This window comes from Lygodium microphyllum, chromosome 23 (assembly GCF_053477565.2).
Source record: "Lygodium microphyllum isolate KBCC chromosome 23, Lygodium_microphyllum_v1.1.10, whole genome shotgun sequence".
Taxonomy (NCBI): domain Eukaryota; kingdom Viridiplantae; phylum Streptophyta; class Polypodiopsida; order Schizaeales; family Lygodiaceae; genus Lygodium; species Lygodium microphyllum.
The window spans coordinates 57,874,779-57,946,867 of NC_141157.1; the positions used below are offsets into that span (position 1 = coordinate 57,874,779).

Genomic DNA, 72,089 nt, shown 5'->3' on the forward strand with positions numbered 1-72,089 from the left:
CATGGAGCGTCCATTAGGCACATGTAGATGCAGTAGCATCCTTATGGCTAACAATCTTGGCCATATCATGGAGCGCCCATTAGGCATGTGTAGAGGTAATAGCATTCATATGCCAAAGGGTATTTCTTGTGATTTTCTTACCTTGTTATCACAAATTGATTGCCATCCAATGTGCATCCATGTGTGATGACCTTGTAGCCTACATTTTAGTCAAGGTTTCAAAAAAATCAAGAGAGTATATTCTCCAATGCTTTATAGTATAAATTCATGGTTCCCTTGGGATAAAATAGCCCAAGGTCGAGTAACAAAAGTTACGGTTCATTGCCTACCAATGCTTAGCTTTAAAAAAAAAAACCTACTCATCTGAGAGTGCAAACTAAATGTTAGACCTTGTAATGCATACAAAAATCAAGCATCCAACTACCTACTAATAGATGAGGACATCAAAGCACTCTCTAACATCATGAAGGCTCAACTTCAACCTTATCTCAAAAGGATTAGTAATAAGCTTGTAGTCTTCAAGACCAAATCTTTGTAACAATACCTTAACATAGTTTCTTTGACACAAAGCAAAACCTTTATCACACTGCTTGAATTGAATTCCCAAATTTGATGTATCAAAACTTGATTTCAACTCATGCTTAAAATCAACAATATGTATCTCATTAGGACTAGTGATGAGTAGCATGTCATTGACATAAACTATAATGATCAAAGGCACATCACCCTCATATTTAACATATAAGGTACTCTTAGTTGGACTATTTTGAAAACCATATATGAAGTATGCATGTAAGTTTTCATATCAAGCATGAGGTGCTTGCTTTAGACCATACAATGGCTTTTTCAATCTACATACTTTGTTTTCTTGCTCAATTTGCATAAAAACCACAAGGCTAAATGCCATAACTTCCTCTTCTAAATCACAATTCAAAAATGTAATTTTTATTTCCAATTGATGTTCATTCCAACCATTATGATCTATAATGCACAAATACTATGAATTGTTGTCAATATGACAAGTGGAAGCAAAGATCTCATCAAAATCAGTGCCCTTCTATTGAGCATAACCCTTTGCCACAAGCCAAGCGGAAGCAAAGATCTCATCAAAATCAATGCCCTTCTATTGAGCATAACCCTTTGCCACAAGCCAAGCGTCACAACCATTAGCACTACCATTTGGCTTATGATTCAACTTGTGAACCCACTTAATACCAATGGCCTTTTTGTTAGGAGATAAGTCACATAAGAATCAAGTACCATTTTGACAATAACATCATATTCATATTGCATAGTGACCCTCTAATTTTTTGAATTTTGTGCCTCTTCAAAGGAATTAGGCTCATGCTCATCACAAAGACTAGAAAGAACCAATGCATAACAATTTGATATATAAGAGGCTAACAATCATATTCATAGGATTTCATATAATCTAGCCATTGATTGGGTCTAACTGATGCTTTCACATGAATGTGTAATTGAAACATACAAATTGTACATTATAAATATCCTAAGGTGTGCTAGATAGGTTAGGGATATGCTTAGTTCTTCAACATGTGTTTCTTGGTTGCCTTGGTTACTTGCATATGATTTTTGTCTAATCTTGAAGATGATTCTTGAATGGCTTTAGGATGGGTGAAAGAAGCATAAGATAAATTAGAGCCAATAGTTAAGGAGATGCATACTAATGTCCATGGGCTAGTGAGCACAAACTTAACTTCAAAGTCTTCAAGAGATGAATCTTTTGGGAATCAAAAACCCATTCCTCAAGAGTAATAAGATCCCTTAGAACCAATTAGAAGGTATCACCATATAATCACAATAAGTTTAAAGAAGTAGATACTAGCTTGATTGAAGATAGCTTCCAACCTCAACTACTATATTTCTAGAAGTATTGCTAAGGGAAAATCTAGCCATTGGGAGGGCCTTTAGAGCTTTGATCAAAACCGATCAAGAATATGCTCAACATATAGATAGAGAAAGCCAACGTAGCTTTCCAACCCTAGATCTAACACCCAAACAATCATGCGAGCCTTATGAGTTAGCACCATTAGGAAAAGAGCTAAATCCTATATAATACTCCAAATTGTAGCTCTAGATGATATAAAAAACAAAAATATTGTATGTAGAGGCTAGAGTTAGCATAGTCAATAACTAATTCCTTAAAGCATAGGAAAATCCACCTATAGAGATTTGCACTTTGGTATAATTGTGGCTAATAGATCAAAGATGAAACCTATAGGAGTTCAATAATTAAACAATGAAATTTTAAGAGTGTAATTCTTAGTTTTCTTAGTAATGATGAAAGGCATGGACAATGACTTATTCTTAGAAAGATCCTAGATTAGAAATATTGGATACACGTAGAAGACTAAAATAACATCCTAGTGGCCTTTCACAATAGGATACATGTAATACATGCAACCTAGCATTCTTTGGAAACCTAACAAAGGTAGTATTTGTGGCCTATTACCACATGTAGCTATTTTGGCCTTTGCTTACACTAATATTAGTACTACATGGGCTATTTTATCTTTTTGTGTAGAATTTTTTATAAGAGCCCTTACCCTCTCCTTTGTAATGTGTTACATAGCGCATGTTGATTTTTGCGTATTTTTCTTAGCATAGGTAACTTTTTCATCACTTACAGTCAATACTCATGACTAATAACAACAATGTATTTTGTATATTGCTAATTGATGACAAGTTGGATGGAACCAACTATCCATTGTGGACTTGCAAAAAGGGACTCTAGACATTGTGCATGAAATCAAAAAACATATTTGTGGTATTTTGGAAGTTGTAAGTGTAGTAGAAACAACAAAAACATGTGTTGTTAGGGATATTGTGTATTCTAATACTTGCACGTTTCTACCAAGAAAGAGATGAGACACATATTGCTTATCTAGATGAATAATAAGAGAGTGAACATATGGATGAATGTGACTCGATGATTATAAGTTTTTGATAAAAGATCTTAAGAAGCAATTGATTGCTGCAAAGGAGATTTTGGTAAACAATTCACTTGTGCAAACTGTTATCAATGGTCTTCATGATTCTTATGAAAGTTTTGCATCTACTTTTCATTTCTAGATGAAAGGCTATCCAAATGCTTTATTATTAGATGTGTTGGTTCTTGTTTTGTCATTTGGTAAAAGGCAATCCAAACGCTTTGTCATTAGATGAGTTAATTCTAGTTTTGTTGCAAATGTTGTGTAAGATACAATGTGGGTTTTTTGTTGTACACAATGTAGTTATGACCCTTCTTTACATACTTCTTACATGTCTATTGTGGATTCAGATATACAATATTTTGGCAATGCAGTTACTCCCTTATTTACATGATTTTTACGTGTCTATTGTGAATTAAGATGTATGGTACTTTGACAATGGTGCCACTAAGCATATTATTTCTCAACTCCCCTAAGGGAAGTACTATAACATGTGTCAATAACTCCTATTATCTTGTTAAAGGAGTTGGAAACTTTTTATATTGTTGCCAATGGAAGTAGTCTCATACTTATTGGTGTAGTGTATATGCTAGATATTAGAAATATTTATGAGTGATGCATTTTCTTTTTGAAAGATGGTTCAACTAGAGTTGCTAATAAACTACATCTTGTACACAATGATATTTGTGGTCTCATTTAAACACCATCTTCTGGCAAATATCTGTACTTCATGACTTTCATTGATTACTCTTGGCGTGCATGGATATATGGTTTGAAAGCTAAGTATGAAGTGTTTTTATGCTTCAACCATTTTGTGACCATGGCTCAAAATTTGTCAAGATGTAAGTGGACACTCTTCATGTTGATCAAGAGAAAGGGTATATGTCTAAGGAATTTTAAAGCATATCTAACTAAACATGGGATAAAGAACCAATGTACAATATCATATACACCACATCAAAATGATGTAGATAAGAAAAAGAAAACATATCTCATGAGATGGCACTATGTATGATTAAAAGTCAAGCTTTAACACAATTTCTAGCTTGAGGTTGCTTTGTTGCAACTTGTGCATTTAGTAAGTGTCCCACTAAGGCATTGGAGAGAGACTTGGCATAGCAAAAAGTCATGTTTTTCTCACTTTCATATTTTTACAGTTTTGGCCTATACATTAGTACCAATGCAACAATGTAAGAAATTGGATGACTATGATTTGCACCAAATGCAACCATCCATAAACTAAGCATATTTTGGTCAACCATTATCTTATCTTTGTGAAAGATATCGTGTAGACTTACTCTCATCCACCAAAGAGATAGACATACACTCACAATATATTTTCTCTCTTCATTAGAGCACTTGAGGTGTGGATGGTCATGGGGAGTAGCAAGAGTGGATTAAAGGAGATCCGCTTGGATTGCAAGGCCACCGTCAAGCCTTGAAGCATCCGAACTATGACACAAAAAGTTGAGAAGTAAGCCTACTACAAGCTCTTGCTTGTTGCTTTCTTGTTTGCTTGGGATAATGAGGAGAGAGTAAATGGTTGTGAGAATGGAATGCAAGTTGACTATGTGAGATATAGTTGAGTGCAAGAGTTTTGAAGCTCATGAAATAATAACAGTTCCATCCAAATCCCGCATGTTGTGTGGTTAGCTTGACAGTAATGCATGTCACAAATGAACTCCTTTATATCCAATTTGAGCATGCCTAGCATTGAGAGAATATGATGGAAAAGAAGAAGTAATAGTAGAGCTTCATCTCATCGAGTCCCTCACTCTCACGCACCTGTTCCTTACATAAAACTCTACTCTCAACCTCTTACCAAATGGGAAGAAGAAAAGAAAAGCAATAAATGGAGATGAGCTTCTCTATCCCAAGTCCCTCACTCATGCTCTCTCACACTCTTTCCCCCTCCCTCACTCTCAACAATAGTTGCATAAGGTAGAAGACCAAGAAGCAAGGAGAGTAGTTGCTCAAAGTTTGCCCACACATGAATGAGGCCTCTATTCACTTTTTGTCTTTTAGATATTAAGGTTAGGGTTAGGGCTTCCACCAAAAGTTGGGCCTAATGCTTCCACCTTAGGTTATTTGGACCTAATCTATGCTAAATTGAATAGAGTTTTCTAATCCCTTATTGGGAAATGCTACAATTTGTATGAGATGAGCGTGGCTCTCACAAAATATTACAAAATCATATTGTTTTCTCATACAATTACTTAAAATAATATGGTGAAGCCCAAAATAATCCTATTTCCAAAATTGGTCTTGACACCTTGTCCTTGACTTTGTCTCTCTTTGACTTTAACTTGCTTTGACATTGTTGCTCATATTTAGTGTTCAGCACAAGAATATGACAAAAAAGAGAAAAATAAATAATATTACACACCTCTCTTGAGTCTCCACTACCTTGTATCCTTCAATAGCTCATTCTCACATGGACTATTAAAAGAGTGGGCTAAACTACCTTAAGATTAGTAAGGAAGCATCCCACACCTCCGATTGCCAATCTAATTCACTCCTACCTATCCTCTTATCCTTGAGATATACAAAAAAAAGCAATAGCTAAGAAAGCTCCCATTATGACAATCTTGAGGTCCAAATTTCCTATAAAAAGGAGAAATATGGTTGCTACTAATCCTCTCATTCTCGATACACCCGCATTGTCCAATTTGTGTAAGAGAAGATGAGGAAGAGAGTAGGCTCAAGAGACTACAAGATACTATTGATGCTACCAAAGTTCCATCATGGAGGAGAGCATGCTCATGGATTGAGGAAAGCATGCGTAGGATGTGTTAACAAGGTTGAGGAAATGGTGACATTGAGATGCCACCTTAACACATCGATGACCATTAATGAAACATCATCATGTCCTCACACAAGCGAGGAATGCCAAGGGTCAATTGATTGTCTCTTTGTCTTTCCATCATAATACAACCTATACACTGGCTAACCCTTGATGGACTATGCCTATGTGTCATGCAAGCACAACTTGTTGAGTATACATTAGAGTTAGTCAACTCTCCTCTCATTCATTTCACTCTCTTCATCACATGGCACACATCAACTTAACCATGATGGGCTATACCTACATGATGTGCAAGTAGATTTGTTATATCTATGGTAGAGATTCTAGTTGTAATTAATACATTGAAAAACCATGCTATCAAAAAAGAGAATACATTACACTCTTGAATAGCAGAAAGGAGTCTTAATTCATGATTAGACCTTGATGTTTACCTCTCTCTTAGGAGAGGCATCTTACTCAAACATGTATTCTAGAGTATGAATATGCCTTGAGACTCTTCAAAAGGTTAATGAAGGTCAATACTTCATCAATTGTTGATACTTTTGATAACAATGAGAGTTTTAGAGTAGCTCCTACATGTATACTCTAATTGTTGAATTCTCTTAAGTTATTGTACTTTATAAAAGATAGTTGTGATGTGAAGTCTCTTTTGAAAATAGGGTATGGATTGCCTATTGAGGATTGATAAACAATGCCTTAAAAGATTACTAGGAAAGATTAATTTTTGTAAGATGAGTTAGACTTGGTTGCCTTGATTGTGTTTGATACTTGCGATAATGATAAAAGTTACTCCTTAGAGAAGCATACTTGCTCAATCTGAAGCTTGTGAATGAAGAAAAGGTTGTGATTCAATCCTAAACGATCTCATTAAACTAGTGTTTTCTTAAATTGCAATGTAAATGGCATAAAAATTCGTTTAGCTTTGATAAGAGATCTAGGCCCTAAAAGACATTGTTTTTACCATGGTAGAGACCTATTATCTTTGATTAAGAGATCTAGGCCCCAAAAAACATTGTTTCTACAATGGCCAAGACTTATCATCCTTTCCAAAATTTTTACCATTTCTACCTTCCCAAATGCACAAGAGAATTGGGAGTGAGGTGCTCCATTCTCCAACAAGCTTGTAGTGTCCAAGCCATTAGTTTATGTCCTAGTTAACTTATAGAATGTAGGGTGGTGTTACATCTTACTTACCTGGTTAACTTTCTTTGTTACACAAAATATATCAAGAATCGCGTGATGGGGGGACTTGCTTGAGCTGCTACGCTAAACACACACTGTATACACAAGAGGAAGCTCACTCAAGAACACAAGAAGAGAGATGGAGGCCAAAACATTTTCTTGCTGGTTTCTTCTTCTTCTTCCACACACTATACAATGTACACAAAGTATAGATAAGATACAACATAAAGGAAAGTTGTATACTAAGTCAAATAGTGCATAACCGACTACACTAATCGATTGGCGCTATGTCTTTGCCAGCTGTAGGTAGGTGTAACAAACTAAATATAATAAGTGACAAGTCAGTGACCATGTGAGTATCATAATGACCACCAACGTGCTAAGTGTAGACATGTGGACCCATCTAGCCAAGCGGTCCATCATCAATGTCCACACGTGTTGAGATTGCCATCTCAACACTCCCCCTTAAGCTCAACTCTATCTTTGCAACTCCAAGTAAGCTTCGAAACCTTCGAAGCTTCTCTACACCCAATGCCTTTGTGAAAATGTCAGCTATCTGATCCTGTGTCATGACATATACCAAGTCAATCTCTCTTGCAAGTACCTTCTCTCTCACAAAGTGGTAGTGCACCTCAATGTGTTTTGTCCTAGCATGGAACACTGGATTCCTAGCTAGATGTATGCTGCTCATGTTGTCACAATGAATGACAACTGGACCATATCCTTGCACGTCCAAATCACCTAATAACTTTTGCAGCCATACCACCTCACATGCTGCCATAGCAGCACCTCTATACTCAGCCTCTGTACTTGATAAAGCAATTGTAGGTTTTTTTTTGCTACTCCATGTAACTGCTGCACTACCAAGGGAAAACATGAATCCACTCGTAGATCTTCTGTTTGTCCAGCCCAATCTGCATCTGTGTATCCAAAGACTTGTACGTCCATACCTGCCTCATAAAAAATTCCATAATGTAAAGTGGACTTCACATATCTCAATATACGTCTAACTGCATCCAAATGAGGCTTTCTAGGCATCTGCATAAATTGACTGACAAGGCCAACAACATAGCTCAAGTCTGGCCTTGTGATAGTCATGTAAATCAAACTCCCTACTATCCTCCTAAACATAGTAGGGTCTTCTATCTCATCCCCAATGTCAACACTCAACTTCACATTTTGCTCCAATGGTATTGAAAGAGGCTTACAAGCTGTCATACCATACTTGGATAATATATCCAAGCCATACTGCCTTTGGGATAGCCATATACCATCATCACATCTAATCACCTCAATACCAAGAAAGTATCTCAGCTCACCCAAATCTTTCATCTCAAACTTCATCTTCAAGAAGTCCTTAACTTGAGCAATCCCAGTGTCACTGTCACCTGTAATAATCAAGTCATCCACATAGATGACTATGATGACCAAACCTGCATCTCCCTTTCTCACATAAAGTGAGTGATCACCATCAGAAATACAAAATCCAATATTGACAAGATACTCTCCAATCTTGTCAGACCATGCTCTAGGTGCTTGCTTCAGCCCATAAAGCGCCTTCTTTAACCTGCACATATATGTGGGATGCTCTAAATCCTCATAACCTGCTGGCTGCTCCATACACTTCTTCTTGCAATTCACCATGAAAGAAGGCATTCTTAACATCCGTTTGCTACAAACTCCAACCTTTGGCTGTTGCCAAGGAAATCACACACCACTGAATGTCTCTTCATAATCTATGCCATATGTTTAAGCATAGCCTTTTGCAACTAGCCTAGCCTTATACCTGTTAACTGAACCATCTACATTATGCTTGACTTTGTAAACCCACTTACAGGCAATAGCTTTCTTACCCTTAGGTAAGGGTACCAAATCCCAAGTCTTATTGGCTTCTAATGCAACCATCTCCTCATCCATTGCTACATCCCAATGAGCATGACCAACAGCATCCTCAAAACAAGTGGGCTCAACATCCTCAACTAGTTTCACCATATAAGCATAATGGTGAGCTGCATAACCTTCAAAACCAAATCTTTTAACAGGGTATCTGACCCTGCTAGATATGCGTACCACTGGATCACTCAATGGAGCCTTTACATTACTATGAGATCTCTGTACACTTGGCATCCTGACTGAAGGAATGCCAAGCTGATCATCCAAACTCTCCGAACCACTAGAATCTCCATCAAATCCCAAATGATTGGTAGATGCATCATTACCATCCAGCACTTTCTTCTTCCCTTTGTCCTTCCCTGCAACACTTATAGATCCACCTGAAGGTGTGGGGCTACTCCTTAGTCTCCCAGACCAAGGGTTCACTGTAGGTGTAGTACCAGATAATGTTTCTGGTCCACTAAGACTCCGTGATTCTTGTTTATCTTTCTACACATAGCTGTCTTGATCATTATCGTCATCAAAAACCTTACCAGCAAGTGTATACCAACTTCCCATCTCATCAAAGATAACATCCCTACTCACTCTGAACTCACCTGTGACAGGGTTATAACAGCCCCTTTTTGCTCTAAAGAGTATCCAAAAAAAACACATTTTTCTGCCTTTGGATCAAGCTTTTTCCGTAGCTCATCTGGCACATGAACGTATGCAACACAGCCAAATACCTTCAAGTGCGATACATCAGGCTTCTTGCCAGTAAAGCATTCTTCAGGAGTCATCCCATGAACTGCAGCTGTGGGAGTTCTGTTTATAATGTAAACAGCAATATGGACAGTCTCAGACCAAAAATGTTTGGACATATTCTTTTAGCCATTAATGCCCGTGCAACTTCTGCAATATACCTATTTTTTCTTTCTGCAATACCATTTTGCTGTGGGGTATACTTACAAGTAAATTGCCTCTTTATCCCATGAGTCCTCAAGAAGCCACTGAACTCATTAGAGAGGTACTCTTCCCCTTCATCTGATCTCAAGCACTTTACTTTTAAGCCTGTTTCTGTTTCAACAGCTACCTTAAAAGATTTGAAGTGCTCAAACACATCACTTTTTTCCTTCATGAAGTATACCCATAACTTCCTTGAACAGTCATTAATAAATGTGACAAAGTATTTGCTGCCACCAAGAGATACATTCTGTGTAGGCCCCCAAACATCTGTATGCACTAACAGGCTTTATGCAATTCTACAACTCTAAAAGAAGGCAACCCTGTAACCAAACCTCTGGACTGCATTAATTTCAGTCTTTGCACATTTGCATGTCCAATACATTTATGCCATATTTCAATATCTGCAACTACTCCTTTTCCTTTAGCATACATAGCAGCATCCATTGTAGGAATTCCAACATCTAAAGTGAACATTCGACCAACTCTACTTCCTTTTGCGACCAACCTGCACTTATCATTAAAGTCTTCTACAAAACAACCTTTTGCATTGAATTAGACCTACAACCCCTACTCTACCATTTGGCCAATAGACACTAGATTCTTTGTAATTGAAGGCACATGACATCTATCAGACTCTTTGTCTGACCATCATACAAGGACAAGGGAACCTTTCCAATGTGTGAAATTGGGTGGCATAAATCATCACCCGTTTGCACATAACCTGAACTTTGTAAGTCCTGCATCTCTCCAAACCATTCAACATGAATGGTCATATGATTAGATGCACATGAATTGACATACCATACATAATCATGTGTCCCCTTTCCTGTAACTGCATTCATCATATGCTGCATAACAAACAAACGCTCATTTTTGTCTTCATTCTGTCGTGAAGATGATGCATAGTTTCATTGTTGCAATTTACCACTGCGAATATCATCCTTCTTAGCATAACAATTGGCTGCAATATGTCATGTTTTGCCACAATAATGGCAAACAATAGCAGAATTTCCAGAGCCTCTGTTCTGCCATCCACCTCTTCCTCTAGAGCTCCCCCTGCCTCTAAAGTTTCCTCTGCCTCCAGAAACCTGCATTTCACCAAACTGTTGATTGAACTTGTTTTGCTGGTTATCGCCAGTATGGCCCATACCACGGCCTCTGGAAGAGGATCTACCACGTCCCCTTCCTGAACTCGAGTAAAATGCTTGGACCTGTTCACCATTTCTTTCAGATGAATCACCTTGCATATTGATCTCTTCAGTAATCATGAGAGAGATCAGCTCATCAAAATTTGGAAATGGCTTCCGTACATAAACTGAAGTAACAAATGATTTTCATGCCTTCTCATTGCTAAGGCCACTTAGAGTGGATGAAACCAAATCATCATCATTCGGCATTGCACCAATCGCTGCTAAAGTATCTGTAATGCTCCTCACCTTCAACACATACTCATTGACAGACATTTTTTCTTTCTTCAAGGCATTCAACTCTTGCTTGAGTTGAATCTTTCGTGCCTTTGTATTTACTGAAAACATGCTCTCGAAAATTGTCCAAGCTGCATGTGAAGTTTTTGCATTCATGATATGTCCCAGCATAGTATTATCAATGACTGCAAATTGCCAGTACATCACCTTTTTGTCTTTCGCATTCCACTCTTTCCATACTTTTAATTCATCTGTAGTCGGAGGGATACCCAGCTCTGGCTCCTTCTCTTCACCTGAAACAAACTCATAAAAAGGCCCTTTCCAATGAGGAAGTTCGTCACACGAAACTTCCATGAAGGGTAGTTGTTCTTGTCGAGCTTCTCAATAATGGGATTTCCATTGTTCTCTGCCATTATCACAAACAAGGATACAACACAACAAGCTAGTCTTCTGCAATCTTTCACAACACATGCACAACAATACACCAAGTAATCTTTTTCACTGATTGCTCAATAGTACATGTAATTAGTAACCTGTTTGTAGATAAACCTTATGTTTGCTTCCTGCAAACACCTCAAAAAGTACAGATTCTCAATCTGTAATCTGTGCACCCACTTTTGATCAATACAGTCAAAATCATAGTGTACCCTGAAATTGCTGTCCGCAACCTTGCGGCTCTAAAACGGGGCCTGAAACAGCCTCAGATGCCCAAAATAACTGCGGCAGAATCCTAAAGGGTTGATCTGCAGAATATACAATGATCTGCTCGCACACCAAATCTCATAGCAATCTGAGATTTTTGCTCGACCCTGCTTGCGGTGTCTCCACAGGCACTATCCAATAGAGAGAGTGGAAGAATGGGAGAGCTTCTTACCCGTTGCTTGCTTGCTCGAACCTTGCTTCTTCTCCTTTACTTCATTCAGTCTTCAAAATTAGCCTCTCTCAGTGGGGCAGCTCTGATACCATGTCAAGAATCGCGTGGTGGGGGGACTTGTTTGAGCTGATGTGCTAAACACACACTGTATACACTAGAGTAAGCTCACTCAAGAATACAAGAAGAGAGATGGAGGCCAAAACGTTTTCTTGCTAGTTTCTTCTTCTTCTTCCACACACTATACAATGTATACAAAGTATATATAAGATACAACATAAAGGAAAGTGGCATACTAAGTCAAACAATGCATAACCAATTACACTAATCGACTGGCGTTATGTCTTTGCAAGCTGTAGGTAAGTGTAACAAACTAAATATAATAAGTGATAAGTCAATGGCCATGTGAGTATCATAATGACCACCAACGTGCTAAGTGTAAACATGCAGACCCATCTAGCCAGGAGGTCCATCATCAATGTCCGCACGTGTTGAGCTTGCCATCTCAACAAAATATCACTCAACCAAATATTTTATGTGAGGAAGAAGTCTCATGTCTCCACATTGGAGAGAAGTATGGTAACTTCTGCTTGTAAAATGGTCGCAAGTCTCCCAAAATATTTATGTCTTGTAGATTTGGGATCTTGAAGTGATGAGCTTGGGTGGATGATAGAACATAGCACTACCCATTCATTAAATGTGGAGAACACTAACCAATCATCTTCTTCGTGTTGGAGCACTTTTTGGTGTAGCATGTCTCTCAACATAAATAAACAATGCTGTCACTCACATTGGGCCTAGCTACTATGACAAGATTGTGTTAATCTCCATTATGAGCTTGTGCCATAACATTTTTTCCTAGGCTAGGCATCCTTGGCGATATAACTTAGATGGAAAATCATAAAACACAGCACCCATCCCCTAAATTTGAAGATTAATAATTGATCATCTACATATTCTTGAACACACTTGATTGTGATTTGCCTCTCAACACGAAGATATTTGTGATCACGTAATTGGGCTTAGTGCGGTTTGTCACAACTTTGTGTTACATAATATATCTCTTAGCACACCATTAGCCCCATGACCAAAATCCCTTTTTTGTAGATATAAGCTCTTATGAAGTTAGGACTCATGAGCTTGTGTTGATGAGAAAACATTGCACCCACCCATTCCCTAAATTTGGAGGACACTAACCAATCATATGTGGTTTTTTTTTTTTGGGAAATTATAATTGGGTGCGACCACTATGACAACCTTGAGTTTTCCACATCACTAGATTGTGTCGTATTGTTGGCCCCTTATTCTAGGGTATGCACCCTTGGTGATATATTCAAGTTGACCAATAATAAAACACATCACCTATTCCCTAAGGATTACTAGGGGTGGTCATGAACAAAATGCAACACCCATTCCCTAAGGATTATTAAAGGAGGCCAATATTATTTCCAAATGGGTATTAGCTAGTCATAATCATTGTCTTGGAACAGTCTTTGCTGTAATTTGTGTTTAAGCGCAAATGGATCTATCATCAATGCATTGGGTCCACAATCGTTAGGACTTACATGCTATAAGGGATGACTTTGCACGTTAATGGCTTTGTTACTTTAGACGAGAAATCCTTGTCATTCCATAATAAGGTTTAGACAAATTCCCACTATAAACGTCAAATTGTGAATTACCACAACATCATGAGCTTGTGTGTGGGAGGGATTGGATACCTAACTAGGTGCAGTAGGGGTGGCAAGGGGTTGTTGTTTTGACGTGGGGTTTGGTAGCTGCTTGTTGAATGAACCTTGGACAGGTAGCTCCCCACCCCTTGAGGGCTATCGGTCTAGGGTGGGGGCAGGCGAGACCCCCTTCCTCATATCAATCGGCAGCCCCCTACATCGTACGATACCTATCTAGGTATGTGGTCCCCGCTCAAAGAGGCTGATGTTGAGCACTATAGGGAAAACCTAAGGAAAAAAAACCACCTACCCCACAAGGGGAAATGTCAAAAACTCCTTGTCTTGGCAAAAACCTTGAGAACCAAAAGAACCTTCAAACCACTGAATTCTTAACGAGAGAGTTGACAGGTTTCTCTTTTTGTACTGGCTCTTGGATGACGTTTGGCTGGCGGTGTTGATGCAATCGATCTGTTCACATGCATGAGCTCAACTGTGTCTTGTACGCACACACGCACACACACAAACACACAGAAAAGAAAGACAATCTGAGGGGGACTTTGGCAGATCCTCCTGTCTTTCCCATGGCCTGCCTTCCCCCATTGTCTTCTTCTCCCTCGGTCTCTCCGGCGTCTACCTCCCCTTCTTGCATCGTCCGCACATCCGCTCCATCTCGGCCCAGCTGAAAACCCTCCATTCCCATCACGAGATCTTGCCCAAATTTGCTGACATCCCCGCATCAGTAAAGAAGTATCCCTCCTACCATCGCCATGGCCTCCAAGGCCGCCTCCCTCTTCAGCCCTCTCGGAGCCGCTGCAGAATCCCCCAGCCGTCCTTCGCCACTGCAGAGCTCCAAGCATGGCATTTGCTGCGGCTCCCGTCTCTCCGTGGAGAGGGCAGTGACACCAGCAGGATCGTCTCAGACGCTTGCGTGTAGAGGATTGAAGAAGAAGGCGGTGGCCGCACCACAGGCCAAGCTTAATAAGAAAGGTGGGAAAAAGACTGCAGACCACGAGTATCCATGGCCGCAGAAGATCAAGCTTAATGAGTTTACTGGATCGCAGCTCACATTCCTCAATCGCTTCAAGCCGCTCGAGAACAAACCTAAAATGGTGCCTCTTCCCTTTGAGCTTCCACTAGTGGATCTAGAGAAGAAAATCAAAGAGGTGCATTTATATATCTCTCTCTCTCTCTCTCTCTCTCTCTCTCTCACTTTTCTGATGTTTGTTTTGCATGTTGTCGGTGTGTTTTTGTTCATGTATGAGGTTTTTTTCATCCTTTTGTTACATTTGTAACATTGGATTTGCATGTGTGTGTGTGGTGGGGGCGGGGTGCGGTGGGGGGAGAGGGAGGGAGGAAGGGAGAGAGTTTCTTTGTAGTTCAGGTATCATCCTGAAAGGACCTCTTGTGCATGCCTGTCTGGCCTGCAACATCCCTGGTTAGGTTAGGGAAACCTTTTGTAATGATATGGCTAGCTTATTTGAAGAATGGCTAGATCTTATAAGAAACTATCCTGCAAGCTTTTCATTGGGAGTCATGCCAAGTCATGCACTTCTCTGCTACTTGATTCGATGCTTAAGTTTCTCCTATTCATGCAGGTTAATGAACTTGCCAAGAGTACTGGCATGGACTTCACTGAGCAACTCAGTGAATTGCAAGAAAAATATGATCAGGTATAGAGGCTCAGATCGCTGGCTTGCATAATTGAATTGAATAATGCCTTTCTGAGACTCTTACGTGCAAAAGGCAGGGCTAGTACAACAGGAATTATTGTATCGTGATTCCATTTTGTCCGTGTCATCAGGTGCGCAAAGATCTATATGCTCAACTTTCACCAGTTCAAAGATTGAGTGTTGCAAGGCATCCCAACCGGCCTACCTGTCTTGATCATGTGATGAACATGACCGATAAGGTTGGTTTGGACGAAGATTTTTTTCTGCTTATTTGTTGAACTTCCCTTGTCCTGAACACAATCTTATATGCATTGGATATTATTTTAGTGGCTAGAGCTGCATGGGGATCGAGCAGGTTACGAGGATCCTGCACTTATTACAGGAATTGGTACAATGGATGGCATGAGCTTTATGTTTATCGGGCATCAAAAAGGCCGGAACACTAAGGAAAACATTTACAGGAACTTTGCCATGCCAACCCCCAACGGGTATGAAATACAGCTTTTTAATTTACTACTCATGAAAATAAGTTACTTGAACTCTCAGAGTAGAGAGAGAACTTGCGATGCATTTGTTTGACATGGTGCAATTCTATGCTTTCTACATCAGGTATAGGAAGGCTTTAAGGATGATGCGTCATGCAGAGCAACATGGTTTTCCCATTCTGACTTTCATCGACACTCCTGGGGCATATGCAGGAATTCAAGCAGAAGAGCTTGGCCAAGTATGATGATGGCAGCTGGAATTTGTATGTGAAGTGAAGACAACCAGTTAGAACTGATACCTTGTCCTGTTGTGATCTTCCAGGGAGAAGCAATAGCTCGAAACCTCAGAGAGATGTTTGGTTTGAAGGTTCCTATTATCACAACAGTAATTGGGGAGGGGGGTTCTGGTGGTGCACTAGCCATAGGATGCTGTGATAAGATGCTGATGCTAGAAAATGCTGTTTACTATGTGGCCAGGTTTGCTTTAATCTAGTTGTCCCAAAGAATGGTAAACATGTGTTTGAGATTTAGTCCCCACAGAGCTCTTATACTGTTTTTACACACTCACTGTTGATTATGTATAGTCCTGAAGCTTGTGCAGCTATTCTGTGGAAAACGGCTGCTGCTGCTCCAAAGGTTAGATCATCATTCGATCATGAATAGTCTTTACTAAATAGCACGATTGTGCATACCTCAAATGTTTTGGCATTTGTGGCGTATAGGCAACTGAGGCGTTGAAGATCACAGCCCATGAACTTGTGAAGCTAAATGTAGTGGATGAAGTCATTCCGGTAAGCATTTATATCTGCAAGTAGCTGACGTGTTGCATCACATGGTAGTAGATGTTGCTCCACAATTTTCTTACTGCAGTACAGTGTTAGAACTTAGAGATGTGCTTCACTTTTTCTTCTTGTAGTACATCACATTCTTTAATGAAATGTTATCTGTATTGTCGTACTTTCTAGAGGCAGGAAGATGATAAATGTTACTTTGCTAATGGCACTACTCACTTCAACTCTTGCAGGAGCCGATTGGTGGTGCACATTCAGATCCTGTAACCACATCAAACAATATCAAAGAGGCTATTCTTAGACATATGCATGTAAGTTTACCTTTTATCCAAAGGAAATGGGTATAATCACACCCCCTGTGCCGACAACAAAACTTCTTCTATCTTGATCTTCAAAACAGTGCATGCTCTGCTCTTACAAAAATAAATATTGCTGCAGGGATTGCTAAAACTTGAGCCTAAGCCATTGTTGGCACAACGGACTGGCAAGTTCCGGAAGATAGGTGCTGTTCAAGAAGGTGTTTCAGTTGATCCCCACCTCAAACGGAATATGAAGAAACGTGATGCCCCCATACAGAGTGAGGAACCTAAGCTGTTACCGTCTTATGTAAATCAGAAACTACAGTTAAGCCTTCAGAATGCAACTGTGAGTTCAGAGTAGAGTAGGAATAGGACATGACAGGCAATGTCCCTGCTTTGTCACATTGTTTTTTAGATAAAGAAATCTGACGCTTTGTTGTACAATCTCAGAATATATATTGACCAAAAGGGGTAAGTTGAGAGTACGGAATCTTTAATTGCAAAGACATACCAATGGTGGTCTTATGCTGTAATATGAAAATCTATCCAAGTGATGGCAGCTAAAATTGTGCCAGATTTTGTAGTTTATAGAAATAAGAGCTTGCAAGTGCCTCAAGATCAGTTCCATATTCTGTTGTTATTATAACTAATCTTAAGTTTACAAGCATTCTTCACAATATTTTTGTTGGGTTCTTGCTACTATTTTAATGGGGTTTCTCTTGCATGAATAGTTGCCCAAAATGGAAACAGAAACAACCCGAAACATTTCCTGTCCAAAATGTGTTTCAGGATGGACATTTTAGGACAAGCAGGAAAAAACCCCTAGTTTCAGGTTGTTTTGGTCATTCTGCCTCCTTGTGTGCAGTTTGCACGTTTTCCTCGACTCTCCATCCTCTTTTATTACTGCTAACTCTTCATCATCCTTACACTGCTTAATCCTTTTCCTTTCCTATCTACACCATTTGAAGTTGTTTTCCCTTAGATTTGCAGTTGTTTTCCCTCAAATTTGGATAGTGCAGAGTCACTCTTTAGATCATAGATGATAGCGGATAACATCATGATTCATACTTGATAGACCTGAGAATCAAGATCATGATTATTTTGGCAGCACATTCTACACTATACTTTGTAGACTTACTAATCTTGTTACAATTGGCATTTGGATGATGGTGCATGCATTTATTTTTTGTTCCATTGTTTAATAAGTACTGTTCTTTTTTAGTCTATATGACACAACTGAAAGTATGAGTCTGCCTTTTAATTGTTGATATCATCACTCATGGCATATTGTAGCCTTTTATATTGAGGTCTATATTCTAATCTTAAAAAGTTTCTAAACTTGTGGATTGTGATTTTACAAATTTATAATAGAATTATGTATACTTAAATTTCTTCTAATGTTACATGTATACTCTATATTGTTGAGAAATTTAAGTATTTTGGTAAAAAGGTTGAAGTGATAAATGCTATTATTCCTTTGTATATGTCTAATATTAAAGTATTCTTAAAAATAGACAAAACATGTTTCACTATTTCGTTTCGGCTCCATTTTACAACTTTGAGATGTGTTTGTTTTGTCGTCTTCGAAACTCCAAGCAACTATGCTTGCATGTGTTATGTACAAGGACATGCATTGGTGACAATTTATTAGTAAACATGGGAGCTAGTGAGCTGATAACAATATGGGATATCCAAGTTTCTCCGTTCATTTGTGTTGTTTTTGGCGACCTTGAGGAGCAAAAGAGCAAAAAGAAGTGAGGTGGAGTGCAACCCGCGAAAAGTGGATTGCTTGCCTCGACCGTTTGGAGCGGTTTTGGTGCCAATGGTATCGTTACCACTTATGGATGCACACATGGAGATCTCGAGACTCTTCGCCACGTTCTCGGCGGACAAGACCTTCGTCCTCAAGGATAGCCAACATGCTGCAATAGGTGTGCATGCCAATAGTTCAGTCATCCCACAAGGGTTGCCCCCTCACCCCCCTTCAATTGAGGGCTAGAACAGACCATGTTGGGATATCTCCTTTGCATCATGGAGCTATAACATCCCCTCCCCCTCCCCTCGTCTTGAAGTAGCTTTGTCCTCCCACCCCACTCCCAATCACAGACCCCACCCCTCTATTGTAGCATCAATTGTCCTAGCATGTTGAGAAAGGGAAAAGTTTCACATGCGCTTCTCACCTAGCTGTCACCACTCAGGCAAGAACCGTGCCCCACACCTAATTGTCCCCACTCAGGCAAGAAGTCATTAAAGGCCTTGCCAAGTATTAGCAAGAAGTGCCAAGGAAAGGCGCTATGGGAAGCCTTGGCATAGAGACTTCGGGAAGATTCGAACCTTTTGTCATTGTGCTGGATGCCGACTCTCTCCCCCCCCCCGGTCTTGATCCCCAACCAATTCCAACGAAGAAGCGGACCAAGAAGGTACGTTCTCGGTACAGATCCCAGATGAGGGTGTCTTTCATTGGATAAAAGAGTATCAAGCTAAAGTGTTGTATGGTCTTTGTTACGGGTTGTGTTTGCCAATAAAAGTCCTTAGAGCTTGGATGAGAGATCATTGGCAGCCCCTTTGTATCAGGGTACTGCATGCTAGGTATCTTCCTAATAACTTCATCCTATTCCTCTTTGAATCCCACTTGGTCATGTTGTCCTTTGGACAATGGATGCTCAAAAGCTCCCCGTCAACCTTGTTTAGGTGGGATGAAACCTTTTGACCCTCTCGGTCCCAAGTCGAGCAAAGTACCTGTATGGGTCGAGTTCTCCAACCTCCTTGACCATTATTACCCCTTCCTTTACCCAATAGCTGCCCCCATAGGCAAAATCATAGGGCAATGCCCTTATTCAGACATAAACTTGAGATGGCACCCCCAAGTGCTAGTTGAGGTAAACTCGAGTAAAAAATTGCGCAACTTCGTCCTAATCAAGAACGACAGAGGAGACATTCTAAGAAAGCAAGAAATAGTTTACAAGAACCTCCCAAATTCTTGTTTCAAATGAACAAGGGTATTTCATAAGGGATTTCCCAGAATGGGCTAAAGAAGAGGATGGTAGTAACTCGAAATCAAGGGCTAAAGAAGGCCAGGAAGCTGGTGTAAATAAGGAAAAATGCGACAACTTCCAATTGGTTTAGAATAAGAAATCAAAACGTTCCAAACCAAAGGGTAAGGGCAAACATGCCTCCATTTTAGCCTCTAGTAATAGATACTCTCCACTACTTATGAGTCTGGAGGACTCTGAAACACAGATCATGCCTAAAGGCAAAGCACACTCACTTATGTTAGATGCGGTTGAATCAACTAACGATGATTTTATTGATGGTCGTCAAATTTTCAACAACTCTGTTGATGGTTCAGAAAAGTTCTCGGAAATTAATCCCTGTCCACACGGCGAGACCATGCAGGAAGGGGAGGACCTAGAAGAGGAGGAGGAAGAGAGTCTCCCCTTCTCCAACCATAATGTGGGCCATCATGAGCTCACTCCCCCAATAACGTAAGGATAGAATATCACAAAGAAGACTATAATGGGTAGATTGGCCCACTCCAATGGAGACGAACAACATTAGCTGTAAACGGGGAGGCATTCTAAGGTAGGAACCGGGCCGGGTAGCCCTGTGAACACCTCGAGTAAAGACCAAGGTAAGAAACCAAATAAATTAGGTAAAAAATGAACAACATAAATATTATTTCGTATAATTGCAAAGGACTCTCAGAAAAGTCCAGAGCTTTAGTAGTTTGCAACTGGCTATTTCAGAATGCCATTAACTGCGACATCATTTGCCTCCAAGAAGTCAAAACAATTGGTAAGCATTTGGAGAATAACCTCCACTCCATTAATAAAGAATATACATGGTACTCAACCAATCACAGGAGGGGGCGGGGGGGGGGGGGGGGGGAGGAGGAGTTGTAATCGGTGTTTACTCCAAACTGCAACCTTACCCCCAAGAAGTTCTCATGGATCTCGATAGTCGGTGTTAGGATCAAGGACAGTGAGGAGTTTGCAGTAATCTCAGTATATGCTTAGGGGAACAAATAAAGATAAACCTAGAATATGGGACTTGATCAAATTTTTAGACTGCCCGATAACCCTGGCAAGGGATTTCAATTTTGTAGAAAAATTAGACGAACATTTTGAAGCTAATGGAAACATGATCTCCGGTAAGGAGAGAGACTCTTCACTCAATCTCAAAGGGTTCTAGAGCCTAAACGAGCCTAACTTGGAGGCTGACTTCACATGGTCGAAATAATCAATGTGGGAGCCTCCTAAGGAAAGACAGACTTTATATATTCTATGTCACAATAGGACTACTCTCCACCTTTGTTGATGCCAAGACCAAGACCTGGCACAACATTTTCCTCTCTGACCATAAACCAGTCCAACTTACCCTATCCATTGCTGATCACACTGTTAGAGCAGGGTGGTTTCACGCAGATTAGGTCCTTGTTCTAGCTGGACTTCGTCTAGAAAACCTTGGAGGACATAAGGAGGTGGAACTTCACACTTCCCCTTACCCCGGTTAAGGCTTGGGAATCAACAATTAAGGACACCCAGAGATTCCTGAGAGAGGCCAAACTTCAAATTACTAAATAGAGAAGGTTATCTTGCTGGAAAAAGCAGTGGAAGATGGACAGATTGAAGCGCAAGATAAACTATTGGAAACTAAAAGCCAGCTTTGCCCTTAGGTGTACTTTCGTGGATGGTGGGTGGGAAAAACTGATCGTCCCACAAAATAACAATTTAAGTTACTCAAGCTTAAGAAGGAGAGGGACAAAGTCCCACTCCTCATAAAATATGACGGTGTCTCGCATGAGGAAAACCTTGAGATTGCCTTCAACTACTTTTCAAAGATATTCAGCCAACCCTCACAGTCACACCCGGTCAAGACTGCTACGAGGGCAGAAATAGCTAGATGTCATCAAACAGTAGTCCCGGAATCCATAGCAAAGCTACTGGAAGAAGACTTAAAGGACAGAATTAAGGGACACCATAGGCTCTCTCTCAAAAGGAAAATCTCCAGGCCTTGATGGCCTCCCCAATGAATTCTTTCAAGAATTCAAGCGCTTCCTCCTCTCCCCTGTTACTAGGGTTTAGAAGGAGACTGTAACTAAAGGGACTCTTCCTTTATGCATCAATGAAGGGGTGGTCAGGCTGATTCCTAAGGACTCCAAGGAAGACCTAGCTAATTGGAGACCAATCATGTGTTTATCAATAGCCTATAAAATATTTTCCAAAACTCTTGCTAGAAGGCTAAATACCCATCTAGATAAATGGATCAGACGCGAACAAAAAGGGTTCATCGAAGGTAGGTACATTTTAGACACAATTATAGGACTGTGGGAGGGGCTGCCCAAAGAACCAATCAAGACATCGTCTTCCTTAAGATCGATTTTGACAAAGCATATGATAAGATAGAGTGGGACTTCATCCGATAGTCCCTCCACGATATGGGTCTCGGGTGTAGATTCATCAGATATGTTAGTGTGCTGTTCGACAACGCTACATCTAGAATATCCATCAATGGAGAGCTTACCAAACCTTACATCCTTAGAAGATCTATTTGACAGGGATGTCCCCTGGCATGTCTATTGTTCGCCATAGCTATGGATGCATTAGGATGGCTATTAGAAGACCAACTCATCTAGGGCAATATCTAGGGTATCCAACTTCCAAACTCAGTTAGACAAATACTACTTAACCTGTTTGTAGATGACACAAATGCCATCGTCAAGAATGATGATCTCTCACTTAAAACCTTCTGGATGTGCCTCCACAAATTCTGTCTAGCTTCAGGATCTAAAATAAATCATGCTAAGACAGGCATTCGGTCCATGCTAGCCCCCCCGCCCCAATGGCTGTTGGGGATGAAGGCTGCCAAGTCATCCCAGAAGGGAAAATTTTCAGATTTTTAAGTATTTTGATGGGATTTGGAGTCACATTAAAACAAATATGGTAGTGGGTAATGGACAAGCTAAGTGTTAAGCTAGATCGTTGGAAGGGCTTCCAAAATGGGATGGCCACAAGGAAGCTTGTCCTACACTTTGTATACTCAGCCTGTATTTACTTCCTTGCTTGCTGGAAACCTAGTAATACATGGCCTAAATAGTTAGATGCCTTGTGTAGGAACTTTCTAGCGGGGGGGGGACTTTCATGGATATAAAATACCTAAAGTAGCTTGGAATACTTGCATACTTGAAAAAAAAGGGGTGGCCTAGGACTCCAAGATATAAAACTCCTAGCATCTAAACTTGTTGCAAAATGGATTATTAGAAGCCCCAGGGGCCATACTCTTGAATCATAACTTCCAAAAAGGAGTAGTCTACGAGGGGACTACCTTCCAAAATCTACCGGTCACCAACATCGTCTTTAGTCAAGCATGTTTCTAGATCAAAAAGCCTTCCAAAATCTATCGGTCACCAACATCGTCTTTAGTCAAGCATGTTTCTAGATCAAAAAACCTTCGTAACATCTCAGGAACATGTGGGAGGCTCAGCTACAATATAAGTTAGAGTTCCCAATTGAAATTAAAAGACAAAAAATTCAAGCATGGGCATCGAATGACTTAGTCTGGTTCAGCCTTATTGTACCCCCAATCGAGGAAGATTTAGCCAAAACAACAGGCAAGTTCCAAAAGAAAGGCATCTACACATGGAAGAAGCTGTGGGATATCACACAGAAGACATGGAAATCACCAACAGTCCTCAAAATGGAGTTCAGACTCAACAATCAAGACCTCGATACAATCAAGGATAGAATTAATGTATGGGATGCTTCTAATTCTTGTTGGATGCTTAGTAAACTATAGGCTAAAGTAGAGGACATCTGCTGGAAAGGAAGATTTCGACTTCTCCCCCTCCCGCCCCTCTGATGGACATACATAAGACTAGTGGGTAAGCTCAATAAACAGTGGAACATGCAGTGGTTAGAAGTTCAATGGTACTACCTATTTGAACAAGCATGGTTGGTCTCCCTCCCCCCTAAACAATCAATTCTGTTATGGACTATCCTTCATCATGATGTGTGGACTAATGAGAAGGTAGCCTGTATTAGCAAGGGGAATGGACTATGCCCTAGGTGTGGTCACCGGTCAGAGTCCATAACCCACCTATTTATCTCATGTCCAGCTAACCAAGAGTGCCTACAAGAACTACACAAAATCCTCTTTCCCCTTCACCCTTGCTCTCTCTCGTGGAAAGAGATCCTCCTAGGAGAGGCTAATCGTCTCCTCCCAGTTATGTGGATGGTGATAAGAGGAGGATATTTATGGGCCATTTGGACCTCTAGGAATGACTTTGTTTTTAAAAGAAAGTGTACTAAACCTAAATGTACATTTATCTCCCTTGTTTCGTGGCAGGTGTTTGACATCTATACGACCATATGCAAAGAAGAAGCTGCAGAGGGTCAACACTCCAATGGGGAAGAAGGATAGGAAATTCACAATGCTTGCTAAAGAAAGGGAAGTTGTTGAGGTACTCCTTTTCTTAAAGGAAGCCATCATGGAGGCCCGTCTATGGCCCTAGGAACTTAGTGTGCATCAACCCACAATAGTCAGGCATCCTCTTTTGCCTCCATGCCTCCTGCCTGTGTCCAAGTGGCACATAGTCCACCTCTTTTTTCATCCAAGGACCACAACCCTTCCCCTTGTAAGCTATATTTGGTTGAGGATTCGCTACCTCACACCCTTAGACTCTTAAACTCAGTCAGACACAGTTTCATCTCTCCGTTTAAACCAAAGTGGCGCTACTCCTAAGCCAACCTAGGTTGAAACCTCTCCTTGTATAGGTCCATCTTTACTTAATTCAACTTAATGTATTCACAAAAAAAGGGACATATGAACTTAATTAATTCGACTTAAGAGAACATTTGCCCTTGCAAGAGTCCTTAGTTTATGAGTGAGCGAGTTGATGATGGTACAAAATATTTGACTTTAATTGCTTCCACTTGAGATAACCTTGCCCTTAGAAGAGTTAGTGTATTGTTTGGCAAACATGGAGGACCAATAAGTTCACAAAGGGAGGATGCTACAAGATTGATAGCTTTGCTTATTGATAAACCCCATTGAAGACCAAAGATGAAGAACACAACATTAAGATTATAGTAGCCCTTTGGGTTAATGCAAGTAGTTCACATGGATATCATGGTTCACTTTTCAATGTGCCACCAAATAAAGGACAATCCTACATTTTGGAATTTGGAGAGGCCGTTTCAAATTAGCATAATAGTCACATTTAGTAAAGAATAGATTGCAATACATAAGCTTTGCTTTTGCATGAGTCTTAATTTGTGGTGCCTACTCTAGATACTAGTGTAATGACCAACTCCATTAGTTGCTTTTCAAAATGGTGGCAAAGACACAAGTGCACATTTATTTGAAAGAGATCATGGTTTTGTTTGAGAAACATAAAAACAAGATGCAAAATAATGAGGGAGGCTATGCAAAGAAGTTTTAGACAAGCTCTCACTATAATTTGCACATTATGAATAATGATAACATCATGAACTTCTACGAGAAGGGAGGGACCATATACCTAACTTGATAGCCCCCTAGCCCCAACATCACCTAGGTAGGTATTCTTAAGCAAAAGCTCATGATATTGAATGCTACAAGGAAAAACAACATAATAGAGCTCCTTTTCCCACATGGGAAAATGCCAAAACCTTCTTATGATGGTGGATAGAGATGGAGACAAAGCCCATGGGGATGAAAAAGAGGTATTGGAGAGAGGAGAACTTGCAATATATGCATGGGGAATAGACAATAACACAAGGTTTGTATAATGAGCTCCACAATAAAGCCTCTTTTTGTGCATGGATTAAAGGATTCTCGTACTATATTACCAACAATGCTCTAGTCATCTTAACAAATCATGGACAATTTACCTCTATACTTTTAGGGTTACTTGATTTAGGGAAATTTAATGTGATTTCTACAACCAAACTTGGATTTAACAAGGTTTCATAATATTTGTTTTGACAGTTACATGATCAATGTTTCAAAAGCATTTCAAAACCAAAAAATTGTCATAAAATAGCAAGGTAAGATAGACTATATTCACCTTATAGATTTATTTTGGTTCCTAAAGTCCTCAAGTCTTTTGTTATTAGTTGAGTCACTTGAGTCATCTGATTGGCTTCTTGACAAGTGGTTTGTTGTGTGATCAAATGCATCATGTTAAAGATATAAATTAAAAAGTGCAACCTCATGATTTCATTCTAGTCCAAATAAGAAGAGATTTCAAATTTGAATTTTTTTTTTTGCTATACTCAATTCAAAACACAATCAGATGTGAAATAGGCCATGGGTTCGCATGTGGTATCTTTTGACATCAGATTGAGATTTAAAATGATACTTCAGATGCTTTTGACTAGAAATATCATCCTTGGCTTGCTCCTTTGTACAATTTGACTTAGTTGAATTAATGAAAAATCAAGCCCCAATTCATTTTGCTAAAGTATTTTTGTTGAAGATTCTATCAGCCATAACTTGAATTGGGAATTAAACTTATCAAAAGTAAAATATAGTTGCCTTTTAGTCACTAAGATGTATGCCATGGTGCTGCCCATGTTTGTAAGGTCCTTTCAGTTTGGTGTAGGTACATGCAAGAGGACACATTTTGCATACGACACAAAACATTGAAAATATGGGGTTGTAGGTTTTGATGCAAGACATGGCTATACGTTTTCGAAATTAGTCCTTGAGTCCATGATTTGTGTTTTGAAGCTCATCTTGAAGCACATTTTCTGTGTAATTTGCATGCAAAATAACTTACAACACCTTTAGAATCTATTTCTAGGTAGCTTCACACAAACTTCATCTACATAACTTATGACCTAATTCTCAAAAGCACTTTTTCAAATATGGAGGGCATGCAATATTTGGTCTCTAAAGTGCTTAACTGTACAAGATTCTACTTTAGATGGACTTACAAGACTTTTCAACTATTTTGCATGGCTTTTGGTGGGGTGCTCAAAAGCACTTTTATAAAGATAGAGTGCTTACAAGTACTCTAACATGCTTATAAACATTTAAAGTACTCTCATCTAGCTTTGACAAATCTCCAAGTGAATGTGGCTAACGCCTTCTTGGTCCAATAAGACCCCAGAGCCTGTGAGAGAAGTGGATGTGGCTAATGCCTTCCTGGATCCTAATACCCTAGAGATTGGTATCTCTGGATTGAAGGATATTTTATGGTGGATGCATTGATTAATGGAGGCTCATTAGTGAATATAATGATGGATGTGACAATGAAAGATCTAGGCAGCTTGCAAGGCATGTAGCCTACACTATGGCTTATTAAACTAGTAGACCAAAGCAAAATTATGCCTTTGGGCATTCTCCCATATGTGAAGAGAACCTTGGCAGGAACAGACTGTCGGTTGATCTATTTGGTGGTAAAAAAAAATTATTACGAGACCTCATACCCTCTACTACTAGGAAGATTATGGCTTTTTGAAGCAATAGTACGAATCAATTAGTTCTAGGGAATCCTAACCCTAGGTAAAGGATCTAACAAGGTGATAATGAAGTTGTATGGCTCCCAAAAAGGTAATGGATCCACCTCCATCAAAGTTTTAATAGATTCCTCCAATGAAGTTACAGATAGCACATCAACAAATGAAGAAGTTGTCAAACATATCTTTTCCAAGAAAACAAAGGCACAATCCTTGATAGTGGGTACTATAAGCCAACTCCCGAAAGAAGAAAAGTCCTTGTTGATGGGGGTGAATACCTGCTAGTAATGACTTTTGAAATTATTGTTGACAGTGAGATATAGGTATGGTTATTCTCCCTATTACATGGCCACAATAGAGCCAAAGACAAAAGCAAAGATAGAGACAAACACATAACAAAATATAGAAGTAGAGCTAAATGTAAGATTAGAAGTAGAAGATGCAACAAATAGTCTATTTTTCTCCTATAGAGCCTCTACAAAGGCAAAGCCAAAGTTTGAAGAGGATGATGATGAAAGTCAAGATGAAGACTATGAAAGCAAGGTGGAGAAAGCTATATAACCAAATGAGAATACTAATGAAGAGGAACTCCCAAAAGCTTTGGAAATTAAAGCTCCTATGCTGTTGGATAGAATGACTCTAGTACCCTTTGGACTGGTAAATGAGTCACATCATAGGTAAAATCTCTATAAGAAATGGATTAAGAAGAATACACCTTCTTTCAATAGTGACTTTTATCGCCCTAATGTGCTCTTCTCAAGAAAGGATGATGATGATGATGCACCTTGCCAATAAACACTAGTCTTGCAACCCCAGTAGAACTCAAATAGTTCATGTAATGTGACATTTTTGGAGGCATCCTCAAAGGATGAGTCCCTGAGTCAAGAAGTAATTAACTCTCCCATACAATATGAAACAACCATGATACCATTTCAACATCCGAAAGAGTTAGCCGAGTCCCCATGGAAAAAAGAAGCCACTTCCGACGACGAAACATCAGGCGAGAAGGCTACTCCCTTGAAGGAGTTGAATCTATACCCAAAAGTAGTCTTGTGGGACCTTCATCCATGAAGTGGAAGGTGAAAATCAATTAATTTTTGTGGATATAGATGGTACTAACCTTCACTTGAAGGTGGGTAGTACCAATCTTCTAATAGAGGAGCTATCTGTCCAGTGCAACCTACTAAAGGAAAACTTGAATATGTTCGCATGGTCATATAAATATCTAAAGGGGATTGATCCTATGGTGTGTCAATATTACATCGACCTAGCGCTTGATGCCAAACTTGTGAGGCAAACACAGAGGTGCATGAATCCAAATTACTTAGCCCTAGTGAAAGAAGAGTTGTTGAAACTCCTTGAAGTTGAGTTTATCTATCTAGTGGCCAATAGTGAATGAGCTTCACCCATCATAGTAGTACCTAAGAAGAATAGAAAGTTGTGAATATGTGTGGACTTCTACAAGCTGAATTCCAAGACAAAGAAGGATCGGTTCCCTATTCCTTTCACATATTAACTAAGACATAGTGGTGGGATATGAGCTCTATTCCCTACTGGATGGATTCAATGGGTACAACCAAGTCCAAATAGTAGAAGAAGACCAATCCAAAATAACCTTTACAACAAAATGGGAAACCTATACTTATAGAGTGATGCCGTTTGGGATCTATAATGCCCCTACTACCTTTCAAAGAGTGATGATGGCTACATTCCAAAATCACATGTATGATTTCATTGAGGTATACCTGGATGACTTCTATGTTTATAGCTTAATTTGTGAGCATTGGGCACATTTGGAGCAGTACTTTGATCGATGCCAGGAGTATAGGATCTCCCTCAACTCGGACAAATGCATCTTTGGAGTCTCTTCCAGTAGTTTTTTTGGGCCACACATTATCTCTACACAAGGGATAACAACAGACTCTACCAAGATTAAGAAGATTGCAGCTCTAACCATCTTCGCCATACAATAGTACCTCCCTTGGCATCTCTAGCAGAGAGAAGAAGAAGCTTCCGTTGGAATTATCCCCCTACACCCTATTAGACGACGCTTTTGTACAAGAAAGGCAAAGATGAAGTGCTCAAGAGATGAGATTGGGATCATGTTGAAAGCATGCCACGATGAGCCCTTTGGCGAACACTTTGTAGGAGAAGCGAGAGTCTGAAAGGCCATGCTTGCAGGTTATTGGTGGCCTACACCGCATAAAGATGCCTATGAATATTGCAAACATTGTGATGCTTGTCAACGGATGGGAAATGCTACCAAATCTAATGCTATAACACTACAGTCCATCCTTTCCCTTAAGTCGTTCAAGAAGTGGAATATCAATTTCATGGGCCCCATTGATCCTCCAATAAGAAGGATGCAAAATCGATATATCTTAATATGTATGGACTGTGATGAAGTGGTGTGAACCCAAAGTGCTCAAATGAGATGATGGTAACAACGTGGCCCTGTTTCAATATGAGAGTATAATCATTCACTTTGGCAGTCTCTTAGAGTTGGTTAGTGAGATAGAGGCACTCACTTTCTAAACAAGATTATGGAAGAGCTGACAAAGTTTTACAAAACATGCAATCGCAAGTCCACACCCTACTACCCTAGAGCCAATGGCCAAGTCGAAGTTACTAATCGCATCCTTTGTTCAATCTCGACAAGGAAAAATGCTGCACATTGCCGTGATTGGGAAGCTCAACTTACAAAGGCCCTCTAGGCATATAAAACCTCCCATAAGACTGCTATAGGATAGATATCTTTCCAACTGGTGTAAGGCATAGAGGTAGTCTTCCCTGTCGAGTTAGAGCTACCTTCTTTGTGAGTGGCTATCACTGAGTGTTTGGGAGATGTTGAGTCACTACATCACCTCCTTTTCCATTTGGAATATTTGGACAAAATACGCTAGATGGCCTTATAGTATATGGAAGCCACATAGCTCGATGAAAGGTTTACCATGACACCAAGCATAAGGAATTCAAAGAAGATGACCTAGTCCTTGCCTATGATTCACACTTTGGCAAGTTTCTAGGAAAGCTCCAACAACATGGATGGGCCCCTACAAAGTCCTAGCAATCAACCCTAATGACTCTTTTTAGATACAAGCCATCGATGCCTTTGAAAATCCCTTCCAAATCAATTGCTATCACTTGACAAAGTATTATCCTCCCTAGGGATCTTGACAATCATAGTCAACAACCCTTTTCTCCCTTGGGCATTGATTGTGGTGATGCTTTGCATACTCCTATTGATAGCCCCCATTTTGCTTTTGACAAGATGGTATTGTTCTTTTGGCCCGTCAGCCCCACCTTTCGTTCTTGTGCTATTACCTTCCTACTCGATCACAAATGTGGTGTGGATGGTTTTGATGAATGGATCCCCGACCATTGAAAAAAAAACATATAAGTCATGGGAGAAAAGGACTTTGATCCCTACCATGCCAACCTACTCTTCGAGAAGAGGCGATATCATCCTTGGGAGTAGGTAGAAAAATAATAATAATAATAATAATTTTTTGAAAATATACAAATTATTATGGGAGAAAATGAAGAAATTTCCTATCACAATTGAAAGGTGAGAAGGATCGAAGCTTGCACGCGAGCTATGGCGAGAGAACAAGAGCAAGAAAGAGAGAGAGAGAAGAAATGGGAACTCCAACAGTCACAATGTGTGACCGGGCCTTCCTTTATTCAAATTGTCACTAAAAGAATAAAGAATAAAGTGACGTGACGGGCGCTCGCCACCTGCAGTGTGCAGTGGCCGGTACTGTCAGTGTAGTAATACACGGGGCGGCACGGCGGAGGCGCCTTTACCCCCAACAACCTCCCACTTAAAGGCGAATCTGCCCTAGTGAGAGAGAAAAGAAAAAAGAAAAGACAGTACAAATGTACATAGGTACAAGGGATGAGGAAAGGCAACATCTCATCCAATACCCATCAATCTCCTAAGGAAGGCAAAGCGCTCAGTAGTGAGGCTTTTCATGAGCAGATCTGCAGGATTCTCGTCAGTGGAGATCTTGACAAGGTCAATAGACTTGTCCTCCACAACACCACGTATGAAGTGATACCTCACCTCAATGTGTTTTGTCTTCGCATGGAAGACCGGATTCTTAGCCAATTGAATGGCACTCATAGAATCCGAATGCAGTGTAGGTATAGCATCAATCCCAAGGTCAGCAACTAGACGGCCTAGCCATATGGCCTCCTTGGATTGATGCAGTGTAGGTATAGCATCAATCCCAAGGTCAGCAACTAGATGGCCTAGCCATATGGCCTCCTTGCAAGACTCAGTGGCTGCAACATACTCGACCTCAGTGGTAGACAAAGCCGTACACTTCTGAACCCTGGACATCCAAGAGACAGCCTCTCCAGTATAGGTGAATACATAGCCAGAAGTGGATTTCCTACTATCTGCATGTCCTGCATAATCGGAGTCAGTGTACCCCATGACCCCTGTATCCTGGCTGCCATAGCAAATACACATATCTGCTGTGCCCTTCAGGTACCTCATGATACCCTTCACGGCATCCCAATGTCTGCTGCCAGGTGTAGCCATATAGCGTGCCACAACACCAACTGCATGCGCAATATCTGGACGAGTGGCTATCATGGCATACATCAAACTGTCCACGGCTGAAGCATAAGGGATCTTGGCCATCTCGGCCCTCTGCTCATCTGTCTGCGGACAATCGGCCTGTGATACCTTCACATAAGAAGGTAATGGACAACCAATAGGCTTTACGTCCTGCATGCGGAAGCGCTCAAGGACTTTATGAATGTACTCCCACTGTGAGAGATACAAAAGCCCTTGATGCTTATCGCGCTTAATGTGCATCCCAAGTATATGTGAGGCCTGTCCCAAATCCTTCATCTCAAAGCTCTTTTTCAGCTAAGATTTAAGAGCATCTAGCTCATCATGAGCTTTCCCTGCTATCAGCATATCATCAACATAGAGTACCAAGATAAGCAAACTGCCATCACGGGCTTTCTTCGTGTAAAGACACGGATCCATAGCACTCCTGCTGAAGCCCTGTGACTGCATAAAGGCATCAAACTTATGATACCATTCCCTAGGTGCCTGCTTCAAGCCATACAAGCTCTTCTTCAACTTGCACACTAGGTGCTCCCTGCCAGGTTCTGCAAAGCCCTTAGGCTGATCCATATAGATCTCATCATGCAAGTCCCCATGTAGAAAAGCCATCTTGACATCCATCTGATATAGATCTAAGTCAAGCTGTGCAACCAAAGCCAAGACTAAGCGCAGGGTGGTCATCTTAACCACAGGAGAGAAGACCTCATCAAAGTCCACACCATGTTCCTGCTTAAAACCCTTTGCTACCAATCTAGCCTTGTATGCCGGCTTGGGGTGTCCAGGGGTACTTTTCAGCTTGTACACCCACTTGCATGGCAAAGCCTTCTTGCCCTTAGGCAAGGCAACCAAATCCCAAGTCTCATTCTTATGCAGGGAGTCTATCTCAGACTGCATAGCCCTCTCCCAAGAGTGACTATCACCCCTGCGCATAGCCTCATCATAAGTGAAAGGCTCTCCTGCATCTGTAACCAAAACATAATGCATAGAGGGCTGAAATCTGTCAGGTGGACGTTTGTCTCTAGTAGACCGTCTCACTGCAGGCTCTGCTGTCTATCTAACTGCCTGTCCAACACCCTGGCCATGTGGAGGAACTGCTGTAGGCTGTGCTGGAGCTCTAGGCTCCTCCTGAAAGATCACTCTGCGGATCTCAACCACCTTTTCAGGCTGCTTGTGCATCTTGTCTTCATGGAAGACGACATCATGGCTGCGTACTTTTTTCCGCGCCTGCGGATCCCATAGGCGATAGCCCATCTCTCCTAACTCACCATAGCCAAGGAATATGCATTTAATGCTCTTTGGATCCAATTTACTCCTCTTGTCCTTAAGCACATGGTAGAATGTCTCACATCCAAAGACGCAGAGATGCGCATAAGAGGGTGGCTTACCAGCCCAAACTTCCTCTGCAACCTGGAAATCCAATCCACTGGAAGGCGATCGGTTTATGACATGCACTGCCGTACTAACTACCTCAGCCCAAAAACTCTGGGGTAGGCCTGCATGGCTAAGCATAGAGTGCACACACTCCTGAATAGTCCTGTTCATGCGTCGGCCAAACCATTCTGGGGTGGGGTGTAAGGGGCGGTCAACTGACGCTTAATACCCCTGTCATCACAAAACTGCTCAAAAGCATGCGAGACATATTCTCCCCCATTGTCAGTCCTAAGGCATTTCAGCCTATACCCAGTCTGGTTCTCAACAAGAGCAAGCCAATGCTGAAAGATTGCCAAGACATCAGACTTTTGCTTTATGGGATAAGCCCACACTTTCCTAGAAAAATCATCAATGAAGGTAACAAAGTACTTCGTGCCACCCATAGACATGCAAGGCATAGGCCCACAAACATCGGAATGCACCAATGCCAAGGGCTCACTCATGCGTGGCCTACCCGATTTCTTATGCGTAGACCTATTCTGTTTACCATAAAGACAATGATCACACGAGTCAAAACATGCATAATCCAAAGGCGGAAGATACTGCAAACCAGATAACATTTTCATTCCCTTCAAAGACATGTGCCCTAAACGAGCATGCCAAAGTGATACATGTGGAATAGAACCCACTGCCAAAACATGGTCAACTGAGGACCCAGATACAACAAGAGGATAGAGGCTGCCAGCCTTGGCGCCTCTACCAAGCACAAGTCTGCCACGAGTAATCTTCCAGGCAGAATCCCCAAAACATACATGAAATCTTGCATCATCCAGCTGTCCTGCAGACATAAGACTGCGCGTAAGCGCAGGTACATGACGTACATCCCTAAGCAAAAATGAACTGCCAGTGGAAAACTGCAACTTAATATCACCCATGCCCACAATGTCAAGAGACCTGTCGTCTCCAAGTCTGACTGAACCAGATATAGTGCGGTAAGAGTGGAACCACTCATGGTAAGGCGTCACATGGAATGATGCTCCGAAATCTAATAATGTTGAGTGTTGAAATGACTTGTTTTTTGGATGATTTTTGTTGTTTTTGAGAGCTGAATGGTTGATTTTATGGGATGATTGATTGATTTGGAAGTGGATTGAGAGCGTTTTGGATGATATTGATTGTGTTTTGGAAGTTCATGATGTTTGTTGAGGGTTTTGTGATGTTCTGATAGGTTCTGATTGGTTCTGTATACCTTCTGTTTTGTTCTGTTTTGGTCTGTTTTTGTTCTGATTGTCTTCTGTAAAGAAGGATGGAGTATTGATTGATGAAGAATGAGATATTGTGAAAGCTTATTGAATGTTTTGTGAGAGTTTGAAATGGTTTGAGAATGAGTTATGAGGTTTTGATGACCTTCTGTAACCTTCTGTAGGTCTTCTGTAGAGCTTCTGCTTCTGTTCTGTTCTGTAGCTATTCTGGTACTGTTTTGTAGACTGTTCTGTATGCTTCTGTAAGTGTTCTGTGGAATGTATGTGTGATTTTGGGGAAAGTTTTCTAGCCTTGGAAAGAGGTGAATACAAGTGCAAAAGAGCTGGAGGAAGTGGAAGAAGTAGCTGCTGAAGACTCAAGAGAAGACTAGAGTGAAGTGACAGTAGTGAGCTATGAAGAGACACTGTAGTGGCTCTGGTGACCTTTCATATCAGACATACCTCTTGGGAGGGGTATCCACGACCTAAGAGTGATTATTGAGAGTGATTTTTGAGAGATTGTAGTGAGGATATGATGTATGATTGATGGAGTGTGTGAGAGAGAGTCAGAGATAGCCAATTCTACTCAAACAGAGTGATTGTATATGAGAAATTGAGAGAGAAGACTATGAAGATATTGAAGATGAATACTATGTGATGTATTTCCATTCAAAGATGGTGTACTTCTTTGCTTTCTTTGTTCTATTGATGGATTTTGTGAAGATGTTGAAGAATATGGTTGATTCTATTAAAAACCGTGGGAGATTTACATGATGCTGCATGAAGATTTGTTGTGCCTGGTGTTCTTTTCTTCATTGTGACAATATGAAACATGATAAACAAGCTTGTTGATGTTACAAGATAGATTTTCTTGCAAGAGAATTCCCTTTTCCTTGGTGTTCCTCTCGGGGCTCCATGTTTTTGGTGCGCAGTGGGGAAACTTGCCATCAACAAGCACCAAAAGAGGCTGAAAATGAAGGAAATGGCATTGTCAAGAATAGAAGAATTCAATGGATGTTTGTAAAGTTCCTTCTTCCACTGAAGAGTTGGAATTTCTCATAATCAAAGCCACTTTCCACAAAAAGTTCATCCCACAATGGCGGAAACACATCACCATCATGATGCATGCTCTATGTGGTGGACAGTTTCCTCTTCCTATTGAAGTAGCAGAAACTTGCATCTTGGTGGCAAACTATTTGGGAACAAACTGAAGAACAGAAACAGAGAGAATGAACATCCATGGAAGATTTGGCATTCATTGAGAAGTTTCCAGACAACATCAAGTGGGAGATTGTGAAGAAGCTTCAGGAGTCTTGGTCTGTAGAGGTTCACAAAGACAAGAAGGAAAAGAGTTGGAATTTGTTCGTGGATGCTCAACAGCAAGATACATGGGATGCTTGGTGTACTGATAATCTTCTGTTTGTTCAATTAGCAACCCACTGGAAGTTGGTAGACAAAGTGTTTTTCACAACATACACTATTGAAACCATCAGAAGCTGGCATTACTATGATGATGGTACCACCACAATGCTAAGACGTATGCATTTTGACACCTTCAGAACCGAATACCTTCCTCTGTGCAATGGCATGAAAGCAGAATTCAGGGACGTTGAAAAGAAAGAAGTAGAAGAAATGTTGGTAAGAGAGTCCTCGAGAGACTGAAGTCTTCTGTTAACCCTCTGTGGAGCACTAACAACATAGTGGAGTCAACCCCCTAATGAATGACGCAATAAAAAGGCAAGCGTTAGAACGAGTACAGAGGTACGTGAGAAGAGAAAAAGTAAAAATCAAGGCTGAGAGCGAGCTCGCAGCAGAAGCCGCCTTTGACGCCCTTGCGGAACTCTTTACAGAAGTCCCAATGGCACATCAAGCCCTTCCTCCTCCTGCTGGAGGTCCACTTCCAAGCCAGATCCGTCTTGGAAATATTGATGACAGACCAACGAATGTAGTCCCATTGCTAGTTTTTAAGGGAGAGTACAATGAAGACCCCGATCTTCATGTAGCAGAGTTTATGGTAGCATGTGTGGCTAACAATGCCAGAACCCCTGAGCATTGGTTAGCAATATTCCCCGCCACTTTCAAGGGCGCGGCATTTCAGTGGTATGAGAGACAAGCAGCAGGAACTTTTGGCACATGGGACGACCTGAAGTTGGCCTTCCTCACTAAATTCAGGCGTGAAGGTTTTGAAGAGCGGATGAGAGAGGAATTTATGAACCTAAGTCAATCCTCTGGAGAAAGAGTAGAAGCTTATGTCTCAAGAATGGAATCCATCCTGAAGAGATGGACTAACCATAATCTAGATGATGGCATTCAGAAGGGAGTGTTTCTCAGAGGATTACAACCAGAAGTTCGTAAGTTTGTGGAGCTGCAAAGACCAGCCACACTGCAAGCTGCAACAGAAGGTGCAAGACTGTACGATGAAGTGGAAGCTAGATTAGCGATGAATACAGGAAGAGGAGTCCTACCTCCTCTGATGCCAGAAATGATGTATCCACCAAATGCAGTTCCAGGGACTGTTCCCTATCCCTACCAACAGATGCCCCCGGTATCACAGTACAGTGCACCAAATCCACAGTGGCCACAATCCATGCCTCAAATGATGGTTCCACCACAACAACCATGGTCTCAACCAATTTCCTCAATGCCAAATCAGCAGCAACAGTGGAACCCTACCAACTGGAGTCAACAGCCAACAGTTCAAACAGGAGCACTGAATCAGAACCAGAACAGAGACCCCTCTGTACCAACCCAACCAGTTTATGCAGTGATTACAGAGACTCCTCAAAACCCTCCTGCCAGTACGCCCGGAGGAGAAAGCTTGAAGGATTATTTATCCAACTCAGTTGCAAACATAAAAAAGGAGTTGATGGATGTGATTACAGAGCAACTACAGACGCTGAAAGTGAACACAGCGAGCATATCCAACGTTGCAGGAGCAGGAAGAGATGTGATGCGGTCAAATACTTGGTGTGGTAAGTGTCATCAAGCAGGCCATTTAGCCACTGAATGTACACGGAAACCAACCATTCCTGGGGCCTTCTGTTCCTACTGTTTGCGGAAGAACCATACAGAGGACATTTGCTCTCTGAAGGAGATGCATGATAGGAGAAGAAAGGAAGAAGACGCAAGATTTAACTTGCTGGAATCCAAAATGACAACACAAGATATTGGACCCAAGCCTAGAGAGTTTGGTCCTAATTTCGGACCCAGAAGATTTCCTTCTCAAAGTTACAGAGGAAGATAGTCTGGCGGTGGTCAGAGATCATAAGTGGAGTGTTACAGATGCGGAGAAAAGGGACACATCTCACCAAATTGTCCAAATCCTCGAAGGTCAGTGGATTACAAGCCCTTATGCAGTCGATGCAAAGGAGAAGGCCACACTGCAAAAGACTGTCCAAGCCCAGCCCCAGTGAAAAACAGTGCTACTGATAGTCCGTCCAAGGCCCAAGAGCCTACCTCCAATTTAGTGGAATTGGAAGTTGCTGCCATCACTCGTGCAAAGCAGAAGGAACCACCTATCCAGAAAGAAAATAACCCTCCTACCAAAACAGTGAAGTTCAATCTTCCACCAGAAGAACAGAACAGAACAGAGCCTAACAGTGCCGTACAGAGCCCTACAGAGCCACAGAGAGTTACAGAGACAGTTACAGAGACAGGACCAGAGGTCCAGGATACAGAAGAGGAGGAAGTGCCACAAGTGGCAGAAGAAGCTCCTGTAATGCCTCTGTTGGAAGAAAGAGGGAAAATGAAAATGGGTGTTGCCCCATTCCCTAACCGATTAGAGAAGCCAGTGGATCCTATTAAGGAATACGATCTAGTTAGAGATCTAGATACCTTTAAACCAAACCTCACATTCCGACAATTATTGATGTTGTCTCCCAGTTGCCGGAAAAGATTCAAAAGCATACTGACAAAAAGACGTGGTTTAAGGATTGCTCCCTCCACAGTGACAAAGTCCAACAAGGCTCCAGAGCCTGTAAAAGAAGTGGATGTGGCTAATGCTTTTCTAGATCCGGGTACTCCAGAGACTGGCGTGTGGATAGAAGGCTGCTTCATTGCAAATGCACTGATTGATGGAGGTTCATCAGTAAACATTATGACAGATGTGACAATGAAGGATCTAGGCTTACAAGGTGTGCAACCAACCCAATGGCTCATCAGATTGGCGGATCAGAGCAGAATCAAGCCTCTGGGCATTCTTCCATATGTGAAGACTACAGTGGCTGGAAAAGATTATTGGCTGACCTATTTGGTGGTGAAGCCAAACTCTTATGGCACATCCTATCCTTTGTTACTAGGTAGACCATGGCTTTTTGAAGCCAGAGCAAGGACGGATTGGTTTAAAGGAACTTTGACCTTGGGCAGAGGACCCAACAAAGTGGTGCTGAAACTGTATGGTTCTCAAAAAGGACATGGATCCACCTCCTTGGAATTATCTTCTGATTCCCCTAACGAGGCTACAGATGGAACATCAGCAGACGAAGATGCTGTCAAACAGATCCTTCCTAAGAAAACAGTGGCACATTCTTTAACAGTGGATACTGTAAGCCGACTTCCAAAAGATGCAAAGCCATTATCAATGGGTGAATACTTCTTGCCTGAACCAGAAATGACTTCGGAAATCACTTCTGACAGTGAGATAGAAGCATGGATGTACTGCTCTCCCTGTTATATGGCCACAGCAGAGCCAGAGACAGAGGCAGGAGAGGAACCAGAGAATCTGTTCTTCTGTTACAGAGCTCCTACAGAGACAGAAGCAGAAGCAGAGACAGAAGCAGAAGCAGAGACAGAGACAGAGACAGAAGAGGATGAATATGATATGGACGAAGAAGATGAAAGTGAGCCAGAAGAGTCTATCCCACCTGAAGAGGATACATTTGAGGAAGAAGTTCCAGAAGCATCAGAAGCCGATGAGCTCATGCTATGGGACAGAATGGCGATGGTACCATTTGGTCTGGTAAATGGATCTTCTCATATGCAAAACCTTTATAAGAAAGGGATTAAGAAGAACAAGCCGTCTTTCAGCAGCGGCTCATGTCGTCCTAACCTATTTTTGCCAAAGAAAGATGATGATGATGCATCGTGCCAACAAGCACCAGTCCCACCAACCCAACAAGCATCAGAGGGTCCCTGTCATGTGACGTTCCTGGATGTATCTTCAGAAGATGAGTCTTCAAGCCAAGACGTAATTAATCTTGAAACCAAACCCGAAACAGCTCTAATTCCATTCCAACGTCTTCAAGAGCAACCTAAGTCTCCACCAAAAGAAGAAGTTGGTTCTAGTGGGACATCAGAAGAGGACATCACTCCCTTGAAGGAGTCGGGTCTGTATCCAGAAGCAGTCCGCGGGACCTTCATTCATGAAGTAGAAGGTGAAAGGCAGTTAACCTTTGTGGATTCAGAAGGCACTGAACGCCACTTGAAGGTGGGTAGCAGTCTCCCAGAAGAGGAGTTGTCAACCTTGTACAACTTGTTGAAAGAAAATTTGGACGTGTTTGCATGGTCTTACAAAGACCTAAAGGGGATTGATCCCACAATATGTCAACATCATATTGACTTGGAGCCTGATGCCAAGCCAGTACGGCAACGACAGAGGCGAATGAACCCGAATTATTCCACATTGGTGAAAGCGGAGCTGCTGAAGCTTCTGGAAGCCGAGTTCATCTATCCAGTGGCAAATAGTGAATGGGTTTCACCCATCGTGGTTGTACCCAAGAAGAATGGAAAATTGCGAATATGTGTAGATTTTCGAAAGCTTAATTCCAAGACAAAGAAGGATCACTTTCCAATCCCTTTCACAGACCAACTGTTGGACACAGTGGCAGGACATGAACTTTATTCTCTTTTGGATGGATTCAGCGGATACAACCAAGTCCAAATCGCAGAAGAAGACCAATCCAAAACAACCTTCACCACAGAATGGGGGACCTACGCTTATCGAGTGATGCCATTTGGGCTCTGCAATGCCCCTGCTACTTTCCAACGAGTCATGATGGCTGCATTTCAAAATCATCTGCACGACTTTATTGAGGTTTATTTGGATGACTTCTGTGTCTATAGTTTGATCAGTGAACACTAGGGACATTTGGAACAATGCTTTGACCGATGCCGGGAGTATGGGATTTCCCTCAACCCCGACAAATGCATCTTTGGGGTCTCTTCTGGAGTCCTATTGGGCCACATTGTCTCTGCACAAGGGATATCAACAGACCCTGCAAAGATTGAAAAGATCGCCGCTCTGACAGCACCCACCAACCTCAAACAGTTGAGGGGATTCCTAGGCCATGTGGGTTACTACAGAAGGTTCATAGCCCATTTTGCGACAAAGGCAACTTCCTTGCACAAGATTCTGAGGAAAGATGCAGAGTTTACTTGGACAGAAGAATGTGACAAAGCCTTTCACACTCTGAAGCAGTGTCTGATAGAGGCACCCATTCTGCAACCTCCTGATTGGACGAAAGAGTTCCATGTACACACTGATGCATCAATTGAAGGCTTAGGTGCTGTCCTCTACCAAAAGGGCTCCTCAAAGTTGGATCAACCGATCTATTATGCAAGCCGAAAAGTCACTGATAGGGAACGAAACTATACAGTGACAGAGCTGGAGTGCTTGGCAATGGTGTTTGCCCTGGAGAAGTTTCGCCATTACCTCCTATCCACCCACTTTAAATTTTATGTGGATCATGAGGCCCTGTCCTTCTTGATGAACAAAGCAGATGTGAAAGGACGAATGATGAGATGGCTCCTTCTATTCCAGGAGTTCGACTTTGAGGTGATTACTAAGCCCGGTCGTTCCCATGTTCTGGCTGATCATCTGTCGCGTATCCCACAAACTGCAGACGAGGAGCAGGATGATCCAGACCTCCCTGATGCTTCCCTATTCTTGGTAGAAACTGTCACCCCCTGGTATGCGGACATTGCTAATCTGCTAGCAACCCAACAGTACCCTCCGGGTATTTCTAGTCGGGAAAGGAAGAAGCTCATGCTAGAATCAACCCTCTACACCCTGCTCGGCGGTGCACTGTACAAGAAGGGCAAAGATGAAGTGCTCTGAAGATGTGTTGCCGGGGATGAGATTGGGGTTGTTCTGAAGGCTTGCCACGACGAGCCATGTGGAGGTCACTTTGCAGGAGAAGCTACAGCCAGGAAGGCTCTGCTAGCGGGATATTGGTGGCCTACAATTCACAAAGATTCCTATGATTACTGTAAAAGATGTGATGCTTGTCAAAGAATGGGGAAACCCACCAAGACAAGTGCCATGCCACTGCAACCTATCCTTCCGTTGAAGCCGTTTGAGAAGTGGGGCATTGACTTCGTAGGTCCGATCGATCCTCCTACCAGAAGGAAACAGAACAGATACATCCTCGTATGTACGGATTATGTCACAAAGTGGTGTGAAGCTAAAGCCCTTAAGCGGGACGATGGTAACAGCGTGGCCCTGTTCATGTACGAGAATATTATCACCCCTTTTGGCAGTCCCTTAGAGCTGGTAAATGACAGAGGCACGCATTTCCTCAACAAAGTCATGGAAGAGTTGACAGAGTTGTATAAGATCCGCCATCGCAAGTCCACTCCTTATTACCCCAGAGCCAACGGCCAAGTCGAAGTCACCAATCGCATCCTCTGCTCGATTCTGACAAGAACAATTGCCGCACATCGTCGTGATTGGGACGATCGACTTACAGAGGCCCTCTGGGCGTACAGAACCTCCCATAAAGCAGCAACGGGACAGACACCTTTCCAGTTGGTGTATGGTACAGAAGCTGTTTTTCCTGTTGAATTGGAACTACCCTCTTTGAGAGTGGCGATCAAAGAGCATTTGGGGGATGACGATTCACTGCAACGCCGTCTCCTGCACTTGGAATGTTTGGACGAAATTCGTAGGATGGCTCTACAGTGCATGGAAGCCACGCAAGCTCAACGTAAGGCTTACCATGACAGCTTCATCAAGCACAAGGAGTTCAAAGAAGGTGATTTGGTCCTAGCTTATGATTCACGCTTTGGCAAGTTTCCTGGCAAGCTTCAACAGCGGTGGATGGGCCCCTATAAGGTACTTGCAGTCAACCCTAATGGTTCTGTCCAAGTGCAGGCCGTTGATGCCTCTGATGATCCCTTTCTGATCAACGGATATCGCTTGAAGAAGTACTTCCCTCCTTGGGGATCTTGACAATTACGGACACTTGATCTTTTCTCTCGTTGGCGCGACACTGTACTTCTTATGATGCTACTTCTGATAGCCGTTCTTCAATCACTCCTGATGAAGTGGACGCAACCCTCTGTCCCCTCAAACCCCCCTTCCAGCCTTGATCTCTTATCCTCTATTTTCCACCAGCGACAGTGGCGAGGTGGGTTCTGACACATGGTCTTTCTACCATTCCCTTGTTCAATTTGAAGAAAAGAGAAAAAGAAAAAAAAAAAAACATATCGGTCATGGGAGAAAAGGACTTAGGTCCCTGTCATGCCGACCTATCCTTCGAGAAAAGGTGGAAACACCCTCGGGAATAGAAAAAAAAAAAAGAAGACAAAAAAAAAAAAAAACAAAACAAAACAAATCTGTTATGAGAGAAAAGGAAGCAATTCCCTGTCATAGCAGGCCTCGTTCTAAGAAACGGTGATAAACACCCTTGGACGGGAAGCTGGCAGTGGAAAAGGTGGTAACACCCCGCAGTCCAGAAAGTGGATTCATTGATTGATATCCCTTGGATCCAATTCCGAAGCTGCCTCCCTTGGTACGCTGTGTCCTGGGTCTCTTTGCAAAGTGACTAACTGTCCTCTAGCAAACGACATATTCCTATCCAACACAATGTTCGAATTTGATGGCTACCTCCCTGGGTACGCCTCTTCAACAACTGATGACGCGATCTTCATCGACAACCCCTTGAGTGATGTGAGCTTTCATCCTAACCAGATGGGGAAGTGAGTACGGTTGCCCTCTGTATCTATCAACAGAGAGTGAGACAGCGGGTGGGGCGAGGGACCAGTCTTTTCCCTTCAAATCGAATGAGAGGTGAGAAGTGTGAATGAAGTGTTGCACGCACGGGATGGGCCTCTCAATGCACAAAGCACAATTTGTCCCTGTGCACTGCACCATAAGGCTCCCTTGCCTTTCTTCTTGCACCGTGTGCCGGCACAGGGCGGGATGCACTGTTGCACCATCAACTGCGCACAAGGCATACACCCTTTGCATAAGCGACTGTGAGGATTACATCAATGGGTTTCAGGAAAAGGCTGCCCTCCTGTATCTATCAACAGAGAGTGAGACAGAGGGTGGGCTGAGTGTGACTGGAGTTTCTTCAATCAATTACCGAGAGGTGAGATTGAGGGACGTTACGACACTTGGAGTCAGGTATGTTCCCGTTTCCCTATGCACCCACGGGATGGGTCTTTACCGTCAACACAAAACACATCACCCTGTTCTGTACACTGCACTGTAAGGCTCCCTTGCCTTCCTCCTTGCACTTATGCCAGACGGGTTAGACGCACTAATGCACCATCAACTGTGCACCCTGGCATACTCCTTCTGCACCATTCCCCCCTTGTCGATTCCTCAACCGGGTATGAGATATGGGTCTTACTCCTTATTCCTCGAGTGATATTAGTCATGGGGCGAGTGACTGATCTTTCATTCCAATTGAGTGACTGTGAGTTGAGTGCAATATCCCTCATCATCGACGAATTTCCTACGATTCCTTCCATCAGCTACCTCCCTGGGTGCTGCTGCGTGGTCCCTGCCATGACGAACGTGTGCCAAGAAGATGCCTTGGTCCCTCCAGCGCCGACAACCACACTGGACGTGCCGTTGACACTCAACCTTGATTCTTGACGAAACGGGCCAAGTTTTTCTAACCCTACAACTTCTGTTTCTTAGTGACGGTCATGTTTTAAGTGTGGGAAAGTTAGTGGATGGTCTGTGGCATGGTCCTAGGTCCCTAATGTTCGGTTAACCCTATTCGTTAAGGTCTTAAGTGTGGGGACGCGTCCCTGCGCGTCTACATTGCATACTCATCTGCATATGCCTTATCTTGCTCATGCATGAATGCCTTGCCTTGCTTTTACCTTCCTGGGGTCCCTTCCCCCCCACCCGGTCATGTTCCACCCACCCTTGGGGCTATTTCCTTGTAGTTTTCCTTCATTCCTTGATTTTGAGGTCCTCCTATGAGAATGCATCCTACGTTCACCAAAGTCCTCATCCAACCTTATAGCCCTGTTCCTCCCTTTGACCTGCCCATTTTTTCCTTTTACCTACCCCTGTTCCGGTGCACGGTTTGTGAGTTATTAATTTTTGAAGCATTTTACGCAATTTAGCCGGTTTTCCATGTGAACGCACTTTTCTTGCTTCGAAACCGTGATCTGACATCATAGCCCTGACAACCGCTTTTCCCCTGACATTTTTCCTTTTTATTCCGCATCATTCCGATACACGGTTTGTCCGTTATTAATTTTCCGGGTTTTCACAACTTTTTCGTGCGTATTTTTGACATCTTTCCATGTGAACCTGCCCTATTTGCATCGGAATTCCAATTTGATTTGACAGCTGTGTCCCCCGTGCCTTCCCCTACCTTATTCCTTTTTCCTCCACCCTTTTTCGACTTCTGGATTTTTACTTATTAATTTTTAAATGAGTTTTCGGGAGTATTTTTGGAGTTTTTCACATGTGAACCCCTCCTATTCCCACCGAAACTGCGGTTTAACGTGATAACCCTGTGCCATTCCTTTCTGTGGACATTTTTCCTTCTTACTGCATGTCATTCCGGTGAACGGTTTGTCAGATATTAATTTCCGATCCCATTTTCGGGTTTGTTTTTTGGGTTTTTCCCATGTGAACGTGTCTTATCTCAGTCGGAATTATGTTTTGACGTGATAGGATTGTCGGGAACATCTTTTTGCACAGTTTTCCTTTTTTCTGTACTTCATTCCGATGCACGGATCTTTCAATATTAATTTTTAAATTGCGTTTTTGGTTCGTTTTTTGTGTTTTTGCACGTGAACGCCCTTTACCCCTCCCGGAACCCCCGTCCCGTATTTTCCTTGTTTCCCCCCTGTCGTCCTGCCCACTTTTCATTTTTACGATATTTCGTTTTGACGTCCGGATTAGGAGTTATTAATTTTTCTTTATTTTTATGAGTTTTTACGCGCTCTGTCCCGCGCGTGAACGCGCCTGTTTTCGATTTTACGCGTTTTAACACGCCCCGGTCATGTCCGCGTGCTCCGTCCCTGTATCCGAGTGCCCTTTCCCTCCCGTCACCGCAAATTTTTTTACCCCCGCCCCGCGCATGCGGGCGGGACAGGGGCGTCTCACCTTTCCCTCTTTTCTTTTCTTTTAAATTAATTAATTACCTTATTTTAAAAAAAAATTATTTTACCCCACCCATCCCCCCAACGGACACCCTCCCCCCTCCCCGAATCTCAACCACCATCCCCCTCTCTCTCTCTTTTCTCTCTCTCTTCTTCTTCATCTTCTCTCTTTCTCTCTCCTACCCATCTTTCTCTCTCCCCGACTCTCCCCTCCATCTCTTCCCCCTGCTGATTCCTTCAGCCTCCTCCCTCTACCTCCCTTCTTCCTCCATCCCGCCCTCTTCTGCTCCCACCGCCTCCTCCATCGCTTCCTCCCTTTCCTCTTCCTCCACCTCCTTCTCCTCCCGCTCCCACCTCCTTCTTCTCCTACCCACCTCCTTCTCCTCCCGCCCCCACCTCCTTCTTCTCCTACCCAGCGCCTCTCCCCCCCACTCCCCCCGTCTGCTTCCCTACCCCGCCGCCGCCCAGGGCCGCCCTCGACAGCGCCCGCCGCCGCGCCTCCTCGATTCGACCGCGTTGCCGCCGCCGTGGTCGCCCTGTGGAACGCGCCGCCGCGCCTCCTTGCCTTCTACCTCCTCCGCCGCCCGCGACCTCCCACTCCGCCGCCGCCCAGGGCCGCCCTCGACAGTGCCCGCCGCCCACGACCTCCTCCTATTCCTCCACCCTCCTCCTACTCCTCCTCCTCCTCCCTCCGCCGCCATTTCCGCCCGCCCCCAGCGGCTCCCTTCTTCTCCACCGCCTCCTCTCCCTCTGCCACCTCCTCCCACCCTCTCACCTGTCAGGTTAGAAACTAACCTTAGATTAGTAAAGACTAACCTCACAGTGATTAATTCCTAACCTAGCTTAAATTTAACTTAACTAGAATTAGGTTAAAATTTAACTTAACTCGACTTAGGCTCACCACTAACCTAACTAGGGTTAGTCGCCTAACCACTAACCTAACTAGGGTTAGTCCCCTAACCACTAACCTAACTAGGGTTAGTTCCCTACCCACTAACCTAACCCCTAGTTAGTTTACACCCTACTACCTTAACCATGATTAGTTGACTACCCCCACTAACTAACCCTAGGTTAGTTAGTCTCACCTAGGTTAGTTAGAACTGAACCCAGACTAACCTAATTGACTTAGTCCACCCTAGACTAACCCAGACTAACCTAAGCAACTTAGACTTACCTGACTAGACTTAGGCAGACTAACTTGACTTATCCTACTAACCAGACTTAATTGACTTATGTTTAATTGACTTATGTGATTAATGTGATTTAGGTGACTTAATTAATCACTACATTAATTTTTCCATAAAAAAATTTCAAAAAAAATTCTAAAAATTCCTTTTGCCTTTTGTCAATTTTTGGACATTTGTCTGCTGGGAATTGCCTACCCTATAATTTCTGAAAATTCCACATTTCCTAAATTTACCCCTAAATTGCCAATAAATGTAGAAAATTCATTTAAAAAATTCTACAAAATTCTAAAACATTCTAAAAACCTTCTAAAAAAATTTCCCTCACCTCCCTTACTCATTTTCCATTTATTCAAACATAAAAAAATTACAACTAACAATAAAATAAAATAAATAAAAATAAAAACCCAACATCAATCAACTTAATACATCTGCTAAGGTGTTATTTGTTGTTTCATCAGTGCTTTTTGCTTTTCCTTTCCTGGGACTCTTCCGTGCGCATTCCTGCATTTCATACACACCCTGCCAGGTATTTATTTTCTGTTATTTATTTATTTATTTTCCCCCTTAATCACAATTAATTGTTAAAATGAACCCTTTAATCCACCCACCGTTTCCACGCGCATTCGCGCTAAACACACATTTTTTTAAACTAAAATAAACCAGCCGTTCACTTCGCACGCGCTACGTGCGCTCCAGAGGCACTGTAAATTTTTAAATTAAAATTAACCAGCCGTCACATGAGCACGCGCTGGCAAAAAAGCGCTCCACATCACTTTAATTATAATCAATGAATTGCATTTAGAGACCCAGTCGGGAATCGAAGTCCGGGAATCGTATAAAAGCACTGGTTTAACCTAATAATTGGTAAATAAATTTGTAATAAGGAACCGCCGTTTTCTTATTAAGGTTTATCACCTAATAAAAATTCACCCATTTTTAATAATTGATTAAAATCAACCCTTCATTAAATAATCCCCCCCTCACTGCACTTAATCCCTTTTTTAATGAAGCGTTTCGTGGGATGGGTATGCGCAGTTCTTAATGTTATTTTCGATGGTCCAGTCTTGGTTCTATCATAGATGTCGTATTGATAGATGTTGGATATGATATGGTTTTGGTTTCCTGTTTTCATTACGGTTACGGTTACGGGTACGGTATGTAGTTTTTTCTTTTATTGCCTGATACGGGGTTCAGGGTGTTTGTTTGATGCATCGCATGAAGCTTTCGGTCGCATTTGTCTCAGGGTCATGTCAAATTTTTTCTAGGATGTGGTTTGCTTGGGGTTAGTAGGTCGGGTCACGTTTTGATTGGTAATTCTCTTATCCTTGGTTTTTTGTCTGTTGGTTTGCAGGCATTCACCTTGATTGTCTGTGTTTGTGGTGTGTGTGTAACCATCTGAATGGCGCCTTCTCATGCTCCTCCCCCTATCCAGTACGTCCCATTAGTTAGTAGGGATTACTCGTCCCTACTTACTTTTGAGCCCCTCACGAAGGCAGGACTTGCTGCTTTTGTGGCCACTCCTTTTCCATTACTTCCAGAGGATCCGTCCTTATGTGATGAGTTCCTGGCCTCTTACAGCAAGAAGACAGGCGTAGTCCAAGGCATGTCTATGACATTGACGTCTCGAGGCTTAGGGAAGGCTCTATCTTTACCCTCCAAAGGAGAACCTTTTGTGACCACTCGTCAGCTCTTCTCTAATGAAGAGATTCTCAAGCTGTTGCAGAAGCAGACAAGGGACGTCCTTGATGTTAAGAAAGTGATAAACTCTTCAGGAGTTTCGTTTTCTATGATTACTGATCCCGTATGGAAGACCATGTGCCAGTTCCTTCAGGACAGGTTCATGCCTGCCAAAACGCCATCACACTATTTGTCCAAAGAGCTTTTCACAGCTTCCAAGATGGTGTTGAAAGGCGTTGCTATTGATTGGAGCACATACCTCCTTACTAAAATGGATCGGCATTTTGTTAAAGTCACGAGGGGTAATGTTACCAATGTTACCTATGGATCATATTTGTCTGCCTTCTTGACCTATTCAGGTTTACAGAAGACTGTGCCTCCACCTCCTCCATCAGATCCAGTACCTCCTCCTCCACCTTCAGAAGAGTCAGCACCTATTGACATTGAGGATGAGGATTCTCCGCCTCTCCTAGTCATACAACGCAAACGCTTGAAGAGGGTAGCGGATAAAGCCCCTGCTGTACTTCCCTCAGTGCCTATCCCTGCTACTTCTGGCAGTGAACTCCCTGGGTATCTCACTTGCAATAATCTGTTCCGAGCACATAGAGAAGGATCCTTGGATATCTCAGTTCCCTCCCTGAACAGTCTCGTCTCAGGAGATGCCATTCCTTTCCTCTGCAAGGATATTCAAAGTTCCATTGAGTTGTCAGTGACGGCCTGTGTTCAACAGCTGTACGCATCTTTCTATGAGGAGCTCATGCAGTCCAAAGACCAGTTGCATAAGGCAACATCTGAGTTAGCTTCTGCTAAGGATACCCTAGCAGATTTATTTAAGCAAATGGAACAGCAAACCCAACTGGTTGCCACTCAAAGTGATGAGATTTCTTCATTAAAAACCCAGTTACTAGAGGCTCAGTCACAGGTTACTAACCTTTCAGTAGAGAAGGAGAGGATGTCCAGTGAAGCGAAAGAATTCCAAGTTCTTTTAGATGACAAGCTTTCAGCTTTACAAATGGCTAATGACACAGTGGCCAACCAAGCCTCCCAAATCCAGTAGTTGCAAGATCAGCTTGCAAAGTCCCGCTCTATTCCTCCAAGCCCTCCTGTTCCATTAATTCCTTCTCTTTCACAGCAGGACTTGGCTACCCTACAGAGACAGGCTACTTTGTGCCCTCTATTCCAAGATAAAGTGGAAAGATTGCAGTCCAGAATGGACTTGTTATGGTCTACCTTTGAACAGTTTCAGGAATATGTCTTACCTGACCATTCTTTCTTTGTCCACTACCACTTACAGAAGTTGGTCTTCTATATGAAGCTTTCCACGATGGATTTACCTTTTCCAGAGGATGGCTGGAGTGGGGCTTGGTCTGCTGAGTTGTTGACAGAGGTAGTTAGAATGCTCTTTGAAGATTCTGTCACGCCAGACACCATGCTGATGTCATACATGTATCTCCGAGGAGATTTGTTAATTCCAGATGAGGTAGATATGGCATGGTATGTGGGGGATGTGGTCTTACAGGCTGTTCTATATGTCAATCATTTGGAGTTGCACATAGCTGATATGTTTCAGAGTTATTTCTCCAAAGTGGCTGATTGTCAGGATAGTTCGTGGCATCCCATGATTGATTCGGTGGTCCTCAATCAAAGACAAAATACAGCTCCTACCTTTGTACAGAGTACTAACCAACTGAGGATGGATCTCTTAACCTATCTTTCCAAACATAATCCATTTGATGCTACTTTCTTTGATGCCTATCAGAGACGATCTCTCTTGGGACCTTCTGTTCCTATCCTCCTCTATTACCAACAATTGGCTCACCGTTATGCTATATATTTTTCCCTTTGTCAAACTCATTCCACAGTAATTTTACCACTTCTTTTCCAACCTTCCAATTTCCCTCAAATTCCTATTTTCACTTACTGTTCCTTTATTGAGGATAGGGTATTTTCCCCTTCTCCACCCTGTCCTTCACCCCTCATTAATGTACCCTCCACATTTCCTATTTATCAGTTAACACCTTTCCTTAGTGATTCCTTACAAATTTCTGCCACTCCTTCTTTAACCTTTTCTTCCTTTTATGATTTTTCCTATCCTTCCCTACATCCACTTTCCCTTATTCCATTACCCTCTCCTAACACTTCCATATCTCAACCACCTCAGTTGGTTAGTGACTGTGACGGTTTTGATACTCAGATTTCCAGAAGAAGGGGATGGAGTTCGGATGATTGCCTTACAGGACCGCAGATTAATTGGCCAGTAATTCCAGGGGAATGGACAGCTTCCAGTCAAGCTTATCAAAACTATGTTCATTTTGCCCAACAATATTCACAGTCTGCAGATCCCTCAGTGAGATTAACTGCTCACTTTGCTTGGTACCTGGCGTATATGCATAGGCACTCTCATACTGATTCAAAGCCTATTCCAAAGTTGTGCATGAATGTCAATGTTAGCATTGATTCCCAACAGTTGGAGATACTGTATTTTCATGCCCTCTGTTTGCCTAGCAGATACTTAGTCCTATTGGAAAGGATGTGCTGTCTCCAATTTTTCCAAAATCCTCCTAAAAACTTTGTAGATGAATCCTTATCTATGGATCGATTCAGACAACATCAATCTTTTAAGAGGGATCATCTTCATTGATGCCTTTCCAATGTATGGTGCAAGCTTTTTAATGCCAAACTCTTCTTTTTGAAGAAGTCATTCAGATGGTTGTGTTGTGTATTCGTATTAGTGTTGTGAGTTCATGTATGTCAAACGAACGTATTGGATCTTGTGTACGAGCTATATTTTGGAGATTTGTTGAGATGGGGTCGTGGTTGGAGAGTTGAAGAAGATGAAGATGATGAAGAAGAAGCAAACTCTTATATCCTTTACAAATTTGTAATGATTTTTAGTTTGATAAGAGGTGTTAATGTATAAAGGGTTTTCCTTTCTTTGTATTTTTATATCAGAAACAGGTTATAAGATGGGGTCGTGGTGGATGGATTCTTTGTGAGAAGATATTGAAGATCAAAGTGAAGCTTTTCCTTGAACTTGTATTCCCTTTTTCCTGGGTCGCGAGGACGCTTCCTTATTAAGTGTGGGGATATGTTGAGTGTTGAAATGACTTGTTTTTTGGATGATTTTTGTTGTTTTTGAGAGCTGAATGGTTGATTTTATGGGATGATTGATTGATTTGGAAGTGGATTGAGAGCGTTTTGGATGATATTGATTGTGTTTTGGAAGTTCATGATGTTTGTTGAGGGTTTTGTGATGTTCTGATAGGTTCTGATTGGTTCTGTATACCTTCTGTTTTGTTCTGTTTTGGTCTGTTTTTGTTCTGATTGTCTTCTGTAAAGAAGGATGGAGTATTGATTGATGAAGAATGAGATATTGTGAAAGCTTATTGAATGTTTTGTGAGAGTTTGAAATGGTTTGAGAATGAGTTATGAGGTTTTGATGACCTTCTGTAACCTTCTGTAGGTCTTCTGTAGAGCTTCTGCTTCTGTTCTGTTCTGTAGCTATTCTGGTACTGTTTTGTAGACTGTTCTGTATGCTTCTGTAAGTGTTCTGTGGAATGTATGTGTGATTTTGGGGAAAGTTTTCTAGCCTTGGAAAGAGGTGAATACAAGTGCAAAAGAGCTGGAGGAAGTGGAAGAAGTAGCTGCTGAAGACTCAAGAGAAGACTAGAGTGAAGTGACAGTAGTGAGCTATGAAGAGACACTGTAGTGGCTCTGGTGACCTTTCATATCAGACATACCTCTTGGGAGGGGTATCCACGACCTAAGAGTGATTATTGAGAGTGATTTTTGAGAGATTGTAGTGAGGATATGATGTATGATTGATGGAGTGTGTGAGAGAGAGTCAGAGATAGCCAATTCTACTCAAACAGAGTGATTGTATATGAGAAATTGAGAGAGAAGACTATGAAGATATTGAAGATGAATACTATGTGATGTATTTCCATTCAAAGATGGTGTACTTCTTTGCTTTCTTTGTTCTATTGATGGATTTTGTGAAGATGTTGAAGAATATGGTTGATTCTATTAAAAACCGTGGGAGATTTACATGATGCTGCATGAAGATTTGTTGTGCCTGGTGTTCTTTTCTTCATTGTGACAATATGAAACATGATAAACAAGCTTGTTGATGTTACAAGATAGATTTTCTTGCAAGAGAATTCCCTTTTCCTTGGTGTTCCTCTCGGGGCTCCAAATAACCAACACTGTGCATACATACTAGATGTCTCAGTCAAGTGTGAAGCATCAGAAGAACTAGCTGCAAGTATAAACTCATCACCACCATCGGACTCCTCAGTCTGCGTGACATTAATTTCCTCAATCTTGACGTTGGACTTCGCAGGTACTATGCTGCGATCAGAGGACTTCTCCTGTACTTTATCTTTCTCCTTATCCTTGCGCTTCTCATTGCACAACTCATGACACTGTGGTCTAATATGGCCCTTTTTCCCACAATGATGACAAGTGACATTTTCATTGCGCCCACGCGACTTACTACGTGACTTGCCACGAGATTTAGACCGACCCTTCTGCGAGTCACGGCCACGGTTATTACCATGATCATTCCTGTCATTCCTGCCTCTAACTGTCAAAGCATGACTACCACGAGAGGCATCCAAGTTTTTGCGATTCACCTCTTCCTGAAGAAGAGCACTCTCAACATCTGCCAATTTTAGAGTAGCACTGGAGGCACAAAGAGCAGTGCGGAATATATCCCATGACTCATTCAAAGTCCCAAGCAAGAAAAGAGGAGTTACTTCCTCTCCAAAGGTTATATCCTGCGAAGTCAGGTTCTTCAGTATAGGATGGAACTGGCTCAAGTGAGCAGACATAGTCTCATTATCCTTCATGCACAGATCCATAAGCTGCTTCAACCAGTACATCTGACTCGCCGGACTTTTCTTATCATAAAGATTCTTGATCTTATTCCATAGATCCCATGCACTCTATGCTTCCTCAAATACATTAGAATGTACCTGTTCAGTGAGAGACAATACAATCGTGGACTTGCATAGCTCATCAAGTTCAAGCCAGTCATCATTGTCCATAGTTTCAGGCTGCTGTCCACTCAACCGAAGTGGCTTAATGTGAGATTTCTGCACCAAGACTTGCCAAATTTGACTCTTCCAATAAGAGTAATTGGTACCATCCAACTTTGTAATGTTAAAGATGGCACTATCATGCAAAGATGACACCATTATGCAGGCTGAAAATGCCCAAACAGTCCAAAACTGCTTGCTGTTTTACTGCAGAAACTGCCCAAAAATGACCAAAACGGGGTCCAAAGGGCGAGCAAAGTGTGCCAAAAGTTGCTGCCCACTTAGTACTAGGTGCGGTACACCAAATCATGATATTTCAGCATGAAAAGTACACCTCGGTCCACCAATAACTGCTTGTTGTAATAAATTGCATGTATGCAGTCTAGAGAGCAAACTGTCCCAAAATAGGATCCAATGTCAAGCAAACAATGCTAGGTCCAAAGCCGGCATGAACGGACATAAGCAAGGCCAATGACAATGAAAAGAACATGAGCTCAACATTGAAGCATGTCAAAATAACATCTGCCAGTGAAAGGCACACCCCCAGACACTCTAGGCAAAGTGTTCCTGTAACTGCCAAAACCTGACACAAATAGGTGTCTGCGCAAAGAGAAAGATCCAAATATGAGACTCAGCTCATAAGCATCCTGTGAACCAAGAGCACATCAATGCATATCCATAAAGATCGGAGTATGATCCCAAAGCCTCAATGCGTATGTAGCTGCTCAAGACATAAACTGCTCCAAATACATGTAAGTGCTCCAATAGCATGCAACTGTCAAAGATCAAGCAAGCATGTAAAATGCTCCCACTGGCACAAAAGGCGTACAAAGCGAGCTCAGAAGCTCAAACAACCCAAGAGAAAGCACCAGTGATAAGGGACCATGTCAATGCATCAAGCGCATCCAAGAGAGCATGGCATACATGAAGCACCGGTCGTATTAACCATGAAGCAATACATAAGCCCAAATAAGCTCTCGGTCAACTCAATGACATCCAAATAGCAACCAAGATCAGTGATCAAGTAAGCCGGGAATGCTCAAATACATCCAAATCCAAGCTCCAAATGTCGGTATGGCATACACGAACCAAATAGCATATGTCACGAACCAAAGCATGTAATGCAAAAGCCTAACTGTCAAGCAAAGACATGAGGCATAGACGGTCCACGAGCATGCCATGTCGGTCCAAATGCCAGTGAAGACGGAGCTAATGCGAAGCTCAAAAGCATCCCATAATCTCATACATATGCTCCAAGTCGTCCCCAAATGTCAGAGACATCATGCCAAAGCTCAAAGCATACATCCAGTATCGGTAGGTAAGTGCCAAAGCATGTAAAGTATCTTCAGCCCACTGTTATTCCAGCATGTATTTACTGTTCTAAATAGTAGATTTCAGCCCCGAATTCAAGCCAAAATCATGGTCAAACCAAATGCATACATCCCCAATACATCCGGGTAGGAAGTAGACCACATACGGGCATCAAATAGCTCCAATGGAATGAGGCATAAGCAACAAATGTCAGTGTCAGGGGTGCTGCCCTGTTTCCAGCATTGTTATGCAGTGAATGATAGTTTCAAAACTGAGAATGATCAGCTCCCAACCTCAATGTCAAGCCAAAGCATCAAAATGACATCCAAAAAATGGCTCAAATGCCCTCCAAATAGGCCAATGATGAGTGCTCCAAGAGCAATAAAGTATTCATCTGTAAAACGTGGAGGTCAAAGTCTGAAAATGGGCGCCATATTCAGCGTGTTGAGGCCTGGAGTGCTACTGCCAATCACGTGGAGTTAGGATGGTTGGGGGCGGCTCAATGAATGCCCAAGGTAGGCACATACCAAGCCATGAAGGCCCAATGCAAAGGGGAGGGAAGATATGAGCTATGGAGCTCAAGAAGAGTGGCTGCTCTTTGTTCCTGCCCTATTTCAAACTGAGAATACACTCAAATGCTTGCAAATGCTGAAGCAATACCTCAAGGGCAAGGCCCTGATGAAGCTCAAGAAGGCCGGGATGGAGCTCGGGAAGCTGGGGAGAGTCGGGAGCTCGAGAGGTCGGCTATGGCTGCCGGGATGGAGACCTAATGCATGAAGCGAGTCGATGCGAAGGTCGGGAAGCACCGAGTCGAGCTCGAGCAAGAGAATGCCAAGCTTTGATACCAGTTGAAAGGTGAGAAGGATCGAAGCTTGCACGCGAGCTATGGCGAGAGAGCAAGAGCAAGAAAGAGAGAGAGACAAGAAATGGGAACTCCAACAGTCACAATGTGTGACCGGGCCTTCCTTTATTCAAACTGTCACTAAAAGAATAAAGAATAAAGTGACGTGACTGGCACCCGCCACCTGCAGTGTGCAGTGGCGGGTACTGTCAGTGTAGTAATACACGGGACGGCACGGCGGAGGCGCCTTTACCCCCAACAATAATAGGCATCGTTCCAAGAAAAGGTGGCAAACACTCTTGGGCGAGAAGCTCATTGTGGAAAAGGTGACAATACCCTGCAATCTAAACTAGCTTATTCCTCAGTCGAAATTTCCAGGATATAGTTTTGAAGTCACCTCCCTTAAAAGCGTCTAATTCCTCCACGTAGATGCAACCTCCTATATCCATAACAAGTTCTTGATTTGTTGGCTACCTCCTTGGGCATACCTCTTCCTCAATAGATATTTTTTTGATATCATCACCAAGTCCAAGGTGATATTCATTGACAAGTCCTTTAGTGATGTGAGCTTGAATCCTAATTGGATGGGGATGTGAGTGTGGGCTACCTTCTGTATCTATCAATAGAGTGTGAGACAAAGGGTGGGGTGAGTTGCTTATCCTTGCACTTTAAACTCAAATAAGAGGTGAGATGTGTGATTGGAGCATTGCACAACGGGTTGGGCTTCTGAATGCACAAAGCATGATCATCTCCTATGCATGGCGCTATAAGGCTTCCTGGCCTTTCTTCTTACAATGTATGTCGGCACAGGATAGGATGTACTGCTGCACCATCAATTACACACAAGGCATACAACCTTCACACAAGTGGCAGTGATGATTACATCAATGGTTATCAAGAATTGGGTCTCCCTTTTGTATCTTCAATAGAGTGTGAGACAGAGGGGGGACTGAGCATAAATGAGTTTCTCTTTCATCAACTAAGAGGCAAGGCTTCAGGGACGTTACAAGTATTCGTGTCAGGTACGTTTTTGTTTCCCTATGCACACATGGGATGGGCCTCTGCCATCCCCACAGGATATATCACTCTATAAGGCTCCCTGGCCTGCATTTTTGTACCTATGCCAAATGGGTTGGACTGCATTGATACACCATCAACTGTGCACATTGGCATACTTCTTTTGCATCATTTCCCTTGTTGATTCCCCAACTGGGTGTGAGCTATGGGTTCTCCTTTCTTCCTCTAAGTGATGTGAGCCAAGGGGCGAGTGATGGATCTATCATCCTCACATGACACCTATTGAGCTGAGTATGCTATTCCTTGTCAGTGATACTTAACGGTCCTTCATCAACAACGTTACCTCCTTGGGTGCTGTTGCACGGTCTCTGCCATGTTGGATGCGTGCTATGACATTCCATAGTATCTCATGCGGAGATTCCCAATGCATCAACAATAATCCACAATGAGATCAATTGAATGGGCCAAGTGTTTTTAACCCTACCTCTTACGTTTATTTATGTGTGTGACATATCTTAAGTGTGGGGATGCAAGGGTTCGAGTCATGGCCATGTGTTAGGCCTCGACTGATTATAAGAACCAATTTGTTAAGGTTTTAAGTGTGGGGATGTGCCCTTGTGCATCTTGTTTGCATATATTCATGAACACACTACTATCTGGTCTTTAAACGATACCCTATTTTATTTATGCCTTGTTGAGGTCCCTTCCTCACCTACCTATCTTATTCTACCACGTTTCCATGGTCTTTCCTTGCCCTTTAGCCTTTTTTCTCATTTTGCTAATCTTCTATGTGGATGTACCCTATATTCCCTAAAACTAAAATCTGACCTTACAACCTATTTTTCCCTTCAAACAACTTGAAAATTTTTCTTTTTACTACCCTATCTTCTGAGCAATGGTTCCTTAGTTATTAATTTTTGAAGAATTTAATACGAATTGGATATATTTCCTTGCGAGCGTGCCTTTCTCACGCTAGAACTATAGTTTGGCATCCCCTAATCTTCCCCTTCTCTTGGCCAATTTTCCTTTTTATAGCCCATCTTTCCAATGCATGGATTGGCCATTATTCATTTTTGCATAAGTAGTACGGGTATTTTCATACACGATTTTTGCTTTTTTTAATGTAAACATGCTCTTTTCTCGTCGAAATGGCATCTTGCTTAGTTAGCCTTGAGCCATTTGTCAACTTGGACATTTTTTCTTCTTTCTCCCCCTTGTTATGGACCACAAATTTTGTGTTATTAAAATCTTATTGTGTTTTCCTATGCATTTTTGACCTTCTTCCATGCAGCGAACGTGCCTTTCTTCTACCACAATCGCATTCTGACCTGACCACCTTGTCGAATATCGCTCCCCTATTTTTTTTTTGTTGCCCCTTGTTTTGACAAAGAGATTGTCTCAAATTAATTTTTGTTTCACTTTTCATGTGCATTATTATTATTATTTGCATGTGAATGCCCCCATTTCTCATCGGATCCATGTTTTGACTAGGCATGTCTTCTCAACCCAACCATTTTTCCTTTTCATTGCGTTTTGTTTCACTCAACGGATTTTCCATTATTAATTTTCAATTCTGTTTTCGAGGGTCTTTTTTGTTAAAATGTTGGATCTAGAGCATGGCAGGAGCTATGGAGGTTGGAAGATGAAGACTAAATTCATGTTGACATGGACAATGAGTAGACAACTGTTACACAAGTGAATTAGGTTCCAAGATGGAAGCTTGGACTCATAAATACAATATTGTGTATTGGATTGACAATGACACTAACTCAAAGAGGATAGCATCATGATATTGTATTTATCATTATGAAAGTGATAGTCAAGTACAGGTTGTTCCACTCTCCTCACTATGCATAAGTGATTTAATACATCTCTTCTTGGAGTATACACCGTTTGTCTATTTCTCAACAGTCCCCCTCAAATGATGAGTTCCTACACTTGCTGACTTTTGCCTGCACCCTACATGGTGATATGGCCGAGAAACTAGCTCATAGGCACAACCTAGTCAAGTTAAAGCTTGAAAAGTTTATATCTTTGGCAAGGGTTTTTACAAAGCAAATCCACTAAGGGAAAAATAGAGATCCACAATGGAAAAAACATATGAAAGATACAATGAAAATTCTTTAGAACAATCTATCAGAGTTGTTGATGATAGTGGAAGCATCTTCTTCTTCTTCTTCTTCTTCTTCTTCTTCTTCTTTCATGAACTGGTTTTGATGGTGATCATTCTGCATTTGTTGTGCTCTTTTCTTGTGGGAACATTCATTAGCTGTATGGCTAGTCTTGCCATAGTAATGACATATAATCCGATCCTTATTGTTGTTGGTGCTGAGTCCTCGACCACAGTCTCTTGCTCCATAAGTGCCCTTGGTGTACAAGAGACTACTGTTGGTGGTGTGTTCCTTTGCATCCTTGCTTTTAACTTTGCTTTCTCCATCAAGTAGTGAGTGCTCAATATCTTTAAGTGAGAGACTTAGAACATTACTTAGGGTGGGCACAAGATTCTCATATAGATCCTTATTTACACTTGCAAGCAATATGGCTATTGTTTCATCTTCATGTATATTCTTCTTAAGAGTTGCAAATTGGGTTTTTAGGCTCTTGAACTTGTTAATGTGTATTGTCATGGAAGTACTATATTTTATATCCAGTTTATAAAATTGCATGAGTAATTTTACCTTTTAATTCTTTGCTTGGGTACCAAAGATCCTGCCAAGTTCCTCCCAAGCAGTTCTAGCATCTCTGATGCCAGAGATATGATGTAGCACATCATCACTTAGTCCCCAGACAATGATGCCTAGTGCCTTGTTATTCATCTTCTTCCATTCTTTGTTTTTGGTGTAGCTACTGCAAGGATCTCACTTTTTGAATCTTCTTTCCCACCATCTGCATCACCTTCATCATCTTCAAAGAGATCCCAAAGGTCTTTCCTCATGAGGTGATACATGGTCTTTTCCTTCCAGGAATGGAAGCTTTCTCCATTGAGCTTTGCTATTTGCTTGAGCTCTACCATTTCTGATCAGTAGCAAATCAGCCACTAGCAAAAGAGTTGTACTTCAATGTGTCAAGAGACACAAGATGATTAGTGTTTAACAACATTGCATGAGTATTAAAAAAAATACTATCTTGGAGCTCCATGTCGGATATTGATGCTTGATCTTCTTTTTTCTTGTTGATTTAGTGTGATGATTTGCTGGAAATTAAGTGCTCAGTAAGAGCAAAGTGGTAGAGTCTTCAGTGGATTGAGAGGATTAAGAAAATGAAAGGTTTTATGACCTTGAAGATCAATGGCTATGGCTACCCATAGAGATGACAATTAGGGTTTATCAGATTGTGATCAACAAAGAGAGTATTTTGGGGAACCCTCTTGGGTGAGATTAGCCCACTAGGGGGCTACCGAAGCCCTATGGTAGCAACACAGATTGCGCAATGTGGAGATGATGGTAGCCGTGCGACCAACAGGGGTGTAGTTCAAGACAGCGGGGAAGAATTTTGACAATGATGGCTTCTGCAGTATGCAATGTCGATGTATGAAGTGATAGGATGGTGCACTCTAAGTAGAGGGAAAGATCTCAGGAAAGAAATCGTGTGGAGATATTGACTGTGGAGGGAGATCTAGGTGCTGCAAGCATACAAGGTACTATTATCCATGGCAGCCATGAAAGCTCCAATGAAGGTGAAGGTGAAGTTGGAGTAGGAAATGAAGTCTTGAGCTGATACCAAGCTAGGCAGAAGTGAAAGGGAGCTAGAGAAGTAGAGTGAGAAGTTGACCATGCTCAGTTGAGCTCTGATACCATGTTAAAATGTCGGATCTAGAGCATGGCAGGAGCTATGGAGGTTGAAAGATGAAGACTAAATTCATGTTGACATGGACAATGAGTAGACAACTGTTACACAAGTGAATTAGGTTCCAAGATGGAAGCTTGGACTCATAAAGACAATCTTGTGTATTGGATTGACAATGACACTAACTGAAAGAGGAATGCATCATGATATTGTATTCATCATTATGAAAGTGATAGTCGAGTACAATGCTTTATAGAAGTTGGGTTCTTCCACTCTCCTCATTGTGCATATGGGATTCAGGACATCTCTTCTTGGAGCATATATCATTTGTCTATTTCTCAATATTTTTTTCATTTTTTCCATGTGAACACTTGTTTCTTCGACATGACATCTTGTTCATGTCATCCATGATGTTTCTCTTGTCACCTTGCTCACTTTTTCTTTTTGTCATTGCATGTCAATCCGAGACTCGAATATTTTCTGTAATAAATTTTATGTGAATTTTTAATATTATCGCATCTTGATATCTGTGTGCGAACACCTGGTTTTCACCTTGAATTGTGTGTTATCAAGACCGCCGTCTTTGGTGGCCGACCCGCATGTCCTCCTTCCATGCCAATCATTCCCATCGTATCAAATTCTTTTACCCCCGCCTCGTGCTTATGCAAGCATAGGATTGAGGGGGGCAGCCACCATTGTGTTGATTATAATTTTGTTTTTGTTTTTCTTTCCCACTCCCCTTCACCCCCTGCCATTACTGCTCCACCCAAGACCCACCCACCCTCTCTCTCTCTCTCTCTCTCTCTCTCTCTCCCCTCATGCTTCCCTCCCTTGCTATCCCCTATTTTCCTTCCCTTCCTTCTCCTTCACCTTGCCTTCTGCCTTCCACCCTCCATTCTTCTCCCCTTTCTCCCCTAGCTCCATCTCCCCGATGCTCACCCACCTCCCTTGAATTCGCCTCTCCCCAACCACTCGTTCTCTATCCCCACCACCTTGATTTGCTGGTGCACCCCATCCCACTCCACCTCCCCCCACACCTTCACCATCCCAGCCACCAGCCACACATCACTCACCACCACTGTCATTGATGGCGCCTTCCACCTATAGCTGTGCGCTTGCTTGTTTCCCACTCGTGCAACCACATGTGCCTGCCCATTGTTGTTGACATGTCTGCGCGTCTGCCTGTTCACCTACCTTGGCCGCCCATTGTTTCCCCCCACCCATATCTCTGTCCACCACCCTATTACCCCCACCTATTCCCTCCCACCCATATCCCTGTCCACCCCACCCACCACCCTATTACCCCCACCTATTCCCTCCCACCTGCCCGCCTTTGTGACCCTCCTTCCTCCACCAAATCCCACTTGCCTGCCCCATTGTACCCCCTTCCCCTTCCCATCCCCATTTCACCCGCCCACCCCATCCATTTTAATCCCTTGCCCACCTTTGCATCCCCCCTCCCCCCCACCTTCAACCCCCCTGCCATTACCGCCCCCCCACCCCACCCCACCCCATACCCCCCCTCTCTCTCTCTCCTCTCTGCTTCCTTCCCCTGCCATCCCTTGTTCTCCTTCCCTTCCTTCTCCTCCACCTCGCCTTCCACCTTCCACCTTCCACCCTCCATTCTCCTCCCCTTCCTCCCCCAACTCCATCTCCTCGGTGCCTTTCTCACCTCCCTCGGCTTCCCCTCTCCCCAGCCACCCGTCCACCATCCCCGCCACCTTCGACAACATCACTGTTGGGGGTAAAGGCGCATTCGCCTAGCCACCCATGTATTACTACACTGATAATACCCACTCCTACACACTGCAAGCGGTGGGCGCCCGTCACTGTCACTTATTCTTTATTCTTTTAATGACAGATGAATAAAGGGAAGGCTAGTCACACATTGTGATTGTTGGAGTTCTCATATTGTGACTCTCTCTCTCTCTCTCTCTCTCTCTCTCTCTCTCTCTCTCTCTCTCTCTCTCTCGCTTGCTCTTGCTCTCGCATGCAAGCTTCAATCCTTCACACCTTTCAATTGGTAGTATCAAAGCATGGTTGCTTGAGAAATTGAGCTTGGTCTGTGACTCCTTCAACATTCATTCAAATCCCTACACCATTGGTTCTCACTCTTGGTAGCCATATCTGACTCCTTCGAGCTCCGATCACTCCTTGGCTTCCTGAGCACCTACCTGGACCCATTTGGGCACCCTCAAGGAATTCCTTCAGAGGCATTGAAGCATTCTTTTGAGTGTTTATTTTAGTTTGCAGGGTATAGTAGGAAGGGGCAGCCATAGCTTCCCAACCATTGGAGCTCCCCCATTTCATATCTTGGCTCTTGCTTGATTAGGCTTGACAAGGCTTTGTGTAGGCCTTCTTTAGGCCCAACTTGAACCCCCCTTCCACCCCATTAATGCCACGTTGATCAGAAGCATACCCAATAACATTAGCCCTATTTGTGCCAGCTTGAAGACTTGCAAAAAATTTGTTTTTTACTTCAGCCCTCCTTTGGCACTCATTGGCAGCTTAAAAACACTTCATTTAGCACTTGAACACGCCCTTGATGCTAGGCATTGGTGGTTTATTGTTGGCATTGATTTTTGGACTGATTTACCTCACTCTAGGACTATTTTTCATAGTCCACAAGCAGCCACAAACAATGTTACATTAGCACTTTATGTTTATTCTTGGATAGCATTGACAGTTGATACTCGATTTGGTGGTCCCGAATGGTCCTCAAATATTAGGGGAATGTATGCCTATTGATTGGCCATCATTTGGAGTTGATTTAGTGGCCTGAAATACTCAGTTTTACACAGTAAATCATTGCTATACACTCTAGGGCTGAAGCTTATTTAGTCACTTTATACTTTGCCTATTGGTCGATAGGTGCTTCCCATGTATTTCATATGACTATTGGGATGTAAATGAAGGTTGGAAAATGCTTTGGATGGTTCCAGATTGTATTTTGAGCCTTGTTTGAGATTCATATTGGTTGGCATTTACTTGAAATTGGTCTATACTAGAATGTTTTGTGACAGAGGTTATACCTATGGTCTATGTATGACCCGTTGGTACATGCTTGATGCTTATGTTACCTACACATGCTAGTTACATTGTTTGGACTCGAATGCTACGGAACTTCATTTGGGCTTGACTTTGGATATTCTAGAGCTTGCTTTTGATGTTTCTTTGGCTTGTTAGAGATTGATGGGGATTGTCTTCATGACATTGGATGCTATCATTGGATACTTGACCGCTCATATGCTTTGGATGCCTTAGTAATATATGATCTTGGATACTCCATCATCATTGGTGCTCTTACATGCTTTTTTGGAGCTTATTTTCTTGACACTTACGGCTTTTGTGCCAGTGGGAGAGTCTTTGTATCCTTATCAGAGACATTAAGTAGAGTGCGGGCTATGCATATTGAGGTTTTGGATACTTAAGACAAGGATCTTCTTGTGGATAATATATGGTTGATATGCCTTGGTTATTGTAGTGTACTTGGGTTGATTTGGCTTTGTATTCACACTAAGCACACACCGACTTCTGTTAGGTCTTGGCAGTGATATGTACATTTTTCCTTGTTGATTGGGGGGTGTATTGACTTTACTGACAGACTTTGTCTGACATGCTTGGGTGTTGGCTCATGTTAGTTTGATTGTTACATGCTTGTTGATGCCCGCTTGATGCTAGTTTTGCATTGATAGTTAGTGGTTGACTTGGAATATTGTTTTTTGCCTACTATCAACTTTCATTGTACATTAATGAAAATTATTACAACAAAAATATATCTCCAGACTGTGATGTATTTTTCATGCTGAATCATCCCGGTTTGATGTACTTTTGATGGTACTTGGTGGGTAGCATCATTAAATACTTGTTTCTCGCTATTTTGACTTCGTTTTGGTGGTTTTTTGGTCATTTTATGTAGTTTTGAATTGTCACTAATAGTGCTATCTTCTTCCACTGATAGTGCTATCTTCAACATCACTAAGCTTGGTGGTACGAATTATGCCTATTAAAAGAGCTCAGTTTGGCAGGTATTGGTGCAACAATTGCAGATAAAGCCTCTAAGGTTGAGTGGAGAGCAGCTTGAAACTATGACTAATGATGAATGGATGGAGCTTGATGAGTTATGCAAGTCCACCCTCATCTTGTCTTTCACTGAACATGTGCATTACGATGTGGTTGAGGAAGCACAAAGTGTTTGGCAGCCTTGGGATAAGATCAAGAATCTCTATGATAAGCAAAGTCTTGCAAGTCAAATGTATTGGCTGAAACAGCTTATGGATCTCTGCATGAAAGAGAATGTGACCATGTCAACTCATCTAAGCCAATTTCATGCTATCCTTAAGAACTTGGTTTTGCAAGGTATTGATTTCAAAGAGGATGTCACTCTCTTGTTCTTACTTGGAACTCTTAATGAGTCTTGGGATATATTCTACACTGCCTTATGTGCTTCTGCCACTACTCTGAAGCTATCTAATGTTGAGAGCTCTCTTTTGTAAGAAGAGATAAACCATAAGAATTTGGATGCCTCTCATATGTCTCATGCTTTGACAATTAGAGGCCAACATGATGGAAATGCAAAGAATGATCATGGCAATGGCCATGGATGGGATTCACAGAAATCTCGGTCCAAGTCGTACAGTAAGTCTTGTGGGAGAAATGAAAATCTGACTTGTCATCATTGTGGGAAGAAAGGACACATAAGGCCATAGTGTCATGAATTGCGCAATGAAAGACACAAAGACAAGGGGAAAGCAAAAGTATAGGAAAAGTCTTCTGATTGCAGCATAGTACCTGCTAAGTCAAGTGTTAAAATTGAAGAGATCAATGCTATGCAACCCAAGGATAGTGATGGGGATTATATCCTTCTAGTGCTTTGCAGATGATAGAGATACACTCTATGTATGCACAATGTTGGCTCTTGGACTCAAGTGCGTCCTTTCATGTGACACCTTGCCGAGAGTGGTTTCATTCATACCATTCTGTTTTGGATTCTGTGTGCTTGGGTTATGACAGGTCTCTTGAAATTGTTGGCAATGGTGATGTTAGATTGCAATTTTCTTTTGGCAGTAGTTTTGTTATGTATGATGTACGTCATGTACCTGCATTGACACACAATCTTATGTCCATCGGACAACTTGATGATGCAGGATATCATGTATCTTTTGGAGACTCTACATGGAAGATTACTCGTGGCAGGCTTGTGCTTGTGAGAGGTGCCAAGGCTCGCAGCCTCTACCCCTTAGTTGTTTCTGGATTCATGCTTTGTTTGTGGGGTCTTTACCTCATGTATCTCTTTGGCATGCCTGTTTGGGGCACGTGTCCATTAAGGGAATGAAAATGCTTTCTGGTTTGTAGTACTTACCGCCCCTTGACTATTCTCATTTTAATTCTTATGATCATTTTCTTTATGGCAGGTAGACTAGGTCTACGCATAAGAAGTCTGGTATGTCACACATGAGTGAGCCCTTGGCTTTGGTTCATTCAAATGTTTGTGGGCCCATGCCCTTTCAGTCTATGGGTGGTGCAAAGTATTTTGTTACTTCATAGATGATTTTTCACATAAAGTATGGGCTTATCCCATAAAGTAGAAGTCCAACATATTGGTAGTTTTTCAGAGATGGCTTGCTTTGGCAAAAAATTAGTCTGGGCACAGGCTGAAATGCCTAAGGACAGATAATGGGGGTGAGTATGTCTCATATGATTTTGAGCAGTTTTGTGATGAGAGGGCTATCTCTACACCCCTCCCTAGAATGGTAGGGCTGAGCGGATGAATAGGACAATCCAGGACAGGGTTCGCAGTATGCTTAGCCACACAAGCCTACCCCAGTACTTTTGGGCTGAGGTAGTTATGACTACCATGCAAATGATTTTAATAGATCGCCCTGTAGTGCCATTGATTTCCAAGTTTCAAAGGAGGCATGGACAGGAAAACCTCTCTCTTATATGCATTTACATGCCTTTGGATGTGAGGCATTTTGCCATGTGTCCAAGGATGTCCAAGGATAAGCATAACAAGCTAGTTCCTAAGAGTGTTAAATGCATATTCCTTGGCTATGGCGATGTAGGAGAGATGGCTTACCATTTATGGGATCCGTAGGTGCAGAAATTCATTCGTAGGCATGATGTAGTCTTCCATGAAGATAAGATGTATAGGTAGCCTGATAAGATAGTGGAGATATGCAAGGTTATATTTTAGGAGGAGCCATGAGCTCCCTATAGCTAGCTGGACAGCCTGCAGCAGGAGGAGGAGGTACTAATGGCCATAGTGTTGGACAAAATGTTGAGTAGGAAACAGAGCTTGCAATGCGGTGTTCTACTAGAGATAGACGCTCTCTTGACAGATTTTAGCCCTCAATGCATTGTGTATTGGTTACAGATGCAAGAGAGCCTTTCACTTATGTGATGAGGCTATGCGTAGGGGTGACAGTCACTCCTGGGAGAGGGCTATGCAATTTGAGATAGACTCCTTGCATAAAAATGAGACTTGGGATTTGGTTTCCTTGCCTAGTGGCAAGAATGCTCTACCATGCAAATGGGTGTACACGTTGAAGAATGCCCCTAGACACCCCAAGCCAGTTTATAAGGCAATACTTGTTACTAAGGGTTTTAAATAGGAGCATGGAGTTAACTTTGATGAAGTCTTTTCTCTTGTGGTTAAGATGACCACCCTCCACTTGGTTTTGGCCTTAGTAGCACAACTTGACTTGGACTTATATCAGATGGATATTAAGACGATATTTTTACATGGGGATTTGCATGATGATATTTACATGGAGTAGCCTAAGGGCTTTGCTGCAAAGCCTAGCAGGGAGCACCTAATGTGTAGGAGTGTGCAGGTTGAAGAAAAGTCTTTATGGCTTGAAGCAGGCACCTAGGGAATGGTACCATAAGTTCAATGCTTTTATGCAGTCATAGGGCTATAGCCGTAGTGCTATGGATCCGTGCTTGTACACGAAAAAATCCCATGATGGAACTTTACTTATTTTGGTACTCTATGTGGATGACATGCTATTAGCAGGGAAAGCTCATGATGAGCTAGATGCTCTTAAGGCTCAACTTAAGAAGATCTTTGAGATGAAGGTCTTGATCTATCAGGGTTTATCTCCTTGCTTCCCTCGAGAGAGTATTTTTAATTATTGAATTACCTACCACTTTAGGTTCAACATATAAAAACAGATTCCTTGAATTATCTCCTAATACAAGTTTGTCACACGCCTTTGATTCACAACACAAAAACAGAGTAAATCAATCCATTCTCAATAGGTTCCTTTAAGAAAAATATTTTTTACAATGTTTTCTGTTCTAACTGGAATGATGTCATCCCGATGGTATATTCTTTCTAAGTTCAATTCCTCAACTAGTAATTGGAACTTCTAGGACATTGTCTGAAAATTGAAGGGTAATCGGGGCAGTTCATAGAGCCTAAGGAGTTTATGAATAGAGCTCCTTGGTATCCTCACCTCCTCCGACTAGAGTTCCCTATGACAAGATCTTTCGCGTCATGATTGGTCAATACTCAGTAACACAAAACAAAAAAGAAAATGCATTGGAGTAGGTTTTTATTTATGATGGCCTTGAGGAGGTCTAGCGCCATCAAGAACACTACCTCAGCTAGTGTTCTGTGCTCATCGGAATATTGCCTCAGTCATCGGTGATCTATACCCGATCATCCATCTTTTAGCCTGATGATTTTAGGAAAGATTATTTCCTAACTTACAATCACGAACATCTTATTTCAAATGCATTATGCATAAACTTTTAACAAATTTTTTTTTGCAAGACAAATCTTTTCTCTCCAAAAGTAATAATATTAAGGCAAAAATTAGTGTAAGTGGCAATACCTTCCAATGGTCTTCTCGGATTTCCCCTTCCTCGGGATCTAGTTTGGACTAAACAACAATTTTATTTTTGAAAATAACTCCCTTGGAATTTTGTGGGTCATTGCGTGTGACAAAAAAACCTTGGTTATTTTAATTACGAAAAGTATTCTTTGGACAATTTCATCACAATGTCTTTTATTTACCAAGAATTAACGTCTGTGATTATCCATCAGAGGTTTCGCTAGATCAATACAAATAAAAATATTAAGTCTCTTAGGGACACAATACCTTCCTTGTTCTCTCTTTGGTACATCTTGTACGAACCCAAGTTACCCCTTGAAATTTGCGGTTAAGAATTCCTTTAAAAGATGAATAAAATCCTATTTTACAAATGGAGCTTTTGTTGCCAATTCATGGGATGATGGCTTGCTAGCTACCTTTATTATAAAAATATAGTACATGGGGATCCATGACAAGGGCTTGATTGATGGTGTTCATAGCTTCGTTTGTAATCCCAATACTTGTTATTTCGTTTGTAGTAATTGTGTCCGTAGCATTATTGGTAGCTCCCGAGTCCTCTACAAACTTCATAACTTTCTTCGGGGCCATGGTCATTAACCACGACTTCATAGAGGAGATTTTTGGCAAGAGATATTGGGTTCGTCGCAATTGGATTGATGGAAAGTTGATTGATGGGGGTTGGCGATCACTACTAGGAGTTTAGGAAAAATTGAAAAGAGTCTTGATTCCACATGCAAGTAGGGTAAAAGGGATGGAGGATTCGATTCCAAGAGCTTGCGGAGTGTTACTAATTTGATTGCTTATTACACATTCTATATTTAGTAAATTTATGTCATTCTGTCCAATAGAAGTACCTGGTCCAAATAAGTTCCGGAGTCCGCAAGGGGTGTCGAGAGCTCCACTGACCCCAGTGACCTAGAAGTGAGCACAACTTCCATGGTTGATCTTTTCACCACTCGACCTTCGACCTGTGAATCGAGCAATGCCCTCTTAGGGTAATCCACGGTGCGATCTTGGAGATGATCGACTCGTGAAAATATCATTCCTTAATTAACCAATTAAGAATCAAGCATAATCAATGCAATTAGCCCTAATATCATCTTCTAGGAAAACGTTCATTTATTCCCATGGCAACTTGTCATTACAGACCCCTGCCATGCATTTGCCATTAGCACAAGCCTTGGAATATTTATTCAAATCACAATACAACAATCAATTGATTGAAAGAAAAACATTTAGGGTGTTGTTTAATCAACCAAAAAACCAAATTGTATTTTTTCTAAACAATACAAGAATAGTCGCAATAATAATTCCATCGCATATTTGCTCTCCCCCTTGGGATCAAAGAGCGATTCTATGTAAAATTTACTTAATACTTGTATGCACAATTCTTAGTGCCATTCTTTTTACGATTATGCTATTCATAACCCCTGACCAATTGCTCTATCAATGAATAATCCATATGCAACTAAGTGCAATTAACTTCCCTTGATACATGCATTTTGTAAATTCCATCTCTCAAATATGTGAGAAGAGGCCTATCCCTTCCCATGACCTATTCTTGTCCATCATAGTATGGAGCCTAATGTATCTCATGCAAGAATCAAAACAAGCATCTATCAATTTGAAAATACATTACTTACGATCAGTACAACAATTGGATTGACAGGGATGCCTTCGCCTGAAGCTTCATTGCTGGTTGTAGGATTGCCATCCGCATGCGACATTCTTCACTTGGAGGCCATCATCCGCAAGTAGAATCAAGAGATTAAGAAGATAGAATAGAATTGAGATGGGAGAGTATAAGAGAAGATGGCTGAGTCAAGGATCGAGATAGAGGGAATTGTGCAGCCTCTCGGGGTAATTCTTTTCTCTCTCTCTCTCTCTCTCAAGCTCGCTCTCACAATCTCTTGGAGGGGTATTCTTCTCTCTACCTCTCTCTCGCAGCCTCTTGGGGTCTCCTTATGCTCCCTTGTGCCTCCCCATGCCTCATATTTATAATGAATTAGAGAGGAGGGATACGACTGAGAACAAGAGTGGAGGGGCTCTTAGAAGACTTAATGATCTGATGCTTAGATCATAAATCTGATGGTTGCATTGGCTCCAAAAGGGGAGTAAAACTACAAGACACTTGCTTAGAAAGATCTTAGTTCGCTCCTTCTTTTCTCTATTTAAAGTGCTGTCCACTGCTTGTAGACTACGATTGCGGTGCGGCGATTTCGCCAGTCACTTTTGTTTATTTTTTTCTTTTTATGAAATCTCCAAAACTAACTAAAACATGACTTGTCTTTTCTTTTAAATGACTTTCAGATCTATCTTTTTAGGATAATATCCAAAATATACTAGTTTTTTTGCCCAAAAATCTAATATTTTTGCACCATCCAAACTATATACATAAATACTAGTAATTAATATGGCTCATAAGTCTTGTTCATGTTGTAACTTTCATGAAGGGTGGCTACGGTCCTTGTCAATCTGAGAAAAATGTCGATTTATGACTCTTGATTTATTTTAAAATATATTTTTAATTAAATAAAAATAATTAGTTATTAATGTTAGTTAGTTTTTACCTTGGTTAGTAATCTTGCTAACTTATTAATTAACTAACTAACTTTCGAACTAACCAACTAACTTTTATTGAATGGAAATATTACATCCTTCCCCCCTTAGAGAAATCGAGATGTCCTCATCTCAAGAGAAACTGGGGAAGACAAGCATTAATGGGGCTTAGGGCCTGTGGGTTAGGACCCACCATGTATCTGCTCCACTATTCTTATTGTTTCACGTAGTGCAATGTATATTATTCCAATTAACAATAGGTACAAGAGTAGGATTTATTCTCAATTGTGTTACATGTCAATTAAGCTCCTAGGATTTTTAGTTCTCCTGATAAGGTGTAGTGGGTTCTAGGTCTTCGTCTTCATCTGATTCCTCTATATATCCATAGACTACACCTATGTAGCTTCATTTTCTTGGTAGCTCAATGTCTTCTAGACTTAGATTAGGGAAATTTGCTTGGATGTGTCCTAGCTAGCTCATTACAATGGAAGCATTGACAGTAGGGACATCTCCTACAGATGTGTCCTATCTCTCTGCATGTATGGCATCTCTTACCCTGATCTCGGGAGTCATCTTTGCTACAATTTCTTGGACGATTGGATTCGCTCAAAGTAATGCATCTTGTAAGTCCGTAGGACACATTGCTTCAAGACGGTGGTTCAGAGGAGTGTTCAGGCCATGGAAAAACTTGGATACTTGCTGTGCAATATCCATAGGTGGCGCATATTCTAGTAGGGTTACAAACTTTGAGTAGTAAGCTTCTAGGGTTAATTCCAGATACTTGAGCTTGAAGAATTCATTCATCTTCAAAGTCTAGTAGGTTGGCGGAAGGTATCATCCACGTATAACATCTTTCAACTGAGTCCACGTAACAATGGCTTCCGAAACACCTTGATCTTTGCACCATTGG

General features: G+C 41.9%; 1 protein-coding gene across 1 annotated transcript; it reads left to right on the forward strand.

Moving 5' to 3' along the window:
• The first annotated feature begins 14,148 nt into the window (after window positions 1-14,148).
• LOC148016219 (uncharacterized) lies at window positions 14,149-17,664 on the forward strand. Its single transcript, XM_087664193.1, has 10 exons — window positions 14,149-14,905; window positions 15,338-15,412; window positions 15,544-15,651; window positions 15,740-15,900; window positions 16,022-16,136; window positions 16,220-16,374; window positions 16,482-16,533; window positions 16,620-16,688; window positions 16,922-16,999; window positions 17,127-17,664. Exons 1-10 carry the CDS (start codon window positions 14,510-14,512, stop codon window positions 17,346-17,348), a joined length of 1,431 nt encoding a protein of 476 aa, XP_087520319.1. The 5' UTR covers window positions 14,149-14,509; the 3' UTR covers window positions 17,349-17,664.
• Window positions 17,665-72,089: the final 54,425 nt, after the last annotated feature.

Bases quoted from the DNA above. Each gene is read 5' to 3' on its own strand.
- LOC148016219 (XM_087664193.1), top strand. From the start codon at position 14,510: ATGGCCTCCAAGGCCGCCTCCCTCTTCAGCCCTCTCGGAGCCGCTGCA. The intron at 16,534-16,619 runs GTTAGATCATCA...TGTGGCGTATAG, and splicing joins CGGCTGCTGCTGCTCCAAAG to GCAACTGAGGCGTTGAAGAT. The intron at 17,000-17,126 runs GTAAGTTTACCT...ATATTGCTGCAG, and splicing joins CTATTCTTAGACATATGCAT to GGATTGCTAAAACTTGAGCC.